Source organism: Carcharodon carcharias, chromosome 6 (assembly GCF_017639515.1).
Source record: "Carcharodon carcharias isolate sCarCar2 chromosome 6, sCarCar2.pri, whole genome shotgun sequence".
Lineage (NCBI taxonomy): Eukaryota > Metazoa > Chordata > Chondrichthyes > Lamniformes > Lamnidae > Carcharodon > Carcharodon carcharias.
In genome coordinates, this window is record NC_054472.1 from 132,505,280 (window position 1) to 132,577,368 (window position 72,089).

At 42.6% G+C, this 72,089-nt stretch overlaps 1 long non-coding RNA gene across 1 annotated transcript; it reads right to left on the reverse strand.

The window, feature by feature from the left end:
* Nucleotides 1–11,957: 11,957 nt before the first annotated feature.
* Nucleotides 11,958–40,251, reverse strand: LOC121278759. Its single transcript, XR_005943276.1, has 3 exons — nt 40,190–40,251; nt 34,034–34,187; nt 11,958–15,250 (listed from the first exon to the last, which is right to left on the reverse strand). It is a non-coding gene; the product is annotated as an uncharacterized LOC121278759 (long non-coding RNA).
* Between the last annotated feature and the right edge of the window lie 31,838 nt (nt 40,252–72,089).

Here is a 72,089-nt window from a genome sequence, read left to right on the forward strand (position 1 = left end):
ACCCATTTATGCCTCACCATGTGCAGAACCTGCCTCTATGCTACCCTGACAACAAGGCTCCAAAACTGTGGGTCATGACCCCCAGTGGGGTCACGAGACAAGATTTTGAAGTCATGATTTCCGAGGTGAGTTCCATTCCTACCTGTGGAGCTTGAAGTGAATGCTAACAGCTGCAAGATCCCTTTAAATCCTTTCATTTTTCTTAATGAAGGGCATAGCTTAACCGACGATCTTCGAGGCATGATTCCTGCTCCAGAAAAGCCAGCGGAAGCCAGGTAGTTAAAAAACCCAGCAGTTTCAACACTTTGCTCTCACAAATCTCTCCCTACTTTGCTCTCACATGCACCTCCCAACATCCACCACCACCACCCTCCCCCACCACCCCGCCACCAAAACTGCTCTTATAGCTCTATACCACACCCACTCCACCTGGCTCTCACTCTAAGCTCACAGCAATTTTCAAGCTTCAAAATAGAATCATAGTGGGAAAAAGCTTGAGAAATACTGCAGTGCCGGTATCTGAGCTGATGCCTATGAGTGTCAGATTAATTTTGAGTGTTTCTTTCTCATCAGTCCCTTTTTCCCTTTAGGTCTCCAGCACCATTGCTTATCCAGGTGGCCGTTTATGAGCACTTGAAAGCATAAAGGCATCAGAGCAATGGTGTGATGAGGGAAGGGGGAAGCTAGCAATGCAAAGTTATGTCATTCCTACATTGTAAATCAAAACAGATTGTGAAGTGTATGTGAGAAGGTGGATTAGTCAGGAGCACACTGTTGTTCTCTATGATCTTTAGTCCCATCACTAGCTACAGACTTAGTGACAGATATGCCAATTCCACCACCATTCATGACTGGATGTGACAGTACTGCAGCTGGCTTGATTGGCACCACATCCGCAAACATTCACTCCCTCCACCACCAATGCACAGAAGCAGCAGTGTGTACCATCTGCAAGATGCACTGCAGAAATTTACCAAGGCTCCTTAGGTAGCACCTTCCAAATCCACAACCACTACCACCTAGAAGGCCAAGGGCAGCAGATAGATGGGAAAACCACCACCTAGAAGTTCCCCTCCAAGTCACACACTGTCCTTGGAAATATATCACTGTTCCTTCACAGTTGCTGAGTCAAGATGCTGGAACTCCCTTCTTAACACCACTGTGGGTGTACCTACACCACATGGACTGCAACGGTTCAAGCAGGCAGCTCACCACCATCTTCTCAAGGGCAACTGGGGATGGGCAATAAATGTTGGCCCAGCCAGTGAAGCCCACATCCCATGAATGAATTAAAAAAAAACTGACTTCTAGCACCGTCTCCTCAATGAGGATGAGCACATTACAGCCATCCCTGCCTCAGCCAGTTGTCTCCTGCTGCCTCCAATTCTGGGCCACTTTCTGCTGCAAGAGAGAGAACATTGAGTCAGCGAGCATGTGCAAAGAGGTTGGGTGATGTGCCTTTTTCAGTTGAAAGTTGGCAATGTGTGCAAGCTGTAAGATGTGAGTGTATGGTTTGCAACAATGTCAAATATGTGAGGGTGAGGTGGCACTATGAATTTGAGATATAATTCGTCTTTGATGGAGACTGATGGTAGGTGAGTGAAGGGGATTTGGTGAATACAGCAGCATGTGAGATTCCTGCTTTATATGCAAGGATATGACATTGGAAAATGCATTCACAGGACTTGACAACTCATGTGGCATCATTAAACTTTTTCCTGCACTGCACGCAGGCCCTTCTTGGGCTGGTAGTGACCACAATGGCTACCTCCTCTCACTGTCTTCTCAGCATCTGCCTGGGAGGTCTCTGGCCTCCTGAGGGACGGGGATGTCCGTCTTCCTGTGCATCTCCTAAGGCCTCCAGCGCTGCATCAGAGAACTTGGGGCATGCTCTCTGGCCTGTTCTGCCATTTTTGTAGGTTGATCCTGTTCTTTATTTCCTCCTTCAGCGCTTCCAGTCCCTGCTGCAGCCAAAATGCACCTCACCGTTAAGTAGTGCTAACTAAGTGGTGCTAGCCTCACATGAAGTTGGACCATCTTGCTGTGCTATGTAGCTGCTCAATGTGTTCAGTGCTGGGCTGCAGGCTGAAGTCATTCTAATTAGCAGACAGTGCAAAGTTTGCCTCCTTTCTACATCATTTTGAACGGGCATGGTTAATTGTGCATCGTGACTCCAGTGCACAATTTTGGAGGCTATCCAATTTAGTCCCCAATAAGTTCAGTGTGGTTGTAAATTGTATTAGCACTTTATAATATTGTGTACAGACGTTCACTCTTCACTTGGTTGCCAGTACTTGTTGCTATAAATTAAGAAAAACGCAACACTTGTTTGAAATTGATTGTTTTTGACAGCTCTGGCTGGAAATCATTTGACCAAAGCAGAGAGAAACTGTCTGCAATTTGTTCTCTCCAGATATCTTCAGGCTTTCGCTGCTTTACGTTGTTTCTCAACCATTTCCATTTCTCCAATAAGAACAATAGTTTCTTTGGAAATGGTATTGCCATGTAACACAGATGCATTCAATTTTTTCAATCCCCTCAGTCTATTTCAAAAATTAAGTTTTTGATCAACTTAAAATTGAAAAAAAGATGAAAGGCTTTCTTCATGCAAACAGAAGCAATGTCAATCTGTCAGGTATTACATAGGTATGATCAGACTCATTACTGTGGAGATCAAAAGAGGTAACATGTTAATCAGATGAACACTTTAATTATGAAATTTAATAGCTGGAAAAAGCCATGGGTCTGAAATGAATTTCACGGAATCTTCTTACTAGCAGGGAAGAGGATCAGGGACAGAAGTCCATAAATTTAAATCCTTACAAGATTTTTTACTCGCCACGTGTGCCCAGGAGGAGCAGTAATGCTTTTCATGCCCCCACAAAGAAAGTTAGACCTCTCCGGCTGGAAAGGTTCGGTGGGGCAACCAGCCCCAACAATGGCAGACATGGAGAACATCTTAAGAATCCAGGTCTGAGGTGTGGCCTGTGACACCATAGAGTTGGTAGTTTTTTCTCTCTGTTCCTTCATCATGGGATCAATAAACCAGCATTGGTATGCTTCTGAGCACAGATTTCAATTTCCATTTCTGATTTCCAGTATATAAGTTTTCCTGTTCTTTTTACATTTACAAAATCAGTACCTGACCTGGTACAATCAGAAAGCATTCCCAGCCTCTTTAGGCAGGCAGGTGCCCTAGATATGGCCCAATGGCATGAATATCTGTTGCCATCATGTAACTGAGGTAATTTTCCCTGCTGCGCTGCCAACGTTGATAGGATAGTGTCAGAGATTATCGGTGTATTTCCCTATTATAGCACCTCTCCTGCCCCGTCCCACATTTTCATCTGCCAGCTGCCCAATTTGAAAGAGAGAAACAAGCAACTGGCAGTTGAAAATTGTTCACAAAATACAAAGGCAAAATCTGGTAACTGTCATTGCCACCTCATATAAATGCCCATAAAATATGACAATTTCTTACACAAACCAGAAATGATGGCACAAAAATTGAATGGTAACAATGATGGCTGGGATGAGGCATTACAGATCCCTGCCCAGCTGCCTACTATCTAAAAATCATGCAGTAGTCGCTGAACATGATAGGAAACATCATGCATAAGCTAAAAAACTGAAACGAAAACAACAGCGAAGTCAGAACAGGGCCATCATCATAAGACAGGTTAATATTTCAGGATGACATTTGTCTGAAGGAAGGTCATGATTTAAGTCTGAAAAAGTTGTCAAGTGCATGGAATTGATAAATTGGATGTACTTTTGCTTTAGAGGTCAAGAGGAAGTATAAATATGTACAATAGATTCTAGTATTGTTGCCTTGACTCCTATTTAGGAAAACCTCTCACCATTTGTTCTTTTTCATTGTTGTTCCTCCAGCAGATTGATTTCCCTTTGGTATCTTAGAAAAATGTTAATCATCATGGTTACAGCTGCAGTCCTTGAAGCAATCATGATTTCCCACTGGTATGCCTGTCTTGGATAGAGCTCCAGATCTCCTTTGGGAATGTATGTTTTTCTGATTAATCCTCATGAGTGCATCTTACAAATTTCCTTGTGTGTTTTCCTGTGGGTAGAGGGGCAAGTGTTGACAGCTGATCCTCAAGTTTTGAAGTATTTGTACAGCTCATCCATTCATGCTGACATTGTTTAAGCTATCAATTGGCTACTGCTTTACCTGTCTGTTGGCTTGCTCATTACTATCATGCCTCTAGTGCCAGTCAGCAATCAGTTCTGAATGCCATTGACAATTCAACATTGACATGCATTACATTTTCAAAACAACTCATCTGTGATTCAAGTTTAACTGAATTAATTTATAATGATGTGCTCTTTTTGTCCTCACGTTTCTGATTGGTCGGTGGGTTGATTTGGCAGGCAATGCCTACCTGCGCCCATGGGATGAAAGTTAACTAAATATTTTAAAACTTGATTGCAATGTTCAGGTGCTGAGTGTACCTGGTGTAGTAGTTTATGTGAGGTGCTTTGGGACATTCGAAAGACACGTGTGATTGTCAATGATTGATATGTTGCTGTCTTCATGCAAAGATGAAGTTTGTGTATGTATGAGCATGCGTGCATGCATGCATGAGTACGTATGTAAGAAGCTATATATATTTCCGAGTCAGGATAGTGAGTGACTTAGAGGGGAACTTCCAGGTGGTGGTGCTCCTATCTATCTGCTGCCCTTGTCCTTCAAGATGGTAGTGCTAGTGTTTGTGGGTTTGGAAGGTGCTGTCTAAGGAGCCTTGGTGAATTCCTGCAGTGCATCTTGTAGATGGTATACACTGCTGCTACTTTGCGTCAATGGTGGAGGGAGTGAATGTGTGTGGATGTGGTGCCAGTCAAGCAGCTGCTTTATCCTGGATGGTGTCAGGCTTCATGAGAGCTGCACTCATCCAGGCAAGTGGGCACTATTCCACCACATTCCTGTCTTGTGCCTTGTAGATGATGGACAGGCTTTGGGGACTTGTCATGATTGTAAATTTTTTAGATGTTTTGAACATTTGCCTTGACTATAATTTCAATAAAATATTACACTATCTGCTCATACCTCATTTAATATAATGCAATATTGTTTTAAAATGTCAAATGTAGCATCAACTTCTAATAATCCACCCAGCATTTGAAAATTGCTAGCAAATGTTTGCCATTTGCCCATATATACCACCAGGACAGTCCACATACATATCACAGTAAGGAGACAAATACCTTGATACTTATGGGGAGGGAAGTGGGGGACGCTGTGAACAACTGGAGAATACATTGACGTCAGGGACAGGGAGGTCCTGCCGACATTATTAGTAGCATCTCACTATGAATTTTTTCTTTTGTTTCTCCATCCTGCAGCTGACCAAATTGACAGGCTGGCCCACTGCTTGGCAGCAAACCTAAAGACAGGACACTGCAGCTGGCTCCCTTGGTGATGGTCCCTAGCAATCAGGAATGGGAAAGACTGACAATGAAAACCTAGGTAGGGAGGTCCCCAATTTAAACATGGAGCAAATATAAGCATTTGGTGGGGGAGACCTACAATCACAGGAGACAAATGAGAGTGGCCACAATCAGAGGAGAGAAGGCCAAAGGCTTCTTTGAGGAGTTGGGGCACACGCTTGCTCCTCCTAGACCACAAGGAGTGCTGTAATAGGTACTTAACTTCTTGAAATTGCAGATCACATCTCCCTTTTAGTCTCAGGTTTCCAAAGGTCTGGGAAACCCATGCAGCAACTGTTAAATTCAAATTAGGCCTCTTTTTGCATTATGAGAGCCTGATTTAAATATGCTTATGAAGTCTCTCGTTTCTCCATTGACGAACACTCGTGCCATGACATGGAATGGAGGCACATTCTCAACTCCTGCTTCCTTCATTCTATTCCCCCTAACCCTTACTCACCCATGAAGGGGTAAGTTAATAGAGACCAGAGGTTTTGCTTTAAACAACAGTGGATGATATCAGCTGGGAAAAGTTACTCAAAGGCTTGAGTTCTAGTAAAGTGCAGTGTTGGTCATCAATGGGATCACAGCCATTGATTTCAAAAATAAACCAAATTTATTAAAATTAAAATGTAATAAAATTAGAATGGAATAAATTATTATGTAATCCCCAAGTTATCATAAAAATCCCTGTAGTAAAATTAAATTTGATGTAACAGGGCAGATTTTAATTTAGTGTGCACGCTCATTTATAAAGAAATAGACAGCCTGCAGCATTTAGAGTAAAATAAAGTAGGGAAATTGAAATGCACATGTCCTTTTAAAATAATGAATGGAAAATCAGACCAGCTTCCTTCCATATTAGCTATCACTGTTAACAGTTTTCTCTCAGATTCTGTTCCTCTCTCCTTCAAACCTGCTGTCAGTACCCATCTCATTAAAAGAAAATCCTTGACCCTATGTCTTTGCAAATGGCTGCCTCATAGCCAAACCCCCTCTCCTGTCCAAAGTCCTTGAATGTGTTTTCATCCCCAGAGCTCCATGCTGACTCCCTCTAATCAGGTTTCCATCCCTACCACTGTATCGAAGCAGCTGTTATCAAAGTCACAAATGATATCCTATGTGACTGTGATAAATGCAGACCATCCCTCCTCATGCTTCTTGACTTGTCTACGGCCTTTCGTACTGTTGATCATACAATACTCCTCTCCTCCAACTTCTCTCCACAGTCATCCAGCTGGGTGGGACTGCACTCAATGGAAATCTGAAATAAGAAAAAATAAATGCCAGAAATTCAGCAGGTCAGGCAGCATCTGTGGAGAGAAAAAAAATTAACGTTTCAGGTCACTGACCTTGCATCAGAACTAAAGAAATGTAGAAATGAGTTTTTAAGCCAGTGGAAGCGAGGAGGGATCATAAAGAACAAAGAAGATGTGTGATTGGGTGAAGAGCAGAGGCAATTAGACAGTTGTTGATAAAGGAAAAGGGGTTGTGGAAAGCCCAACCAACTTCAACTGCTTCATCAATGATCTTCCCTTCAAAATAAGTCCAGATGTGGGGGTATTTGCTGATTATTTCACAATGATCAGCACCATTTGTGACCCCTTGGATACTGAAAGAGTCAATGTCCATATGCAGCAAGACCTGGACAATCAGGCTTGGGCTGCAAAGTGGCAAGTAACATTCACGTTATACAAGTGTCAGGCAATGCCCATCTCCAACAAGAGAGAATGTAGCCACCTCCACTTAAAATTTGATGGCATTACCATCGCTGAATCCTCTAATATTAACATCCTCGTGGTGGGTGCGGTTACCATTGGCCAGAAACTGAGCTGGACCAGCTTTATAAATACTGTGGCTATAAGAGCAAGTCACAGGCTGGGAATTCTGTGGTCAGTAACTCACCACCTGACTCCCCAAAGCCTGCCCACCATCTACCAGGCAGAAGTCAGGGGTGTGATGGAATACTCTCCACTTGCCTAGATGAGTACAGCTCCATCAAGACTGAAGACGTTCAACATCATCCAGGACAAAGCAGTCTCGTTGACTGGCACATCATCCACCACAATAAATGTTTGCTTCTTCCATCAGCGGCATACAATGGCAGCAGTGTGTGCCATCTCCAAGATGCACTGCAGCAACTCACCAAGTTTCTTTTGACAGCACCTTTCACCGACCTCGACCACCTAGAAGGACGAGGGAAGTAGGTGTATAGGAACACTGCCAACTGCAAGTTCCCCTCCAAGCCACACAGCATCCTGACTTGGGAATATATCACTGGCCCTTCATTGTGGATCAAAATCCTCAAAGCCCCCTCCTAACAACACTGTGAGCATACCTGCACCACATGGACTACAGTGGCTCAAGAAGTGGCTCACCACCACCTTCTCAAAGGCAATTAATGATGGACAATAAATGCTGACCTAGCCAGCAACGCCCACATCCCATGAAAGAAAAATAAATTTGCGACCACGGTTCACTACCTCACCTTATCCTTTTTGATCAAGTTTTGGTCGATGTAGCGATAGCTTAGTGGTTATAATCACCTGACTAGTAATCCAGAAGCCCAGGGTAATTCTCCAGGGCCCTGGGTTCAAATCCCACCATGGTAGAATTTGAATTCAATAAAAAATTAAAAGCCTGATGCTGATTGTTCACTAATGCCCTGGCAGGATGAGGTTTCCAATGTTAATTTAAAATAAAAGTTGTCAGAAATCATCACGAGGGGACATGTTTTACTTAATTTTTAATGTGAAAAATCTTCAGCACCTTGAGGCCTTCAGGGAGCTTTCTGTGAGCACACCCAAGCGCATGCACTCGACCTCCTCCCCACCCCCCACCCAGGCAGTGCTGAGCGTTTCAGTAATTGGCCGTTAATTGGCCAGCCAGCGTGAAATCGTGGTCGGGCCCAATCATGGGCGGCGGACTGTTGCGCGCCTGCTTCCAGGCCTGTCTGCCCTGCCCGTCCCCGCCCAACTAGGGGAACAGTCATCATGGTCTTTTGAAAGAGAATTGATGTTTAACCAATTTATTGGAGTTCTTCGAAGGAGTAACATACGCAATAGATAAAGGGAAGCCTGTAGATGTACTGTACTTGGATTTCCAGAAGGCAGTTGATAAGGTGTCACATCAAAGGTTATTTCAGAAAATAAAAGCTCTTGGTGTATGGGGGAACATATTAACATGGATAGAATATTGGCTGACTGGCAGAAAACAGGGGAGAATTTTTAGCTCAGTGGTCAGTCACATGCCTGACTAATCGAGCGTAAAATGACACGTGATGATGTCAGGCGAGCATCCCAACGTCATCGTGCATTTTTTAGGAAACCTCATCTGGGGGCGGGATGAGTTTTCCAAAAGCAATTAAAAATTAAATAAAAACTTTAAAATTTAATTAATAATATGTCCCTGCTCATGCGACAGAGTAACATGAGTGGACATGTTTTATAACATTTTAGAAAGCTTTATTTTTTATTTTGCAAGATGTTCGTCTCCCTGAGGCAGCCCTGTGCCTCAGGGGGCTTTTCTAGCACACACCTGCGTGCAGGCGCAAAGTTCACACACGCCCTCCCCACACAGGCAGCGCTGAACGCTGCTGCTCGTGATTCACGCTGGGTGGGCCTTAATTGGCCCATCAGCGTGAAATTGCCATCAGGCCCCGATTGTGGGCTACGGGCAGCTTCCCGACCACCCCTGCCTGTCCCCAACGAGCCCACCCAATGAGGGAAAATTCCTCCCTAGAGGGCATGTACAAATTGGTCTTTTTCTAATAGGCAGGATGTGACGAGTAGAGCCCGCAGGGGTCTGTGCTAGGGCCTCAACTTTTTACAATTTATATCAATGACTTAGACTGGGGAGCAAAGGTATGGTAGCTAAATTTGGAGATGACGAAGATAGGTAGGAAAGTATCAAAGCAAAATACTGCAGATGCTAGAAATCTGATATAAAAACAGAAAAAGCTGGAAAATATTAGCAGGCTTTGCAGCATCTGTGGAGAGAGAAACAGAGTTAATGTTTCAAGTCCCGATGACTCTTCTTCAGGGCCAAGGATAAGTAGAAATGTGATGGATCTTATATTGTTTAAGAAGGGGTGGAGCAGCTGCTGCAAAATAGAAGATCAGGGATAGGTAGGAGCTAAGGTGAAATTTGACAAAGATGTTACGGACACAGGACAAAAAGAGTTTAAATGGTAGCGTTAAAGAAGGTGCTAATAGTGGCATAAAGGTACAATAGCAGAATGTGTTAATAGCAGAACAAGGGTCAGCACTTTGTGAAAGCAAAACACGAGAAGTGGCAGATGGCCGGTATATATGTGTGTATGTGTGTGTGTTTGTGATGTGTATTGGTGGGGCGCTGGTGGGGTGGGGGTGGTACTGAAGGTTGGGGAAGAAATTAAAAATAAAATTAGTATACCAGTAAAAATTTTAAATATGAATTAATTGGATTTAAAAATGGGTAAAGAAGTAGGAGATAGTTCATAGTCTGAAGTTGTTGAACTCAGTGTTAAGTCCGGAAGGCTGTAAAGTGCCTAATCGGAAGTGAGGTGCTGTTCCTCCAGTGAAGGCCAACCTACCTCTTACCCTTGGGAGGGCAGTGTCAAGGCCCACTTCAAACAGGGACACTCTTGAAAGGAAGGCATTAAAAATAAAAAGTGTTGGACTTTAATCAGCAGTAGTTCCATCAAGAAAATGGGAACCGTGAACCAGCCAGATACTCAGCAAATATTCAAGACCCCTATGGAGTATAAAATAACCCCATCTCCTGTTGATTTAAATCTTGAAAGATGTCAAAGGTTTTAGAGGTGAAAAGATTGAAAATGGGATTGCTTGGACTACAACAATGAATGCAAGATATGCTAATAGAATTCCCTTCTGAGAATATACAGAGAGAAGTTTAAAAACTAGTTTTTCCAAGCAGAAGCAGGGCAAGGAAATCAGGAGAAAAAGGAACATGACAGTCATCTAAAACACTGCAGGAAAAGAGCAGGTAACATCTCTCCCTCTGAAAGCTTAAAGGGTGTCTTCAACAAAGTGCAGACCTGAGCAAATTCAACTCCAGAATTCTACAGGAAACCAACTAACTTCAAATGGCTGCAACATTCAACAATCTACCCTTCAAAGACAAGCAAAGGACTTAATTGTATATTATTTTAACTTTTTATTGGACTCGAGCTTTCTTACTTCTGATCACTGTGTGTGTGTGTGTGTGTGTGTGTGTATGGATTTAGTAACTAATAACCTTATTCTTCCTTTGACTCAAGAAGGCCGGGTTTGATTGGCTTCTTATTAACAAATAATTACATTTGGATTGGAAAAGGCATTTCCAAGGAAAATAAATTTTAAAACCTTTCTTGCGACCAATCAAGGGAGCTGAAAAGTAGGGGAGCCAACTCATTCCTCCTCACCTGGTCAAAACAATACACAAGCTGAGAGACCCTCATATCCATTTACATAAATCATTAAAAAGGTGGTAGGGCAAGGTGATAAGGTGGTTAAAAAACTGTGTAGATTATTTGGGTTAATAAATGAAGGAACAAAACATAAAAGCAGAGATATCATTGTAGAGTTTTACAAATCAATGTTTAGACCTCAGCTGGAGTATTGTGTACAATTCTGGACTTCACACTTCAGAAAAGATATAAGGATCTTAAAAGGGTGGAGAAGAGGTTTATCAGGATGATACCAGGGCTGAGGGACACAAGTTATGTGGAGAGGGTGGAAAGGTTAGGCCTCTCCGGCTTGGAACAGGCAAAGTGAAAGAAATAACCTAATAGAGATTTTCAAGATGATGAGAGGTTTCGATAGAGTAGATAGAGAAAAATTATTCCCTTTTGTGAGTGGGTCAATAACTAGAGGTCATAGATACAAAATCATTAGCAAAAGATCTAGAGGTGAGATGAGAAATTCTTTCAATCAGAGAACTGTCAGGATCTGTAATGCTCTACCTGAAAAGATGTTGGAAGCTGATAGCATAATTAACTTTGAAAGGAAGTTGGATATGAACTTGAGTATGAGGAACTTACAGAATTACGGACTAAAAGTGTGAATGTGGGACCAAACGTAACTGCTGTTTTAAATACCCAGCACAGGCAAAACAGGACCGAATGCCCCCCTTCTATGCTATAAGTTTCTATGATTCTACCTCTTTGACCACGCTTTTGCCCACGTGTTCTTCTTTTCTTGATGCTTTTTAAAACATTACACTCCTGTGAAGTGCCTTGAGAAGTTTTACTATGTTAAAGGTACTATATAAATACAACTTGCATATAATTACATAGAATATGCAGCACTGAAACAAACCATTCAGCCCAACAATTTGTGCTGATTTTTTTTTTATTGCAGCCTTACTGCATGTCTTCGTGTTTCTTTTTCTCTCATATACTTGCTTTGTTTCCTTTTGAAACATCGAAGCTATTCATCTCAACTATTTCCTGTGGTAGTGAGTTCCACATTCTAACTAGTCTCCTAGCAAATAAAAATTCTCCATTTTTTTCCCATTTGTCTTTATTAGCATGTATCATGCAGTTGTCGTTTTATATAATTTATTTAATTTCTGAATTCAGTCTACAAAACTCACTTCTCCTATAATAAATTAATTAGCTCCATCATTCTTGGAATACCTTCCATCTCCATGCATGCCACAACATATGTCACATTAAAAGGGGATTTGCAAGCTCTTTCTTAGTTGTGTTAATTTGACATTGTTTTATAGGAAAATTTAAATTTCTGGATAACAAGCTGGCAATTATAGTATAGAAGACCTCATTCATTTAAAATCATTTGAGATTCAGGCTGTTCTAAATGATTGCATCCTCTCAATTCCATTATTTCCAGGATCTGTCAGGTTCAATGTCTGATGCTCCACAATCAAGTCAGTCAGTGTTACATTTTAGCACAAACTCTTCAAGTAATGTCTTTTCAGTCAGTCACTGACTGGCATATTTCATTAACCTCTTGTCAGTCTGCAGCAGAGCATACAATTTTTGGGCTTAGTCCTGCTCACAACAATTAAGCTGAATGTAACTCTACAGAGTAAGAAAAAGGCATTGCTAGAATTATGGGCAAGTATTATCTGAGTTTTGACTCTTCCCACTCCTATCAGTTAACCCTTCTTTTAAGAGCTCATTCAGGGTCTTCATAAGTGTAGGGTCCAATTATAAATTTTAAAATGTGAAATATTTTCATAGGTTGAAAGAATGCCATCTATGACACCATGCCCTGCTGTATGATTCACCTTCTTTGATATAAGGGATCAAAATTGGTGATATGCAAAATATTTGCAAGGATAAAATGAAAGAGACTTACATAGAACATGCAGCACAGAAACAGGCCATTTGGCCCCAGAAAATGGTTGCATATCCTTATCCCAAGATGGTTCTCATTATTACTGGAGCTACTATAGTTGGGACTGTGCTCAGCAACAGTGTTGAAAGCATCAAAGATGACAATATGTTCACATTTAATCCTCCTTCTCACATTCCACACTCTATTCAGTTTATAAACTGCATATCTTGTAAGCATGTGCCACTTGCTTTCTCCCCCTCCCCTTAATACAATCCTACCTTCCTTTCCAGAACTGCAACCTGGTCAGGCAGTGCAGGAAGAGCAAGGGGAGGAAGAGCAGGACAATGGTGACAGAGACAAAAACTGTCACTCACAGTCAGCTGCAAAGATACTGACACAAATTTCACTTTAAGGGTTTTTTTTTTGCAGGATCTGCATGTTGTGAGACCCTGGGCATGAGTGGCCTGCAATTAGGACAGGAGGCAAATGTTGCATAGATGCCAGCTCGCTGGAGGGTGAGGTTGCACACAAGTTGATGAGCACTTGGACAGAAGAAGACTGGTGAGCATGCACAATTGAAATGCATTAGTGGGCTTGCCAGAAAGCTTGCGATTAATGTGAAAACTGCGACCTCTGCCGCCTAGAAGAACAAACACAGCAGGCAGATAGGAACACCATCACCTGCAAGTCTCCCTCCAAGTCACACACCACTCTGACTTGGAACTATATCACTGTTCCTTCAGAATCACTGGTTCACAATCCTGCAAGTCCCAAATCCACTAACATCACTGTTGGTGTAGCCACTCCACATGGACCGCAATTGTTCAAGAGGGCAGCTCACCATCACTTTCTTAAAGGCAATTAGGGATGGGCAATCAATGCTGACTTTGCCAGAGATGCTCAAAGCCCATGAATTAATTAAAAAAGGAGCACATGGGGAATCTGACATCAATTTGGCACAGGACTTTAAGCAGAACTTGGAGCCCATTCTTTTCAGCATGGAAATGATGGCTCTCTCCACTTGCAGACCTTTCCAAGATGCAGCATCTGATCATTGATGTCTTGGTTTCCATTGCAGCAGGAGTAATAGCCACCCAAAATCTAGCTGTTTTAGTGAAAGCTCAGAATGCTCTCACGCAATGTTAGTTTTCTGCCATGGAAGCTCAGACTGCTGCCATCATGGCTGCCGATACCTGTATTCAAAGGGACTTGCAGGATGTCACAGGGATCCAGCAATCTATCCGCCAACAGGTTAATTGGATTATGTAAGAACATAAGAAATAATAATGAGTAGACAGTGTGATCCCTCAATCCTGTTAATCCTTGACCCTTAACTCTGCTTTCCCATGATTCCCACTTATTTTCATTGCCTTTGAGTCCAAACACCTATCAATCTCAGCCTTGGATATGCACAAAGACTGAGCACCCATAGCCCTCTGGGGTAGAGAATTTCAAAGGTTAAAGACCCTCTGAGTAAAGAAATTTCTCCTGACGGTTCCTTTATCCTTCACCATGCCACCTAATTCTATGCTCTTTACCCAGGGATAATGCCCTCTCAGTAACTACTCTGCCAAGCCCTCTCTGAATTTTGTATGTTTCAATCAGGCTATCTCTCATTCTTCCAAATTACAGAGCATAGGTTCAATTCTACTCAATCGGTCCCCATAAGGCAACCCTCTCTTCCCAGGGATCAATTTAGTGAACCTCTTTGTATTTTCTTCTAAGTCAAGTATATCCTTCCCCAGGTATGGTGCCAAAATTATACATTGTACTCAGGTGTGGTCTCACCGAAGCCCTGAACAGTTGCAGCAAGAATTGCACTCAGCCCTCTTGTATGAAATGCCAACATATCATTTGTCTTCCTAATTCCTTGCCATACCTACATGTTAACTTTCTGGATTCTTGTGAAAGTTCACCCAAACACCTCTGAATGCCAACATTTATAGTTCAAGTGCAAGATGCTACATCTGCCGGAAAAATTACGTTCTTCTATTCTTCCTACTAAGTGAGTAACCTCACATTTCACACATCTTCCACTTTCATACACATTCACTTAACCTACCTATATCTCTTTGCAAGTTCTTTGTGGCCTCCTTATCGTTTTTACTGTAGTATCAATTAACATCTCAAAACACTGGTTATCCAGTTATTATCACATTGCTATTTGCTTTCTTTCTCTCCCCTCTATTGAATAGCAGTTTTACATTTACTAGCTTCCAATCCAATCCTAAAGGAGTCACAGTCATTCCATGGAGCATGAATCTTCCCTCTCTCAGGATGACCACATTCATCCTCACACTGCTGCCAGTCTACCAGTTGCCTTGTTGTGCCTGTCAGCCAGTCAGCCAGACACACTTCTGCCGCCCGTGCTAAGATGGTGCAGTCCAAAGCTGGTTATTCTAAGACGAGAGCTGCTCAAGGTCATCCTCCAAGGCTATCTGCATTCCACAAGCCCTGCTGCAGTCACTGGGGTGCCAGTATCTGGACCATTTGGACTGGCAAAGGCACACAAAAGGCAGGCACTAAGGAAAAACAAAAAAGTGGTTAGTTATGCAATATTGCATGGCTTAATTTATAAGTATAGCCAGGAGCGATTATTTTGTGGTGCTTTTATTTTCACGTTGTGGCCAAGCAGACACTATAATAATAACAGAGAAAAAGAAAATAAGGCCTTGCAATTATATAGCACCTTTTGCCTCAGGACATCCCAAAACATTTACAGCTAATAAGGTTCTTTTGAAATGCAGTGCCTGGCTTGCTGCCCACAAGTGGGTGGGTTGCACATTCAAGTCATGGACCATATCTTGAATTCTAGTCCATGTTGCTCATTATCCACTCTCTAGTCTTGTCATGTTGGCTTAAATGCAGATGACACAGTCGACTGATGCACAATGAAGACATGGCGGTTGCTGCCAGGATGCCAGGCATTGACCTGCATGATCCATTGCATATAGTCACACACCAACTGGATGTTAAGGAATTGGAGCCCTTTCAGTTGCAGTCCATCCCAGGGTTGATATGTGGTGCCCACAAAGCAACATGCATCCAGACAGTGGCACCCTGCAGCGTATGAAGCCTGTAATACTCATGGAGCCACATGCTCATTCTGCTTGTTTCTCAAACAAACAAGACAGAATGAAAGCATTCAGCTCTCTTGGAATGCAGAGCCTTAGTGAGCTCCTTATGTAACAGTTTGGACCACGAACTGGGAGACCTTGCACATATCTTCTGCTCCAATCTGGAAAGGGCCGACACACAAACGTTCAGGGCCACAGCCACCATCACAGCACTGGCAATGCTGTTCTTGCCCTGTTCTGAGGTTCTACTTATGGTTGTAGCAGGTGGCAGATTTGAGGGAGGACCTTCTTAAATATGTAGGAAGAAAAAGATTAGTGAAGACAAATGTCCGAAACAGCAGAATTTATAATAGGGAACAAGGGTATGGCAGGTCAATTAAACAACTACTTTAATTCTGCTTTCAAAGAGGAAGACACAAATAACTTCCCGGAAATACTAGGGAACCAAAGGTCTAGTGAAAAAAAGGAATTGAAGGAAATTAGTATCACTAAAAAAAAAATACTGGAGAAATTAATGGGACTGAAAGCCAATAAATCCCCAGGGCCTGAAAATCTACATCTCAGGGTACTAAAGGAGGTGGCCGTGGAAATAGTGCATACGTTGGTTGTTATCTTCCAAAATTCTATAGATTCTGGAACAGTCCTGGTAGATTGAAGGGTGGCAAATGTAACCCCACTATTTAAAACAAGAGGGAGGGTAAAAACAGGGAATTATGACCAGTTAACCTAACATCAGTGGTAGGAAAAATGCTAGTGTCTATTGTAAAGGATGTGATAACAGGACACTTAGAAAATATCAACAGAATTAGACAAACATGGATTTATGAAAGGGAAATCATGTTTGACAAACCTACTGGAGTTTTTTGAGGATGTAACTAGCAGAATATTTAAGGGAGAACCAGTGGATGTGGTATATTTGGATTTTCAGAAAGCTTTTGATGAAGTCCCACATAAAAGGTTAGTGTGCAAAATTAAAGCACATGGGATTGGGGGTAATATGTCGACATGGATTGAGAATTGATTAGCAGACAGGAAACAGATAGTAGGAATAAATGGGTCTTTTTTGGAATGGCAGGCGATGATGAGTGTACCGCAGAGATCAGTGCCTGGGCCCCAGCTATTCACAATATATATCAATGATTTTGATGAGGGAACCAAGGTAATATTTCCAAGTTTGCTGATGATACAAAACTAGATGGGAATGTGAATGGTGAGGAGGATGTTAAGAGGCTTCAAGGTAATTTAGACAAGTTGAGTGAGTGGACACATACATGGCAGATGCAGTATAACGTGGATAAATGTGAAGATATCCACTTTGGTAGGGAAAACTGAATGGCAGAGTATTATTTAAATGGTGATAGATTGGGAAATGTTGACGTACAATTGGTGTTCTTGTACACCAATCACTGAAAACAAGCATGCAGGTGCAACAAGCAGTTAAGAAGGCAAATGGAATGCTTGCTTTCATTGCAAACCGACTTGAGTACAGGAGCAATGATGTCTTATCGCAGCTATAAAGGGCCTTGGTTAGACCACACCTGAAGTATTGTGTGCAGTTTTGGTCTCCTTACCTAAGAAAGGATATAGTTGCCATAGAGAGAGTGCCGCAAATGTTCACCAAACTGATTCCTGGGATGGCAGGATTGTCATATGAGGAAAGATTGGGCCAACTAGGACTGTACTCACTGGAGTTTAGAAGAATGAGAGGGGATCTCATTGAAGCATATAAAATTCTGATGGGGTTGAACAGGCTGGATGCAGGGATGAACCTCTCACTGGGGTTCTAGAACAAGGGGTCACAATCTCAGGATACAGGGTGAGCCATTTAGGACTGAGATGAGGACAAACTTCTTCACTCAGAGGGTGGTGAACCTATGGAATTCTCTACTACAGAGGACTGTGGACGCCAAGTCACTGAATATATTTAAGAAGGAGAACAGGTCTGTCCTAGGTAAATGGGAATCAAAGGTTGGCAGACAAAGCTGCAATTGAAAGACAAAATGACTCAGCTACAATTAAGTTATGTTCCCATGAGAGTGAAAAGCAGGGCAAACAAAGCCAGGTCGGTCTGGATGATGAAAGAGATAGAGAGTAAGATAAACTAGAAAAAGAGTGTGTCACAACAGATTTCAGGTTGAGAATGCCAGTGAGAACCAAACTGAATAAAAAAAGTTCAGAGGGGAAGTAAGAAATGAAATAAGAGGGGCAAATAGGGATTTTAAGAACAGAGTGGCAGCTAGCATAACAAGGAATCCAAATGTCTTCTAGGAATTCAGTCATCTTCTGAAAGCATACAGATAATAAAAGGGCAATAAGAAGAGGGGTGGGGCATATTATAGGCCAAAAAGGATCTACGCATTGAGACAGAGAGCACAGCTGAGGCAATAAATGAGCAAGATTGAGTCACTGAATGAAATAATAATTGACAAAAGAGATATATTAGGCCGGCTGTATTTAAAGTTGATAAGTCGCCAGGACTGGACGGTATGTACCAAGAATACTGAGGGAAATGCGGGCGCAAATTGTGGAGGCACTTGCCATAATCTTCCAATCCTCCTTAGATACAGTCATGATTCCAGAAGACTGGAGAATTGCAAATGTTACATACTTGTTCAAAAAAGGATATAAGGATATACCAGACAACCATAGGCTAGTCAGTTTAACCTCGATGATGGAAAAGCTTTAAGAAACATAAGCTGAATTTTACAGGGAGCGTGCTGCTCACTACCCAGAAGATAAGTCAGCCCTGAACTGAATGACTTTAAACAAGGCTCCTCGGCAGCCGAGGTTCCAGGTGGCCTTAACAAGGTGGTGGTCAGGCTTCCTCACTACATTGGGAAGAAGTCCCATCCATGAGAGTTGCTGGACAATCTAGCAATCTTCACAGTGTCAGAAATTGATGATGGGCACTACTTGGACTGCAGGCATCTCCTCAAAGAAGTGCAGTGGCGGCCGGAGTGAGGTAAGTCCTGGGTTTTTAGGACAGGTATGGATTGAGCACCCTAGAAAAGAGGGTGAGGGGGTGGGTACAGGTTTTTGGTGGCCAGACAAGGTGGCACAAAGGGGATGGGATAGCATCTTGGGGGGCAGTAGGTGGTGCCACTGATGTACACAGGGCACCCCCCCCCCCCCCAACAGAAGGACATATCCCCCAACTTCCTTCCCATATTCTAACCAGCTGTGCTTAACAAATGGCCTTTTCAGTTCTGCCCGCCTGTCACTGCCCAGCATTTTATGGCAGTGGAGGTGAATCGAAGACCTTAAGTGGGCAATAATTGGTCACTTAAGCCCTCACGAGGCCTAAGGGCAGGTGGCCTACTGGGCATCTTACTCACCTCCCTATATTATGGGGACAAGGTCAGGGATGGGTAGGAAAGCTGTGGGCTAGCAGCCCAACATATTTTACATGCCCCCTACTGAAAAGATCCTTGGCAGGGGGCTATAAAACCCACCCCAATAATCTGGGACAAAATGAAGTGAGTTGAACAAGGGGCGGATTAATAAGGGAAACTAGTATGGATTTGTTAAAAGAAAATTGTGTTTAACTCAACTTGATTACATTTTTTGATGAGGTAACAGAGAGGGTTGATGAGCATAATGTGGTCGATATTCTGCCAATGGACTTTCATAAGCACTTGATAAAGTGTCAAAAAATAGAATTGCCAGCAAAATTGAAGCCCATTGAATAAAAGGGACTGTAGCAGTATGGGTACAAAGCTGGCTGAATAATAGGAAACAGAGTAGTGATAGCAGTTGTTTCTCGGGCTGTAGAAAGGAGTTCTCGAGGGCTTGGCTCTAGGACCACTGCTTTTCTTGAACTATATTAAATTAGACTTGAGTGTACAGGGCAAAATTTCAAAATAACTTTTTCTCTGGTTATAGTGATCACCTTAAGGTCCTCCCTTTTGCTCTTTGATTTTCTACTATCATTATCTTGCTTTTAGTAGACTCATAGATGTCTGCAACACAGAAGGATGCCATTCGGCCCATCATGTCCACACCAGTCAACAAAGATCTGACTTCACTAATCCCATTTTCCAGTGCTTTGCCCATAGCCCTGGAGGTTATGGCATTGCAAGTGAATATCTAAATACTTCTTAAATGTTACGAGAGTTTTTGACTCAACCACCATTTCAGGCAGTGAGTTACAGACTCCCACCACACCCTCAGTGAAAAAATTTCTCCTCAACTCCCTTCTTAGCCTTTTATCTTTTGCCTTAAATCTATGCCTCCTGGTTATTGACCGCTTTATAATGGAAAATGTACCTTCCTATCCACCCTATCTATGCATAATCTTATACACCTCTATGAGGTCCCCTCTCAGCCTTCATTGATCCAAGGAAACCAACCCCAGCCTATCCAATCCTCCCTCATAGCTCAGACCCTCCAGCCCAGGCAGGATCCTAGTAAATCTCCTCTGCACCCTCTCCAGTGCAATCATACCTTCCTATAATGTGTTGACCAGAACTGCACGCAGTACTCCAGTTATGGCCTAACCAGCATTTTATACAGTTTCAGCAGAACCTCCCTGCTCTTGTATTCTATGCCTCAGCTAATAAAGGCAAGTATCCCATATGCTCACTACACCACATTATCTACCTGCCCTGCTACCTTCAGGGATCTATGGATTCGCACACCAAGGTCCTTCTGATCTTCAGTACTTTCTAGGGTCCTACCATTCATAGTGTAATCCCTTGCCTTGTTAGCCCTCCACAAGTGCATTACCTCACACTTTTCCGGGTTGAATTCAATTTTCCATCACTCTGCCCACCTGACCAGTCCATTGATATCCTCCTGCAGTTTACAGCTATCGTCCGCACCATTTACCACCCGACCAATTTTCCTGACCTCCGCGAACTTCTTGATCATACCCCCCACATTTAAGTCCAAATCATTTACGTACACTACAAACAGCAAGGGCCCAGCACTGAGCCCTGCGGAAACCCACTGGAAACAGACTTCCGGCCACAGAAACATCCCCCTACCATTACCCTCTGCTTCCTGCTCTCAGCCAATTTTGGACCCAACGTGCCACTTTGTCTTGGATCCCATGGGCTCTTACTTTCTTGACCAGTCTGTCATGAGGGACGTCATGAAAAGCCTTGCTAAAGTCCATGTAGACCACATCAAATGTATTACCCTTATCAACACTCCTGGTTACCTGCTCAAAAACTTCGATCAAATTTGTCAGACGTGACCTTCCCTTGACAAATTCATGCTGACTATCCCTGATTAATCCGTGTCTCTCCAAGTGCAGATATATACTGTCCCTCAAAATTCTTTCTAGTAGCCTCCCCGCCACTGAGGCTAGACTGACTGGCCTGTAGTTTCCTGGTCTATCCCTTCCTCCCTTTTTTAATAATGGGACAACATTAGTAGTCTTCCAGTCCTCTAGACCTGCACCCATGGCCAGAGAGAATTTGAAAATTACTGCCAGGGCCCCTGATTTCTCTTCCTTTGCCTCTCTCAACAGCCTGGGATGCATCTTATTTGGGCCTGCGGATTTATCCACTTTTAAGACCACTAAACCCACTAGTACCTGCTCTCTCTCTATGATAATTTCTTCTAATATTTCACAGTCCTCCACCCTGATGTTTATATCTGCGTTGTCCTTTTCCATTATGAAAATGGACAGAAAGTATTCACTGAAGACTACACTCTCGTCTTCCGGGTCCACACACACATTGCCTCTATGGTCCCTAATTGGCCCTTTCCCTCTTACTCTTTATGTCTTTAAAAAATTCATTTGGGTTTTCCTTTATTCTACCCACCAATGCTTTCTCATGCACTGTCTTAGCTATCCTAATTTTCTTTTTAAGTTCCCCTCTGCTCTTTTTATACTCCTCTAAGGACTCTGCCATATTGAGCCCTTGATATCTGCCATAAGCTTCTCTTTTTTTATTAATCCTAACCTTTATGTCCCTTGACATCCAGGGTTCTCCAGATTTGGTTCCCCTACTTTATTGTTACAGGAACATATTTGTCCTGTACTCTTTCTATTTCCTCCTTGAATGCTTCCCACTGCTCTGACACAATTTTATCTGCAAATAGCTGCTCCCCAGCCCACTTGGGACAAATCGCATCTCATCTTAGTAAAATTAGCCTTTCACCAGCTTAGAACTTTTATTCCCGGCCCAACCTTATCCTTTATCATAACTATTCTAAGTCTAACTGAGTTATGGTCACTATCTCCAAAGTGCTCCCCTACTGACATGTCTTCCACCTGCCTGGGCTCATTTTTGAATATTAGGTCCAGAACTGCCCCCTCCCTTGTTGGGCTCTACGTACTGGCTTAAAAAGTTCCCCTGGATACAACTTAAGAATTTTTCTCCTTCCCTATCTTGCACACTTAAACTATTCCAGTTAATATTTGGGTAGTTAAAACCCCCTACCATTACTGCCTTATTATTCTTACACTTCTCTGAAATTTGATTACATATTTGATGCTCTACCTCTCCCTGATTGTTTGGGGGCCTATAGTACACACCCAACAGCATGTTTGCCCCTTTTGTGTTTTTTACTTCTACCCAAATGGCTTCAATTAATGATCCTTCTAAGATATCATCCCTCCTCACTGCTATAGTTGATTCCTTGATCAATATTTCAATACCCCCTCCTCTTCTATCCCCCTCCCTATCTCATCTGAATACCCTATAACCAGGAATGTTGAGCTGCCATTCCTGCTCTTATTTTAGTCAAGTCTCGGTCATAGTTATGATATCATACTCCCACATGCCTATCTGTGCCCTCAGCTCACCTGTCTTAATCCTCAGGCTCCTTACATTAAAATATATTCCATTTAGCCTTGCTAAACTCACTTCTTTGTTATCTAGCCTTGTTTCCTCTGCCTTTCAGCCTCACTTACTAGTGTTTTAACTTCTAATTCTGTCTCAGCTTCTCTTCCCTCTGAACTACTTTTCAGGGTCCCACCCCCCTGCCCATTTAGTTTAAATCCGTCCCAACAGCATTGGCAAACCTCCCCACAAGGATGTTGGTGCCATTCCTGTTCAGATGTAACCCATCCAACTTGTTCAAGTCCCACCTCCTCCAGAAGCAGTCCCAATGCCCCAGGGATCTAAAGCCCTCCCTCCTTCATTATCCTTCTAGCCACGCATTCATCTGCTCTATCCTTCTGTTCCTATACTTACTACTGCGTGGCACCAGGAGTAATCTGGAAATTATTACCTTTGAAGTCCTGCTTTTCAATTTCCAACCTAACTCCCTAAAGTCTGCTTGCAGGACCTCATTTCTCTTTCTTCCTATGTCATCGGTCCCAACATGGATCACAGCCTCTGGCTGTTCACCCTCCTGTTTCAGAATGTCCTGCAGCCATTCCATAACATCCTTGACCTTGACAGCAACAATACCATCCTGCCAAATTGGAGAATGTGGGCATTGACCCCACTACCCCTTGCATGCTAAGTGACTGCTCTACCATTTGAGCTAATTCCCACCATGAAAGCAGATGCAAAATGTTTGTTCAAAGGCCATGCCATTTGCTTATTTTCCATTATAAATTCCCATTTTCACCCTCTCAGAGAACAACACACACTTTAACTGCTCTCTTTCATTTTATATATTTGTAGAAGCTCTTACTGTCTGCTTTTATGGGTTTGCTGTGTTACCATTCTAATTTCCCTCTTCATTATTTAAAAAATTATCCTTTGCTGATTTCTAAAATTGCCCCAATCTTCTGGCTTACCATTAATCGTTACAGCCTTGTGTGGCTTTTCTTTCAATTTGATGCCACCCTTAACTTCCTTACTTAGCAATGGACGGTCATCCTTCTCAATGGAATATATCTTTGCTAAGAGTTATGAAATATCCTTTACCTTTCAAACTATTTTCTCAGTCCAGTTTAACCAACTCTATCTTCATACCTTTATAATTTCCTTTCACTAAGCTTAAACCACTAGTTTCATACCTAAGTTTCTCACGTTGAAATTCCACCATATTATAATTACTTTTCTCTTGAGGACCCTTCACTATGAGATCATTAATTAATCTTATTTCATTACACAGTAACATGTCTAAAGTAGCCTGTTCCCTGGTTGATTCCACAATATATTGTTCTAAGAAACTGTCCCTTGCAACTGGTCCCAAAGTTATGACAGCAGCCACTTGAGCTTTTACGGAAACAGTTTTTCGTAATGGCAATAGGTGTAGGAATATGAGCTCTATGACAGTGCAGCTTGAAAAGAAACTTTTAAAGTATCTTTGGTTCACAGCTTATTCCCACTGAAAGTAATGGAATTTAGGCTATAACTATGCTGCTTCATTTATAATAGCTTGAAATATTTAACAAGGGGAAATAGAGTCAAGGGTAAAGAAATAACACAGATTTTCAAAGTCTGGATTTATAAATCACACCATTTCTCAGATCATGACAAATGTGGTTGGAAAATGATTTGTTTGCTCAGAAAATCAAAATCTCGAGTGTAAACTGGACCTTTCATTGCACTGGGATCACATTAATGGAAGAGGTTGGATGAAAGCAATCAGACTTGTACATGATGAACAATTCAATAATTCCATATGGTTCTGATAAATCTGCATTAGGGGAAAATAAGTTGGTATTGGCGAATGAACAATGTGTTCAGATGACTTTCCCCCACGTGTTGTTTTATCAGACACTTTACCTCTTTCAATGAGTTTCTTTCTGTGTTAGGAGAGCAAGAGTATATATGTAAATGAGTTAAGCATTCAGTCACCAATTTCACCAACAATACTTGCCAACACCTAGAATGCTATGATTTTGCTTCTCCTGAGGATGAGGCAGGGGCTTCATTTGTTTACCAGTTGATGAGGGAGGATATTAAATAGGATTTGGACCAATACCTGACAGCAGCACAAATAGACCTTGGTTAATGTTATTGAAATAGAAAAAAATAGATTTTAGATGACATATAAATATATGAATTATGCTGCCAACGGTTTGTAAGTATGAGAAACCAATAACTTTTGGATAAAAGAAAAAAAATAGGTGCTGAATAATGCTGAGTTCAAATGGCAGCCCTAATAAAGCTGCACAGCATCTGAGGCACTGATGAGTTTTATTCATTTCAGCAGGACAAATATTTGAAGTTGATTCTGTGTGTCACTATAAAACATAGAAACATGACCATTCATCACCAGAATTGTATAACGTACATTTCTCAATATTATACCAACTGAAAGAATAACTATCCTTATGAGTTATTGAAAACGGATGAGGAATTATAGGATGATATATGTGCTTAAAGCTGCAGTTTTAAAATTGTGTTTATTTTTGAATTATTCTCTACTTATGCTTTAACTAGTTTTTAATATTCTGATGTTAAAAGTGTTCTAGAAAAGCCAATATTTTCCCCCAATGCTATTGCTTTGTTGAACATTTTAATTTGCAATCCTGCATAACTTTATTAAACATTGGAACATTAATCCTTACAAGATTCAAAAAGCAACTTCCCTCCAGAAATAGCCCAAATCAGTTTTTTTTAAATTAAGAACTTAAAGAATACAAAAAAAATCAAGTTGCTAAAATCGTTGAGGCGACTAGCAATGTACTAAGAAACTAAAAATAGCTGTAAATTCACCTTCGGTGTGTATTAATCCAGCTGTGTAAATGAGCACATTGGGAATCTTGTAACAAAATCAGAAAATGCTGGAAACATTCAGCACATCAGGCAGCTTTTGTGGGAGAATTGATGAGTTAATAAAGGATTTAAACTCAAATTAGGAACACCTCTTTGGTCCACAGAAGCAGCTGGACAGATCAGTGCTTCCATTATTTTCTGTTTGTTTCAGGTTTCCAGAGCTTGCAGTTTTATTAGTTTATTTTTTTGTCATTTTACATGATTGTTTAGTAGAATATGCAGAAAATGTATAAAAAGAATCTTTTTATCAGATTAAAATAAATATGGATGGGGAAATGAGATATGGAAGTATATTTGTCATTATAACATGCTAGAGGCCATTCATTTTGGCTATTGTCTCAAACGGCAAAACAGCAATTGCCCTTGTCGTTTTTGTATTTTACTGTTTCCTACTGCTCTCTACTTCCATTTCAGTAAATGCTATTACCTTAGGTAAGCAACATTTTAGTAGGCAATCTATGGCTCTTTTTGCATTATCATTTTTCTTTAAAGAAATGATATGTGTTGTGCATCAAAATAGCAAATATACATTGGTTATGGATCAGCTACATACGTTTACTAATTGTATTCCTTTCCAAATTAATGCTAGCATAATTATCGCCTGTTGTGTGCTAGGACATTTTTGGTAGCTTTGATAGGCAGCTCCACAATTAAGGCTCACCTGTCAGCTCAAAACACACAGGAAAATAATCATGATTTATGTAATTGCAATATTTAATTTCTGTAATTTTGCACATTTTCTGTCTACTTAAACATTGACTGCTCACTAAATGCAAATATCCTTATTTTGACCTAATCCAGAATCAGCTTTTCCAAGGGCCAACTGGAGCATTCCTAGGAATTTAACTCCCAGGTGGGAGAGTGATCAGTCAACCCATTGGGGAAGGACAGTGGGAGACAAACCCATTTTAACAGCTGACCAAAATCACGGGAAGTCCCAAAAAAGTTGAGTAGCCCAGAAATACCAGCCAGATTGAAGGTCACTGTGCAGATGGAGGGGTCCAATTTTAACTGTGTGCAAGTGAGTGAGTTTTGAATGAGTTCTAATCTTGCCTGGAGGTTCTGGATTGCACGTCTGTTCCTCGTGGCTGCACAAAAAAAAGTTTAGACCTTACTTTGAAAAGAGCCTTTGGTCGGCTGAACAGGACTTGGCTGGCAAGGCTGCCCCTTTGGGCCCCGTTTACTTCTTGGGCCCAATTAATGACCAGAGGTGGCTGCCTCAGTCACCTGAAAAAACAGCCATTTCAAATTGAAACACAGTGGGAATAGAGTGGATATTTCACTCATTCCTTTTAAACTTCCCCTTCACCCATTTTTTGCCAGGAGGAGGTATTTAAAATTTACTCCATTTTATTTCCAGGTTTGTCTGGCTCACCGTTAGGATTCTGAAACTAGGGCCTGGATTTTCAACCTCGAGGTGGGTAGCTGGAATCAGGAAAATTCCCAGCTTGACCAGTCTACCTTGGGAGAAAGTGCCAAGGGGCGGGGGTGCAGGCTGTAGTCAAGCTAGCCAACCCGGGAGAAAGATTGGAGGCAGGAGGGCTGTTTAAAAGTCCCGTCCCCATGCCATGGGATTTTGTCTCATTAAGAATAAAAACACAAAGGCTCACCAGCCTCATCTCTTCCGACCCTCCAAGCACACCCCATGCCTCATCCATGCTACCTCATGCTCCTACCCAACTCCTACTTCCCTTCATGCCCCTCTGTCAAGCTCTGCCATTCTACCCACCCCCTATAGTCCCTCATGCCCCCTATGCCAAGTTATGGCACTTCCCTGCCATTGACTCACTATACACTGTACAGAACCAATGAACCCTAAAGTGACAGTAGTATGTGTAAAAAAAAAGCTTTTTAAAGAAGTAGTTCATGCATAACATTCTCCCATGTTGAAAAAAAGTCATCTCACTACAAACCAATAAAAATGCCAATCATCTAGACCCTTTAAAGTATCAATGACAAACACCACAAACCCTTGAAACTAATTAATGTTGTGAAATTGACAGCAGAGGTCAGAGAGCCTGAGACAATGTTTTCTCTGGCGCGTAGCTGTTTCAACAAGACTAATGGTTGTCTGGTCTCTCAGCCACGTATTGAGGCTTGGCTTAGAGCCCAGACAACCATTATTTGGGATCTGCCTGCCATTTTTAAAGGGCACGAGTCATCCCAACTCAGTGAAAATCCAGGTCTAGAAATCAATATTGCACTAATGATTCTCTTAATAAAGAAGTACATATTTTGCAGGTATGGTTGTATACATTATTAGCAAAATATGCTATCAACATCAGGCTGAAGGTAAGAATAACTGGCATAAATATTGAACAGGATTCAACACATTCTAGAATAAAGCATTACTGAAAAAGGATATTTTGTTGAACCTTTTCATCTTGCACTCATCAGGACAATTGCAAGAATACCAATGTCAGGGGAAGCAACAACTTTATATTGTATGATAAGAGAGTGCTGATTGGTTGGCAAGCGGACTCTGATTGATAGAGGCGTTGCCATGGAGAATGTTAATGGTGAGAAGCTGATGTTCTTCAGCCGTGACCTTCACAACACACCTCTCACACCAGGCCTGGAACACCAGAAATACTGTCATGACCACAGATCATAGCCCTGAATTACTTACGGACATATTAAATGTTTAAGTAACACATGTTTTTTTTAAAAAGGACATACAAGCAAAAGCTGGCTGCGACTGTAAAGTAACCACTTGCTGGAAATTCCCTATGCGGATTATTCTTGATCAACTGGTCCAGAGAACGGAATGTCATACCTAAAAAGGTGTCATGACCTATATCAGACAGAGGCACTTCAAAGGAAGAGATGCAATGTAAAAACTGAACTGCAATCTCCTTTGATAGTGGAGATAATGAAGGCTGATTACCACCTTGGCAGAAACGATCTCTTGGGAGTTATATCCCAGACTGGGGATATGATGTATGTTGAAAAGAAAGCCGATCTGGGTGAAAGACATGTTTTTTCCCTTCCAGGAATACACAAGAAAAGGGCTTAAAAGCTAACTGCTCCAGGCCTGGTGTGAGAGGTGTGTTTTGAAAGTCACAGTTGAAGAACATCAACTAGGCATCTTTACTTGCCGGTAAAAATATCCTCTCTCTCTGATTGCTGGAAGCAAGTCACAAGTAAGCAAAGCCACAGTCAAGAAGGAAACAGAACAATTCCTTTCAGCTAACCTGCAGAACCAAGAATCTTCAAACTAACTGCTCAACTGCCATCCAACTTAACGGCTGTAATGTTTCACCATCAACTCCTCACAGATAAGCCAAAGACTTATTTGTGTATCTTTTTGAACTTTTATTTCTGGACTCACTTCTCATTTCTAATTTCTGCGTATGTGTCTTGTGTTTTTTTCTTATGTTTTAGTAACTAATAAACTCACCTTTCCTTTAACTCAAGAAAGCCTGGTTAAATTGGCGCCTTTTAAAACATAAAAACATTTGGACTGAGTAAAGGTATCTACGGGGGTCCTTTTTAAATTAACCTTATTGCAACCAACTGAGGGGACTGAACAAAGAAGGGGAGCCAGTTCATCCCTCCTCACCCAGGTGCATCCCAACTTAAGGTAACTCGTCTAGTATCATACCAAATTTGGGGAACCTCATCCGGGGACCAGTCATAACAATATCCGGTATTTTGCATTTTTAATGTCTTTTCCTTAGACAGTTACAAGTTTCGATGGATATCTGGATTATAGGAAATGTCTCTCCCTTCACAATCCTCTAAGGGTGATTTGTTAGTTTGTCACCTTCACCTTAGAACGTGGCAGTGCATTTTTAAACAGTTTGCTCTGCCTCAGCTCAAACTGCAGAATTTCTGGTGAGTTTAAAGTTGAAACACCATATTTTCCAAAATAAAGGGGCATAGCCTCACAACAAAATTAACAGCCTCACCACCAATACTGCCCACCGCCACCCATCCACCAACAACCCTTTAGGTGGAGTCTTGCTGCATTTGAAGGCATCCTTCCAAAAGGAAAAAATACAGATCCCAGCTCCAATGGTCTGTGAGTCCTGCCTGTTTGCTGAATCTTCCTGGAAGAAGCCAAGAAAGAGAGGCCCTCTACATTCACTGTCTAATTAAGGATGGTGGGAGGATTCCTGAAGTCACATGCCCAATCAAAGGGCCCAAAGCTTTGGAAGACTGGCAGCACCACCAGGAGTAGTGGACACTGCTCAGGCAGAAAGGAGAGTGTGAGGGTGCTTCAAAATGAATGTCCTCTTGGAAGCATCCCTCATTCAAATGTGGTGAGGGCTGAAGCAGGTGGAACCCTGAGAGCAAAGAGGAAACCCCTCCTTAGAAATTGTTATGGACCTTTCCTACCCATGGCCCTGTAATTGGGCCTCTGGCTATGATGATTCCCCAACCTGCCCCCAGGAGGGCATCTCCACTGAGCTGTTGTGCTAGGCCCTCAGTGACGGCTAAACCAAAGCTGGGAAGATCCCGATAGAATGTTCCCCGTACCCTTCATTAGTCTCCAATTGGTAATTATTGGCTACCCATGCTGCTATTGATGACCTGCCTCAGGCAAGTTCGCCCAGAGGTGAGAACACATCAGTCTGCCCACCCAATGTCCTCATGTCCAGGTTGCTTCCTGCCCTACCTTCAAACCCTCCTCCGCAGGATGGGGAATATTCTTCCCTTTGTTTCTATCTCGCATTCCTCTTCTTCTACACTCATCTCCTCATCCTTTGCTCCCCCATTCCTTACCACAAACTCTTTTCCTTCCCTCCCCCCAACATTCCCCCTCTCTTGCCCACACTTCTCCCTTCTCTCCTCCCTCTTTACTCTCTCTCTCTTTTCCCTTCCCCTCCTCAACTCCCTCCATTTGCTCACTCCCTCTATCCCTGTTATTGGCTTTGCCCTCTATTTCACTTGGCAGAAATACTACCCTTGCTCTGACTCTCTGAAGTAGATCTTGACACTGTGCAGTAGTGTAAAGTGACTGATAGTGAGTTGGCATTTCATTCTACCTATCTCCAAGTCAGGTTGATAAATTTAGCTCTCCTGCTGTATTGGAATTTTTTTCTTGTCCTTTATATCACAAATAATTTGGGCATGAGCTTAAAGTGAAATATCAAAGTTTGCTGATGGGGGCAGTCAGGCAACATGAAAAACTGTTAAGAAAACTGCAGAAGGACATGGACAAGTTAAGAGAGTGAGCAGATAAGTGGCAAATACCACAGATACATGTCAGTTAATGACCAGAATTTTACACCTCGTGAACGGGCACATGCCCGACCCGAACGGACATGAAACAGTGCAAGATGGCATCAGACGAGTATCCCGATGTCATCCCACATGCGAGCAAACTTCAGGTCGGTGGGCGTGCGCAGGTGTCAGAGCTGCACCCACCAACAATTAAAGGGCCATTTAAGGCCATTAAAAAGACAATTTAACCTGATTTTACGTTATCTGTGTGATTTCATGGGCAAAACAGGTAGGCAGGAAGCCCACTTTTAGTAAAACCTCATCCAAGGGTGGGATAAATAGGGCCTGCAGCATTGCCGTTGTGAGTAGTGAGGAGTTTAGGAGAAAGTTTGCAGCTGGTGGTTTATTTGAACTTGAGAGCTTTATCTCAGTTCTGAGCTTTAGTCTTAGCATTTCTAGGATTCATTTGAGGATTTATTGGTGTCTCCAAGGCCCCCAGAGGATTTTGACCATATGGACCCTTTCAGGTATCAGACAGCCTCCTGTTACCCTGGTAATGGGGATTGTGCTCTCTGCTGGTGGCAGCTCCTCTGAGTAGAGAGGGGAAGAAGGGAGAGATGTCCCTATGCAGCTTTCAGGGGAGCGACCTGTGGGAGGAGAGACACATGCACAAGGGGCACAGGGCCAGCAGCTAGTCCAAAATGGAAGGGGCTGCAGAAGATGCCACTATCCTGCCGCCAGGGTTTACAGGTGACGATGCAGCTACCTCAACATGTCCAAGGTGCAATGCCAAAGGAGGCTCTGCCTCTCCAGGAAGACTGTGACTTACATTTGTCAGGTGATTGGGCTGCAGATCACTTCCAACTATGTGGGTGGACACCCCATGCCAGTGGCTCTGAAGGTCACAGTGGCCCTCAACTTCTATGCCTCCGGCTCTTTCCAGGGCTCAGTGGGGGATATGTGTGGAGCCTCCCAATCAGCTGTCCACAGTTGCATCAAGCTGGTGATAGAAGCTCCGTCCAGGTGGGTAATGACATTTATTCATTTCCGTACTGATGAGGCCAGCCAGGTTGGGCAAGCCAGAGAATTTGCAGCGATTGCTGAGTTCCCCCGCATCCAGGGTGCAATCGACTGCACACATGTGGCCATCAAGGTGCCCACAGGTCAGCTGGGTGCCTTTGTTAACAGGAAGGGATTCCACACGATGAATGTCCAGATAGATTGTGACCACAAGACATAGATTGTGCAAGTCTGTGCAAGATACCCTGGCTGCTCCCATGATGCTTATATCCTCAGTAACTCACCAGTGCCAAGGCTATTCAGTGCTCCAGCTCAATTGGACTGATGGCTGCTGGGAGACAAGGGCTATCCGTTGAAAAAGTGGCTTATGATGCCTCTCCACCACCCAAGAACAGACGCAGAGAAACGTTACAATACGAGTCATGCCTCCACAATGGTGGTGATAGACAGGACCATAGGTCTGCTGAAGATGCACTTCCAATGCCTGGACAATTCAGAGGGATAACTACAATACCCACCAGGGCGGGTGTCACTGATTATGGTTGCATGATGCGCTCTCCACAATCTGGCACTGGAAAGGTGGGACCCACTGAAGGTAGAGAATCTTGAAGCAGCTCTACAGGCCACAAATGATGAATCCAGTCTGAAAAGGAGCCTGGTGAGGTGCACGGTGGGGATATGGAGGTAGACCTCTGGATCCTTCAAGAAGGCAGGGACACCAGTTCTGTCGAAGAGTCATGAGGACTTGAAACGTCAACTCTTTTCTTCTCCGCCGATGCTGCCAGACCTGCTGAGTTTTTCCAGGTAATTCTGTTTTTGTTTTTGTTTTGGATTTCCAGCATCCGCAGTTTTTTTGTTTTTACACCAGGGATGCCTTGATCCAACGCGTCTTCAGCTAGGCTGCCAAAGATCTGCTTGCACCTCATGCCAGGGGTGCCTCCTCTACCCCAGATGTCTGAAATGACTATTTCCTTTGAACCCAAAGTCCACTCAGTGTCTGTGCAATAAAGTTTAGAGCTACACTCATCTAGCATTAGATAATGTTGCGCCCTGCAACTACAAAACAAGTGAAGTATACTCAGGCCATTAAGACAAAAGCCACATTTAATATCATGTTGGCACTCATAGAAAATGAGCATAACTATAGAGGGTGTTAATGGTCACACTAGTAAACATATTAACAAAATATGACAGAACAGATGATCACCCATGAACCGTCCCTCTTGTGCTCATGGATCCTTAAGTTTACATTTGCAAGTGCTGCATCTTGTTGCCCCCCTCTTGCTGGCACCAGCATTGGAGACAGCCAGCTGACTCTGCTGTCTTATTGGTCTTGGTGACCTTGATGGTCGTTCTCTGGTCAGTGGAGCCTGTGCTGGCCCTGCCTAGGAGGGAGCAACCAATGCCACGGCTGGGATCTCCCCAGTCATCACGGCCTCATCAGATTCCACGGGCATTGGCAGAGGGGCAGAGGAGCTGCTACCATCATCCAGAGTGCCCTCAGAGAAGCCTGCAGAAATGACATGCAGCTCATGCGCCAATGTGAGATTGCTGTGGATCTCCCTGCTCGCCATTGATGGACGGGCACCTAGCTGGGATACTGGGTGCTTCACCATCTCCCCCACTGGCACTGAGCTCCTGAGGTCAGTGCCTGTGTGAGGGTTTGAAGGTCTGAGCGCCACCTCAGGAACCCCTGATTCTGCCCCTGGATTTGCCTCTCCATGAAAGTCGCCACTCTCTGAAAGGAGGAGGCAGTGCACTCGGCCATGAGGGTTAAAGCAGCGCTCATGCTCCACATGGACTCCTCCACAACAGAAGCCATGGCGCGCATACCCTCATGAATCTCCGTCAGATCATCCTGCACATCCCGCTGGACCTCCAGCATCTGCCACCTAATGGACAACTCCAGAGGCTCATCATCTGACTTTAAATCAGCATCATCATGGTCTCCAGCAGTCCTCCGACTGCCGGCACCCTGGGCACTCTCTGCCTTCACCTGCTCCTTAAGCGAGTGTGAAGTGACTCACATCAACATTCTAGCGGACAATCTAATGCCCACCGAGGTGCTGGTATCTGTGCTGGTGCTTGGTGCAGAGAGGGGGTACGATGCAGGTGCATCTAAATCCCTGTGGTCCTCTGGTGTCAAGGATGGCTCTTTGGAGTCCTGTGTTTGTGGGCATGCTAGTGATTCAAGGGGAGAATAAAGACAAGTCATTAGTTTAAGTCATCACACTGTCACTGTGCATGCCAGGTGCCCTGGTGAGACAATGGAGATCTGCATCATGGTGCCATCATCTTTCAATGATTAATGGGGACTCCAGGTTTGAGGCTCCCATCAATGAGGAGACTACACAAGAATGTTTGCACAATCTGACACTCTCACCTCTGTGCACTGCACTCTTACCTTCATCAGAGACCCCTGCCTTTCCACAACCGGCTGACTGAGGTGTGTGGTGGCTCTCCAGCTCCAAGGCATCCATCTCGTTACTCATCAGAATGAGGTTTTAGGGGCCTCTGCCTGTCTTGGTTCTTTCTTTAGCTTTATGGCTTCTCTTCTCCTGTAAGGATAGAGGAGCATCAATTAGTCCACTGTCTACCTGCAACGCAATTGCAGCCTGGCAACTGCCCCTGCTGCCCCCCCCACCCCCCCCAACCCCCGGATATCTTGCAGAGCGCTTCCAACCGAGTCGTGGCCCTCGACCGGCAAGGCACTCAGGCCAAGCAGCCAGGGCTCACCCTTTGGCCGGTGCCGGTGTCAGTGATAGTTGGCACTCAGACTCTAACAGCCCTGAGCTCCACAGGGACGATAACCAGCCTTTAACACTTCTCCACACTGATCCATGCCAACTCGGTACTCATCCTTGCCGAGTGCAACGGTTCATTGAACATTTTGTGACACTGCACCCATGTGCACCGCGCAACGTTGTAACTGCTGACCTTAGCTGTCACCTCCCCCCAGGCTTTTTTGATCAAGTGCAGTGGACTCCTGCCATCCCTGGGTATTAGATTGTCCCACCTGACACCGACATCCTCCACAAGGACCGCAAGGCACTAGTCCTAGAAACGGGGGGTCGAGTGCTCACCCGACTTGCTCTCCCGCCTGATGTCTCTAGCAGCTAATGAAGCCATTGTTTGAATGAAATGGTTTAATTGACAGACCCTAAAGGTTCTCCCCTGGCAGCCTTCAGGGAGCTGCCTCTGCTAGTTTTAAAATGCCCACCGGGTCGCCATTGGACCTGGGACCCAACGGGCTCCCGCCCCAGCCCAGTCCTTCTCGACAATAAAGAAGGTGCGTTTTACGCTGGGCAGACAGCATGAAATCGCGTTTGCAACGCAACTGTGGCCGGGAGCAGATTCTACACCCACTTCCGCTCCCGCTGACTTGGCGTGAATGCCAATCCTTAAATTCAGGCCAATGTATTCTGGGGTATGGGGGGAATTAGAAAAATAAATCTAAACACGAGCTTCCGTGGGGTTTCCCCAATCCTTCACCATAACATTGTTTGCTCTGCTTTTCGAAGATTTCCGTGGATCTATTGCTGAGCTTATGTGAGTGATCAGAGGAAATCCCATGGAAATTATTGGCTTAACTCTCAGGAGGGTGGAGAAACAAAGAGATCAGCTCAGGTTCTCAACTGTTTAAAAGAGGATTGAAAATAGCGGAAGACAGAAAAAGGGTGATTGAGATTCTGCATTCCATACATAGGACTGTCATAAAAGCAGGGTTATTGCAGATATCTTCTCAGGTACAGTGATGTCAGCTGCTTCTTTAAGGAGGTCTGGAAATTGATCAGCACTCCCCTATTTCTATTTGTATGGTATTTGTGCATATATTGTTAAATGCTTCAGCTCTCAAAAAGATCAAAATCCAATGTGCAAAATACCTTTCTGAATATTCAAATGTGGCTAATGAAATGTCCATTGTTTGGGTCACTGAGGGAAACAATTTCCCACACTGCATTGTAATTTCCATTCCTCTAAGTATGAGCACACAACCCAGCATATGCCTGTCTTTGGAACATAAGCCCTTTTAGACAGCTTCAGCTGAAAAATATATACTTAACACCGTTGTGGTCAAGCCCTTTCTAGATTATGCTGAACCTGTGTGAGACATTGAGTAGGCCACAGTTATAATAATCTGCACAATGTTCAGCAGCCCCATAAGCAGAAATAACACTGGAACCATGAAAAGTGGCAAGGTGGATTTATTAGAATTATTCCATACATAAGAAGCCTTAATAAAGATGAACAACATGAAAACCTGGGGCTGCATTCACTGGAGGCAAACAAAGTTAGGGAGAAATCTAACAAAAATGCTGAATATTTTGAAGGCATTTGGGAGTAAATAGTGAAATATTATTTCCACTAGTCAGTAAATTAATAATAAGTGGCCATAATTTTAACATTAAAACATGACTAAAAAGGGAGATGTTAGGGAAACGATCCATGTGGAGTTATTAGCATTTAGAATTCATTACTGCAAATTGGTTCTGGAGCTGAATAAATCATGGCATTTAAGAAGGTATGAGATAAACAGTCAAAGAAAAAAAATATTAAAGGATTTGGAGAAAGATCAACTAAATTGAATTAGAGAATAGCTCTACAGTGAAACTAGTATTGGCAAAGGTTTAATGGGCCAAATGGCCTCCTTCTATTTTGAGATCACCAAAATCTTCTATGAAGACCTCCAGCTATTTTTCATTCACATACAAAGGTTAAAACAAAATCTCCTACAATTTTGTGATTGACATGGCGTTTTCGACATTAAGGTACTTGATTTTCTCATCTAAATGTTTGTTCTACCAATAACTTCACTGTACTCAGCTTCCCTCTGTTAGTTAACACTGTGAAGAACCTTGAAAATCTTTGTTTAAAAAAAATTGTATTGCAATACCCATAATGGCTTGCAGCTGAAAATTGAGTTGGAATGAATTGCACCTCAGCTCTCAGCAGATAAAAAATACCATGACAACACTGTTCGTCTATCATAAATATCTCCTGAATTGCTCAGTGTTACACAGGATCACTATTTTTAACTGGATTTCTAGCCTTGATTATTTGCGCTCGTCTGTAATGTTCAACCAAGGCTGATTTTCAAAATGAATGATCAAATCAGTAAGATATTAACAGCCTTGCTGGACCTGCCACATGGTAAAGACCTGGGCTGGATGATAGGGGATTGTAATTAGAGACTGCAGTATTATAACCTCTATGCACAAAATCCAGCTCCACACTGTTACAATGGTGGCTCAAATCTTCCTGGGTGCTGAATTTTTTTCCCCCTCTGGGTATGGCTGTATGTGTTACTAACTCAAGAACTGATTATCAGCAGGTCCAAAATAAACCTTCAGGTTTTCACAAATGTGCAGGCACATGAGAAACAGATATATAGTATGTGAAGGCGGATAATCATAACTGCTAATCAGATTTCCTTGTTTAAGTGTTCAGAGGGTGAAGAGAAAAGTTGGAACAAAATCATTTTATCACTGAGCAGTTGCATGGATTAGGAGGAAGACATATTGAATTTCCTGAGGCTCTCTTTTTAACTCCATATCCAGATTACTTACCCTTACTGAGTAGTAACCTTATCATGGAAGTATATAAATTGAACTAAAATTACATAAGATGTACATGAACAGCAGACTGCTTTTTACCTGTTTCATTCTGTTGTCACTTGAATTATAGGAACGGATATTCCCTTATCAAGTGAACATTCTGTTATTCTGGGCTGTCCTAAGTCACAATACATGAGGTTCTAATCAATTTGCTTGTTTATTTTAGTTACAACTCATGGAGATTACAGAAGTCACCATGGTTAATGTTTGTGCTTCTCACAAAACTTTTATTCAAACTTAGTGCAAAAATTAACCTCCATAGGCAAACCTGCACTCCTCACAAACTGGGACTTAACCTAATTCTTGAAGTGCACAGTATAATACTTCAGGATAATGAAAGGATTATACTTTGGAAATTATATTCAATGTCTCCATACACTTCTGATCACTTTAGAAGTTGAAAAACCAGCATGTCGACAGGCTGAGAATGCTGTAACATATTTAGGTGCCAGCCTTAGTAGTGGTAGTTAGATCGGCCCCACGTTAGAACATAATATTTCCAGCGCCACCACAGAGATTTGAGCACATATACATCCATACATCACTAAAAGGGTGCTGCATTATAGTAGGTGTTGTCTTTTAGATGAGATGTTAAACTTAGCTCCTGTCTGCCCTTTCAAATGGATATATAAGATCCTATGGAATTATTTATAGAAGAGCAGGGCTGTTCTCCTGCTGTACTAGCTGACTTCAAACAATATTAGTTATCTCATTCAAAAACAGAATTACCTGGAAAAACTCAGCAGGTCTGGCAGCATCGGCTGAGAAGAAAAGAGTTGACGTTTCTCTCATTGCTGTTTGTGGGATCTTGCATTGTGCCAGGTTTTCTCATACATCACAACAATGGTGACACTTCAAAATTACTTCAATGACTGTAAAGTATTTTGAGACATTTTGAGGTTGTGAAAGGTGCAAATGTATTTACCGATAACAATAAATTCCTTAATTCTCAACTTGTACTTTGAAACTGTTCCTTGAGACACTGAAACAAAGCATTTTAGATTTGTTATCATCCTTTAATTATTTTCCAAGAGACGTAATTCAGCTGCACAATGTTCCACTTGGCTGCAATGACAAATATGCAGTTCCGCCTTGTGAACTATTCTTTTATGAATCCTCAGTTGGAGATACTTCTAAGAGATATCAGTCAAATCAGATTTCAAAAACAGAAGTGCTGCCTTGTAGGCCCTATTGGATTTCTGCCATACTCTCTGCGAATCAAGGCTGGCAGAGTGGGAACAGGTCTGAGGAATTTGTTGGCCCTTTTCTTTTTCTTGCAGGGGAAATCCTGTGACTGCAAACTTGCAACATTGCCTGAGAAATTAATCAAGCCAATGTTGAGCTGATAGGCTGTTTATGAAGAAGTAAGCAGAAAGTGGATCCCTTTTGAATGTCAAAATCCAGTCCAGGTAGGCATGAGTGGACTATACTGCCCTCAAGCCTTCATGTCAAGAAAAAGGAATTCCTAACAGACAGAGCTGTTGTGAGAATTTTTCTCTTTGAAAGATTCTCTGAGTTAAGTTACCTGTGAGTTATCACTATCCAATCAATCAACAAATCAGGATTCAAGTGCAACTAATAGAGTGGGGGGTTGAGTTTAAATAAGGGTGTAAAATGGGCATAACATTACTAGTTATACTGCAAAAATAATATGGCCATGACAAGTAGCAAGTATTGGTCCAGATCAGACAGGGCAGCTGTCATGTATAACAAAAACAGAATTACCTGGAAAAACTCAGCAGGTCTGGCAGCATCGGCGGAGAAGAAAAGAGTTGACGTTTCGAGTCCTCATGACCCTTCGACAGAACTTGAGTTCGAGTCCAGGAAAGAGCTGAAATATAAGCTGGTTTAAGGTGTGTGTGTGGGGGGCGGAGAGATAGAGAGACAGAGAGGTGGAGGGGGTTGGTGTGGTTGTAGCGACAAACAAGCAGTGATAGAAGCAGATCATCAAAAGATGTCAACAACAATAGTACAATAGAACACATAGGTGTTAAAGTTAAAGTTGGTGATATTATCTAAACGAATGTGCTAATTAAGAATGGATGGTAGGGCACTCAAGGTATAGCTCTAGTGGGTTTTTTTTTATTTTATATAATGGAAATAGGTGGGAAAAGGAAAATCTTTATAATTTATTGGGAAAAAAAAAGAAGGGGGAAACAGAAAGGGGGTGGGGATGGGGGAGGGGACTCACGACCTAAAGTTGTTGAATTCAATATTCAGTCCGGAAGGCTGTAAAGTCCCTAGTCGGAAGATGAGGTGTTGTTCCTCCAGTTTGCGTTGGGCTTCACAGCTGTCATGTATAATGGAGTTTTTTGCCTCTTCACTTCTTCTCTTCTCAGTGCTCAAGTCTTCTCGGCTTCTGCAGTCCCTCAGGAAGGTTTGACAGGAGCCTACCTTCAGAGTCCTTTTCCACTGCCTGTTGCAATGAACCCTCCCACAGCCTTTTTCAAGAGTGGATGACTGAATGGATTATTGACAGGCCTTTTTGTCCTATAAAGGTTTACTTTAGGCAGAATTTTATGTTTCCCCACTGGTGGATTTGTAGGCAGAAGGCAAGTGTAAAATTAGTCAGATGGCCTTCCTGACAGGTACTGCGCACCCACCACCCCTCCCCCAACCTCCTCTGACCTCTCCGCAATTTTAAGCTGGGATGGGCAAGGCCCACCCACCCTTACCCCATTTGTTGACCACATAAGGGCTGTTTGACCACATAAGGGCTGTTTTCTGCCCAATCTCAATTTTTGGGCTGGCAGGAGGAGTTCAGAGGCAAAGCAGGAGCCCGAAAATTAACACTGTTCAGACTTCAGGCGGGAAGAGTAGGGGACGCCTCCATCAGCAGCCCCCATTTAACATTGGGCGCCCGCCCCAAAAGTCTGACCTCAGAGGGGGCTCCTCCCCTGCCTCTCGACCGACACCCTCCCCACGCCGAGACCACCAAAACTTACCTGGTCCTGGACTCCCGGGAGTTAGGCTCTGGGGGCTGTTTGCAGTCCCGGTCCCGTCCACTGCAGCTTCTGGTGCTGCAGGGACTAGAGAGCTGTCGACTAATCAGATTGGCCAGCAACTCTCTGAGGTGGATCCTTATCCTGAAGCGGGAAGGGAAACCCCGCCATCCGAAAAATTCTGGCCTTTATTTCAAAATATCCTATAGGGCATTGAATTATTTGTCTAAACTTTGGCTTCAATGCCCCGACTTTGATCACCTGTCATTAATCTTTCGGAGCTTCGCACATATCATGCAGCCATATCAAGTCATTCTTACCTTATCTCTTCCTTATTACCTCTCAAGCTGTCCTTTCCAAACTACCACTATGCTACCACAATAACTCTCCAAAAAGATACATTCATTTCACTATCATTTATTTATGAGTAGACCTGTTCATGAGGCCTGCTAACAAGCATCCAGAATGGACATTCAGCACAGCTGTCCTTATCCCTTATCAGACTGGTGAACTGGGCTATTGTTCACTGCAGTCATGTCTAATGTTCCCACATACTACTGGCTATATGTATTTCAAAAATCAAAATTAAATGAAAAGTCCAACACAGCTTCATATTATCTGTTATCTCTTCCAACAATGGCTTTTGGTTCAAACTAACCAACCTTATCTAAGAATAATGATTTCTCTAGCCTGATTTCCATGACAGTGAAACCATAAGCAATTTCTAGTGAAAAATGAGCCTTAAAACCTAATCTATCCCTTTACCTATTTCAGGATAACTTTATATGTGTAAATGCTAAGCCTATTACTAATTTCTAACAATTTCTAATATCTAACACTGCACTAGATTCCATTTAAATATCACAGAGCCTAGCCCTAGTCAGAGCTACATTTATTTTTATAAAGTGCACAATATAGAAATTCTTATAATTTGAAACTGGGCAGATCGAATTCCTTTGAAAGTAAATCACTGGTAGTTCTCTTCACCATGTGCATTAGTAAGACTGTTACCAGGTTTAACTGGCTGGCCCATATTCGGTCCTGAGCAAAATCAGGCTAGTTTAATTGCACAGAATGTGATTCTGAACCTATCATGAGTATTTTTTCCATTAATGACCTGCTGAATTGACTCAGGTGGTTTTCAGTGCTGTTTTCCTGGTCTTCCACTTGTCCAGTAAAATGAGTGAATGATATTATTTTGTGAATGAATGCTTATTCAAAGAGGGAAGCCTGATCAATAAGGAACTGATAACCATGGGTGTTCTAGTATACATGGATCCACACCAGGAGAGCAAACTTTTAAAATCAATCCTGGAATACTAAGAGTTATCCCTAAATCCACACACCTAGCTTTCCCATCTATGCCCCACCCCACCCTCCTCGAAGAAGAAATGCCCCTTCTTTGGCTATTAACCACAAGGTCCAATTTAAATCACTACCAAGTGCATAATCCAGGAGCAAATCTGTATCCCATCATTCTGTACAAGGTCTTAATGCATTGCGGAGAAGTGAATGACCCTTGAGCAAGATATTACCTGAGATTATGCCCTTCAACAAAAAATTGCCCTGTGACATGTTGGTGGAATAATACTATCGAGGCTTTAAAGGGGACCACAAAGGGAATTCCTAGGGTGGTTTAGCAACTCCCTCTGACACAATCCACAATATTGGCAGGTGAAATGAAAGCTCCCTCCCTTCCCCCCAACTACAATTTAAATTGGCATCTTGGGCAATGCAAAATCCTACTGGAAGTAGGTTCCATCCCAAACTTTGACCCCTCTAATTTTCTACCTCCCCTGACCCAGGAATTGTGATCCAAATTTTGGTTTATCTGATACTGATGGACCAAAATATTTTCTTAACTAGATGTAGGAATTGGGATGAAAGTGTCCTAACTCACTTTATATTAGATCCTAACATCCCACAGAGTGAGACTTTTCTTTCATCGCTTTTGGCAATGCGCAAATTGACATGTCAAAAATAAAGACAGAATTTGCTACCCTACAGTATCTTAACAATAATAACAACAACAGCTTGTACTTATGTAGCACCTTTAATGTAGTAAAACATCCCAGGGCATTCACAGGAGTATTATCAAACAAATAACTGACACCGAGATACGTAAGGAGATATCAAAGCAGATGACTAACTGCTTGGTAGGTATTTGGGAGAATCTTAAAGCAGAAAAGAAAGGTAGAAAAGTTTAGGGATAGCAATCCAGAGCTTAGAGCCTTGGCAGTAAAAGGCATGACCCCAGTGGTGGAGCATTTAAAATCTGGGATGCTCAAGAGGCCAAAATTGGAGGAGAGTAGATATCCCTGAGGGCTGTGGGGCTGGAGGTGATTACAGAGAGATGGGCCTGGTGATCTCAGAGTCAAATATAATACCAAGGTTGCAAACAATCTTCAACACCACAGCCATGATACTATCAGGCGCATAGCTTTTGCTATATCTATTTGTGATTATCTGTTTCTTGATATCACAGGGAATGAACCTTATTGGTGCAAATCTGTGATACTGGGACCTCAGGAAGAGGCCTACATGGATCACCCACTTGGCACTTCTGGTTGGAAATGCTCACAAAAGTTTCAACCTTGCCTTTTGCATTCACTTCCAGGACTTGGCCATCACTGAGGATGGAAGAGTTCATGAAGCCTCCTTCCATTAGATATTTAACTGTCCACCATTATTCATGACTGTGGCAGAGCTGCAGAGCCAATATCTGATCCATTGGTTGTGAGATTGCTTAGCTCTATCACATGCTGCTTCTGGTGTGTAGCATGCATGTAATCCCAGGGCCGGTGCAAGAGTATTAGGCACCTTAGATGAAACTTCAACCTTGCACTTCCCTTCTCCCCACAATTAATATTTGAAAATAAATATTACGCACCAGTCTCCACATTCAAAGGATTATTCTTATTCCTCGGAGGAAGAGAGACAAGTCAAAGGAGAAATTGCTCAGTGAGAGAGTCAGCCAGGTGGAGGAGAGTAATGGTGGGTAGGGATTATTCAGGCCTCTGTTTAAGGAAAAAGCAGAGAGCCTTCAGACAATTCTGGAGGGGGATAGAGGTGTAGAGGAATTGGACATCCATAGTGAAGAGGAGGCGGTTAGGGCTAGGAAACTGGAAATTATTGATATGATTTAGGGCATCCTCCAAATAGAAGGTGTGGCTATGGGTTCCGGCATGGGCCCCAGTTATGCCTGTCTCTTCAGGTCCCCTCCCACTTTTTTCTGGTACATCAATGACTGTACCAGTGCCGCTTCATGCTCTCGTCTGGACGTCCAATTTCCATCCCTCTCTCACGTTCACATGCTGCATCTCAAACACTTCTCTTCCCTTCCTTGACTTCTCTGCCTCCATTTTTGGTGATAAATTGTCCACCAATATTCAGGAGGAATCACAAATGTAGGTGAGAAGAAACTGGACAAAGAGGGAGAAACTGGAGTCAAGATAGGAAGAAATGAGTTCAGTAGGGCAGAAACAGGCTGACACATTGAGTCTACCAGAAGAATCCTGTTTTTGGATTTTGGGAAGAAGGTAGAAGTGGGCTGTCCAGGGTTGGGAGACTATGAGGTTGGAAGCTGTGGAGGGAAGATCTCCAGAGGAGATGAGGTCAGTGACAGTCCTGGAAACAATGGCTTGATGTTCAGAAGTGGGATCATGGTCCAGGGGGACGTAGGAAGAAGTGTCTGAGAGTTGGCGCTCAGCCTCTGCGAGGTAGAGGTCAGTATGCCAGACAACAACACTACTGCCCTTGTCAGTAGGTTTGATAATAAAATCAGGGTTGGACCAAACAGAACAGAGTGCAGTGAGTTCAGAAGGAGACAGACGTAGAGTGGGCAGAGAAATTAAGATGGCCGATGTCATACTGATTGCTCTCGGTGTAAAGATCAAGAGCATGTAAGAGGCCAGAGGGAGGGTTCCAAGTAGAGGGTGAACACTGGAGGTGGATGAAAGGATCCATTGAATGGAGGGGAGGACTCTTGCCCAAAGAAATGAGCACGGAGACAAAGGCGGCGGAAGAAGAGTTCTGCCACATGCCGACCCCGAAATTCATTGAGGTGAGGGCACAAGGGGATGAGACTGAGTCCTTTGCTGAGTGCAGAACATTCAGAATTAGAGAGGGGAAGGTCAGAGGGTATGGTGAATACATGGCAAAGTTGAGATTAGAAGGAGAGATGGGGTCAGAGGGACAGGACAGGGTGCAAGGTGGGTGTTGGTGTCAATAAGTTGTTGGAGTCAATTATCATTTGGAGTTATTATTATTTATGCTAACTATTGACGTGGTCCTAAGATAAAATATCCTTCCTTTCAGGAGCATTTAGACGAAACAAAGGTACCTCAGAATAAAAAATACACAGTACATTATAGCAGAATTACCTCTCCTATTAAAGAGTAACCTCTCAGAATTTAGAATCTTATAATTAAGAATTCTCGAAGAGTTAGGATCCACGGGTTTTACATACTGAGTCTACAGCCGTTATAATAGTTACTATATAACACTTCATTATAAGCTTAAATCCTGGATTACATTATAGTAATGTTTTGAATGTTAGAGTCTAAATGCAAGATAAATTAATTAATACATAGTACATGCAAACTTCAAAACCACTGACAGAATAAAAGTAGGTAGGATAGTTTGCTGTCTTTGTCTCAGCTTTTAGGGAACCTTTCTTAAGGTCTCAATTCAATGATGTTCCTGCGAAATCTGACTGACTTGTTTACTTAAGTTTGTAATTTAAGAAAATCTGTTACGTTTGAATAACATGGCTATTGTCTGTTTCACTGTTAGGCCTCTTTGTCCTGAGCAATTTTTCAGAAGCAAATCAAGTGTTTCTCTAAAAAGCAGGTGCAATGCTATCAGTTTAAGCATGGCTCCCTGGCTGGTAAAGCCTGTTCTCCTTTGCATCTGTGTATGTGTGTGTGAAGTTGTTGTGTGCGAGTTTCTCAAAGAATTTTTTAGCCGTAGTTTATCTGAGTTGAATTTTTAGCCCTTTCATAGCCAAATCTTTAATAAAGTGACAATGACAGTGTAGCCAAAAGTCTCCTATATAGCAGCAGCAGAACCAGCCAGAATAACTGATCTAACTCCTCCAATCACAGGTTCCCTTTCTCCTGTTCTTGCTGCTCCTCCAATCACAGCTTCTGTCTCTGGAGGAGAGAGGGAAGCTGTGATTGGAGCAGCTGGAGCAGTGAGCATGGGAGAGGCAGACTCAGATTGGAGAAGTATCTCTTTCCCATGCTCATTGGTCCTCCAATTACACTTCTGTTGTCAGTTGCCACTCTCAGCAACTGTCAGAAACAGCCAATTTCTGAGAGTGATAACTGCTGCTTCTGACCTTCAGGCAACTTTATGGCTTTCCGGGCTTTCAGTTCTTTTTTTAAACTTAGAGAGATGTGCCAGACCATGAGGTTACAGGTTGAGGGTTAATACAATTCTGCTGCTGCTGATGCCCTCTGAGCCTCATGGATGCACAGTTATGAGTTGCTAGATGTAATCTGAATCTTTCCCATTTAATGTGGTGATAGTGCCACACAACATGATGGTGGTATCCTCAGGATGAAAAAGGAAATTTTTCCCCATAAGAACCGTGTGGTGTTACCTACTAATCACTCCTGCCAATATTGTCACGAGAAAATACAACAGGTGCATTTGCGAGGCCGAAGTTAGGTCGGTTTTTCCCTTGTGTTAGTTCTCTCACCACCTGCTGCAGGCCCAGTCTGGTAGTTGTGTCCTTCAGGGCTTGACTAGCTCGATCTGTAGTGGTGCTACCGAGGCAATCTTGGTGACGGACATTAAAGTTGCCCACCCAGAGTACATTCTTTGCCCTTGCTATTCTCAGTGCTTCTTCCAAATGGTGTTCAACATGGAGGAGTACTGATTCAATATCTGAGGAAGGTCAGTAGGTGGTAATCAGCAAGATGTTTGATCTCCCATGAATGCCCATGTTTGATCTGATGCCATGAGTCTTCGTGGGGGCCAGAGTCAATATTGAGGATTGTTAGGGTCACTCCTTCCTGACTGTATATAACTGTACCATCTCTCTGGTAGGTCTGTCAGTGGAGGAGCCTGGATGTTAGCTGAAAGCTATGATTCTGTGAATATGATTATGTCCAGCTGTTGCTTGAAAACAACGCGAGGGGAGATGCAGCCGGGAGATTGAGAAAAGCACAAGTGAAGAGGCAGTTGGGAGATTGAAAACTGCGTGAGTGGAGAAAAAAAACCTAAAAGTGATGGCTCAGCAGTCCCGTACGTGATTGGTTGGTAAGCATAGGCCTTTCTGGACTCGGTACAGAGGAAATGATTGGTGAATGACAGGTGAGTTATTATATTATACCATAATGTAGTATACTATTTGTATAAAGTTTAAGGCATGTCAGTGCAATATGGCCATGTGGAACGTGCATCCTGCAGGATGTGAGAAGTCATGCAGGCACAAAATGCCCTTGACGATTACATCTGTAGCGAGTGTCACCAGCTGCAGAAACTTGAGCTCCAGGTTGCAGAACCTGAAAGGTGGCTGGAGTCACTATGCTGCATCTGCAAGGCTAAGGATTATATGGTAGCACATTTGGAGAGGTGGTCATGCCGTAGCTAAGAAGTACATGGCAGAGAGGAAATGCTTGACTGCCAGTGTTACTAAGAGAAACAGGCAGGTTGTGCATGAAACCCCCGAGAGTAACTCCTTCTCTAACTGCTTTTCCGTTTGGATACTGGTGAGTGAGAATGTTCCTCAGAGGACTGTACTACCAAATGACTGCTCTATTTAACTTGTTCCTACTCTCTAATATATCCTCCTTTTCAATTATTACTTCACTACTTCCCACTGCCAGTTTTTCTCCTCTTCACTCTGAGTTTCCCCCCAGGTTCCCATCTCCCTACTAGTCTAGTTCAAACCCTCCCCAACAGCACAAGTAAATCTCCCCATGAGGATATTAGTCCCAGTCTTGCTAAGGTGTAACTGTCTTTCTTGTACAGGTCCTACCTGCCCCAGAACCGGTCCCAGTGCCTCAGGAAACTAAAGCCCTCCCTCCTTCTCCACTTCTCCAGCCATGTGTTGAACTGCTCAATATTCCTATTCTTATGTTCACTAACATGTGGGAGTAATCCTGAGATTACTGCTCTTGAGGCCCTTCCTTTTAATTCCCGCCCTAACTCCCTAAAATCTGCTTTCAGGACCTCATCAGTTTTCCCACTATGTCATTGGTCTCAATGTGGACCTGACCTCTGGCTGTTCACCCTCACCCAAAAGAATGTCCTGCAGCCACTCCGTGACATCCTTGACCCTGGCACCATGGAGGCAACATGCCATCCTGGTTTCATGTCTACAGCTGCAAAACTGCCTGTCTCCTCCCCTAACAATGGAATCCCTACTATGGATTCAAACACCAGAGACTGTCAGGAACAGCTACTGCAGGGGGGAATTCAAACTCTTATTCCTGCAGGGATAAAGAGGAATCCAGTGATAATCCATCCATCCTAACCATTGTCAGACTCAGAGGCCTGATTTTTTTTGTTCGAGCGCACATGATCAGCAGGCCCAGAAGTGGAAGGGAAATGGAGCTCTGGCTGCGATCGGCCCCTGAACGCAATTTCACATTGGCTGGCAATTGATGGTCAACCAGTGTGAAACACATGCTGGGAAATACTCAGCGCTGCCAGGGTGGGAGGTGGGAAGAGGGCGGACACCGACCTAACTGAGGGTGGGGGTGAGCGCTTTTCGTGAGCTCCCTGAAGGCAGACAGCTGCCCCAGGGAGCTCCAGGCCTCCACAGAATAAAGGAAATGACAAAAATTCTGCAAAGTCTATCCATGCAGCGCCTGAAAGCATACCTTGTAAAAAACCAGACCCCAGATATATTATTTTATTTATCTCCCCATGTAGATTTCATACTGTCCTGGATTGAGGTTAGAGCAAAAATGTGAATGCCACCTGGGAGAATGGCCTATCCACCATCAGTAACGCGGACGGGCAATGTAAAATCACTAGCCCGACATCATCCCGTGCTATTTCATGTCTGTTCGGGTCAGGCGTGCGCCCACACGCCAGCAGGACATAAATTCTGGCCAGATACATTGGTGAGAATTTACTCCCCGTTGGGCGGGCCGGTCAGGAGCAGGAGCAGGCGGGCGTGGAGCCCGCAATCGGCTGCTACTGTCATTTTATGTGGGCGTACCAATTAAGGCATTGTCACATGAATTTTCACAACAATGTATATTTAATTAATAAACACTTAATGAAACCTCATCCTGCCTGTGGATGAGGTTTCATGCAAAACGCGAAGGTCGCCTGGGCTGTTCGCCTGCCCGCCAACCTTAAGGTTGGACAGGCAGTCTTGTCAATTTGTTTAATTGGTTGATTAATGGCCTTAACAGGCCTTTGACAGTTCAGCGGGTGCGCGCTTGGCCTAAATAGCCAAGTGGTTATGGTACTGGGTTTGTAACCCCAAGATCAAGAGTTCAAATCTCACAATGGCAAAACTATCAAGAGTTCACTGCCCTCTAAAAAGCGGCTTGGCCTAAATAGCCAAGTGGTTATGGTACTGGGTTTGTAAACCCCAGATCAAGAGTTCAAATCTCACAATGGCAAACTATGAAACAATGTAACTTCATCTGAAACAGATGGAAACAGGTTTACTCAAAAGAGTATCAAGAGTTCAAATCTCACAATGGCAAACTATGAAACAATGTAACTTCATCTGAAACAGATGGAAACAGGTTTACTCAAAAGAGTATCAAGAGTTCAAATCTCACAATGGGAAACAATGTAACTTCATCTGAAACAGATGGAAACGGGTTTGTACTCGAAAGTGTTCAGCGGGTGCGCAGCCAACTCACGTGCATGCCCGCTGAATGGAAGATCGGAATGACACGCCATGATGTTGGGATGCACGCCCGATGTCACCCTGCCCCCACACGCCGAAGAGAAAATCCTGGCCATTTTGTTTTAAGGTGTCGAAGATCTTGGTGCACTGATTGATGCTCATAAATCATAATGCGTGAATGTCTGTGGTTTAAGTGCACCACTTGGATCTGTTACAATGCTAGCAAATTTGGGATTGTAAATTAGTGTGAGTTTTTGAAGATGTCCATTTTTAGGGATCATCTGTTTACATAGATTTCACTGTACCTCTTGTACCTTTGCAGCGGCAGTACGCACTGATACCCAAATTCCTTTTCATGGTCTCTCACCATTAAGAAAATAATCTGATTAGTCTTTCTTAGATCCAGAATGCATGAGTTCTCACTTTCTAATATTGAACACCATTCATAATTGTTTTTTTCCACTCAGTATGGTTATGTCCCTTTGTAACATCTTGCTCCATTTTACATAGCGGTCCTTAATTTCTTTACTACTTAACCAGTTCTCCGGTAGCTAAAAGCGCGCTACATTCAACTTCCAACTTGGGATTTTTAACCGCACAGCTGAGTACGTTACACTGAAGGGCTTCTATTTAAATTGACATTACAGCACTAACTTCGCCTAGATACCCTGAAGATAAGCAAGTATTTATGTGGATTTCTTTACACACTTTCAATCTTGATCTAACTGCAGTGAAGAGAGGCAGCAGACATTTCGGAGAGATTCTTTAGATGGGTGAATTTCTTTATATATATTTATAGGATGTTAAAAGAATAAGTACTGTGCAGAAAATGTAAGGAGGGCAGAAATGTTGTTCTTTTCGCAACCTTTTCATGCAATTCTGCTGTTTATTCCATTAAAAAGTCCTTTCATATTTAACAATGTAGGTTTGACTCATAGAAGTGTCTGTAGTAAGTTTCAGCCAGTTAATTTGTAAACTATGTATTTACGATGCATTTTAATGCACTGTGGTGTATTCCAGTTTTAAGAGTACCTTTAATGCAATGTTGATCCTTAGAAGCCTCTTAAATGGTTGAAATAGTTTATATGTGAAAAGGTTCCTGCATTAACTGTTTCAAGAATGTAAGTTGGCTATTTCAAATGCTTTAATAAGTGTAATACTTAAAAGGACATAGGCAAGCCCTCTGTAAGCTGATGTGAACTCTCTGACAGATAATCCAGAATCCAGTGCAGATTTCAAACCTGATCTGGAGTCATGTTCAACACCTGGTACATCACAATTGCTGCTCTGCTCATGTGTTCCCCCCCCACCCCCCACCCCACCAGCACCCCTCTCCCACCCCCACCCCTCTCTCCCACAGTCCTTTCCAAAATAAGACAAGAGAACTTTTGTGGTAAAGCTTTTAAAAAGTTTCATTTTATTTGTAAAAATGTTGAGGTAGTTATTATTCAAAATGTCATAGAGCAGCTGCTTAAGTTAAAGGTTACTGTGTGGTCAAAAATTTAAGATTTGTCTCATATTATTTTTGTGAATAAATGTTCTTCATGAAACTTTACTGACTGCTATAAATGTGTTATTACAATATCAAAAACATTGAACTTTAAATCGAAGATAACAATAACATAACTCAAATAAACAACAAAACTGAGCTGGAACATTTTTAAATGAAGGAAAAAAAAATACAAATAAGGAACACAAACAAAAAAAATAAGCCAAATTTAACAAAACACAGTTTACAGTCAAGTCAGTGGTCAAAAGCACAATAAATAAGGAACATGAAGAAAATACCTTTCATGAAAAAAAGGGGGCTGATGAGGTAGAGGAGGCAGTATTGGAGGGAGAGAGGAGGGCCTAATGCCTTCCGCGTCACCCCCATCCCCATGATGTAACCTCCTAGGCTCCAGGTGCGTGCCCAGCAGCAGGCTTCTCTAAACTGGGTGGCTGCTGGACAGAAGGTGCAGGTGCTGCAACATTATCAGCAATTGTATCAGAACTGGGGTTTCCTGGCCAGAATGTGCTGCTGCAGGTATTATAATCTTAGTTAGAATCTGACAAAAAGACTTGCTGTGCTGTCTCATAAGCTCATTCTGCTCCTGAGAAGTCTGCACATACTGAGTATTGACCTCAGTTAGTCTTTGCAGATGTTAGCAAACATCTGTTAAGGCCTGGCATTGCAGTTGTGAATTGACCCCACAACTTTCACCCTTCTATGACAGATTCTGATGTAGGCGATCAAGGAAGAACTCAGCACCTTTATCAGCACCTGCATGGGCCACAAGGTGCCTAGTTGGTTGTGGAGGTTGGGGACCTTCTGCTGCCAACGTCGCAGGCTCCTCACCTCCTGAAGGTTCTGAATGCCTTCCCTCCAACACAACAGCCATATCATCACAGACTTCCCTCTCCCCAACCGCCATTAAATTTAGCCTCAACACAGGACTTTCCACAGCATCATCTTCAAAGTCTGAAATCTCACCCTCCTGCAAGGCCTCTCCCTCCTCTGCTGCAGCTACAATGCTGCATTGCTGCGATGTACTAGCCTCCATTACATCCTGACCCCTTTCAGGTGTCTCTGCTGCAGCACCAAACTCATCTGTGTTGGTGTCTGATATGACCGTGGCATCTGAGAGCAAAAAAAGCGCAATTATTTTTTGTAACATATTAACTGTCATCTTGGTGGTGTGATCACTCAGCTTTTTTTTACCTCCGCTTATCCCTACATCTGATATACCACTGCTTATCATGGGGTTGGAGAGACCTATCAGCCTCCAAACGTGTTCCTCCTGTTCGGTTAGGAACCCAATGTACAGCAACCGCCCCCCCCTCCAGTCAGTGAACGCTCCTGGGCATTACGGGCCAGCTTTATCTAAAGAAAATTATGGATTTTTTTGTGTTAAAAAAATCTGACTGTCCTTATCCTGTGGCACCGTTTTACAACTTCTGGAGGCAGATTAAAGCTTATAACCTACCTGTGGGACCTTTTGTTCCATAATAACGCTTATGACAAAGTCAGAGTCATCGCCAAGGTTATGACACCTCTCAAAGTCAGCAAAGAAACGGTATTGTCTTATCAAGATTGGATATAACTGGTTCAAAGTATTTCCATGGCAACTACATTTTTGACCTGAAACTTAGCAGACAGAACAAAAATTTCTGACCTTTCTTAATCTTTAAAGTCATAAACTAGGATTTTAAGTTTCAGAAATTACTTTATGCATTCAGATATATACATACCCTGGTTGAACGCATTAAATCATTCAGTTTCTTACAGCACTGATCCACTGTCCTAGGCACGATGCTGTTGACATTCAAAACTGCTGCAACCTGTTTCCAAGCCATGCTCTGAAGTTTCCTCGGAGGCTTAGATTTTCGACACCTTAGGATGTACGTATGCCTTTCTTGCACCTTGTTTAACAGATTTTCAATTTCTCATCTGAGAAATTTTGACACCCCTTCTTCACCACATTGCATTTAGAAAATAGCAATTCATGACAAAGATTATGAATACTTGTAAACACATTACACTTAAAAGCCATTTAATAACATTACAGATTTAAAGTAAATAAATAAAACTAATTAACTTATAAATCTTGACTAAAAATTATATTCAATCATTTAAAGAAATTAAATAATTACACTCAGAATGAGTCAATAACAACAGCATTAACAGTTTAAAAGAAACAACAAAAAAAAGTGCTGGGAAATACCTTTAAAATTATGGGGAATCCTTGGGTCTTCACCTTGTCTCTTAAAATCTCTTCTGTCAAATACTGCCCTCACGGGGCGTTCCCTGCTCCAGTTGTATCACTGGAGGGGCTGTGACTTCACCCAAGTTGCACTTCGCTGCGGCCTGCAAGAAGTACTTCGATGCAGGCCCCAAGCACCTCCTGGGATCGGATGGTCAGCGTAAGTTTGTAGAGCTGGTAAGTATATAGTTTTTTGTTGGTTTTTTGGTGGGCCATCACTTTCCGACGGCAGTAGGAAGTTATGGCCCAACATATTGTGCCTCCTGATTTGGTATGTTATGACACAGCAGTTTGTAAAGGCTGAGTTGTTTAAACCCCAGAGGGAAACTTGAACAACTGTCATAACCTATATTTTCAATTGGTATGTTTGAGATGCAGCCTTGAATTCAGGAATGAAACCACCAAGCCTCAAGAGGTTTTTTATATAAAACTAACTTAAACATTCATTAATTTAACAACTAATTAAACACATACACGTGTCTACAAATTACTACCATAATAACTTTTAAACAAATCCCCAAATTATAACTCCCAGGTAACTCTTAACCAAGGCAATAATAACCCATGGACTTTAAATAGACACCAGGCAAAGCACATTTTATCTTACGAATTCAAGATGAGGTTCCGTTCAATTTGTTCCCTTTGCAGACACAGTTGTAGGGCTTACAGGCTGCTTAGATCTTACATGCCTCTGACCTGCACACACTAACTCCTCTTGGGTTAAACCTAGCTTTCCCTTTGAATGTAAATTCTCATTGTATCACTAGGTATTTGAACTCCACCTCTTCTAACAATAAAATCCATTTTATAGCACCAATTTTATTAGTAATATGAACACGTTTCTTGGTGTCTCCTAGCTAGGTGCAAGATTTTACTCCCTTCTTTTGAATGGTTTATTCAGCAAACAGAAAATGTACTCTTTGCCTTTTAACTTACATTTATCTAATTAACCTCTCAAACTACTATACATCAAAGCATCCAGGCTACCTGGCTTTAATCCAATTAATCCAATCCACAAATGCTGACCTTACTACAAGTCCAATTTAAAAATAATTTCCAATAATATTATGTACATTAGTATCTTCATGCCATGGTATCATCTGCAAACTTCATATACAACTTTCTATTCCTTCATCAAGTAATTAATATTTACGCGAAAAGGAGAGGCTCCAAGCATGAGACTACAATCAGATCAGCCATGATCTTATTGAATGGCGGAGCAGGCTTGAAGGGCCGAGTGGCTTACTCCTCCTCCTATTTCATATGTTTCTATATACAGATTTCTGTGGAACACAACTTGTCACATCCCATTAATAAGAGAATGTTCCCTTTCCCTTTACCATCTAACTCCTGCCTCTACATCAATCTCCAACCCATAAGGTTATCCTCAAATCCATGTGTTTTTATTTTTGTTAATAAGCCCTTGTGTGGAACCTTATCAAATGCCTTCTGAAAATCTATATAGAAAACCTATAGCCCATATAGATTTACAAGATGCACCATGGTTTCTTCAACAGCCCCCTGCAAACTCCACAACCTAGATGGTCAAGAGCACCAGGTTCATGGGAACACTTTCATTTTCAAGTTTCCTTCCAAGTCACACACCATTCTGAATTGGATATATATTTCCGTTCCTTCTTAGTTGTTAAGATCAAATTTCTGGAGCTCCCTACCTAACAGCATTGTGGAGTAGCTTCACCATATGGACTGCAGCAGCTCAAGGAGAAGACTCGCTATCATCTTCTTAAGGGCAAACTGGCATGGCCAGTAAATGCTAACCTATGATGTCATAGACCCAGGATTAATTAAAAACACATGAACACTCTCTTATCCACCATAGTGACAGCTGCAAAAATTTCAATGAGGTCATTCAGACAAGAACTACCCTTCACAAATTCACAATGACTCATTTTGATCAGCTCATACTTCTTGAAGTGCTCAGTTACTTCTGGCCCAGAGCTTCTGATCTCCAGATAGTCATACCCAGGAGCTACCCCCCAAGATATTCTAGTGGATCCCTTGGAAGCCCTGGTACACTGACTATGTGGGAATTGCTCGGGAGGTTTGGGCTTCCAATGGGCAATTCCCCTGCATCTGGAATCCTCCAAAAGCATCACCAAATCTGAGTTAAAGTCAGAGACTTCAGATGGTTCTGACCCAATTATCTGAATAGTTGCCCAGGAAAGTTAGAAAGACTAAAACCAATTCTAGCTCCTAGGTAACTATACAACTGGACCTTCCCACTCACTGCTACTTCCCCTGTCCAACCCTCCAACTCACCCCAATTACCCAACTAACCCGTCCCAACCACCCAACTACCCATGCGACCACTCCCTGACCCTCCGACTCCCCCAACCCCTTGTCTAACCCCTGACTACCTTCCACCAACCCCCACCACAAGTACCTCTTGAAAAATTGTAGGAAGGTAAGTAAGTAACTTTTTGCCTAATCTGGGTCAGATATAGGCGTTCCAACCCAGGTCAGAAATTCTGGGCCACTCTGTCTCTGATGACAGATTCCAGTAACCTCTCCACTATTGATGTTAAACTGAGAGGTTATCTCGTTTCTTCCCTCCCAACTTCTTAAATAATGGAGCAACATCTGCAATTTTCCAACTCAAAAGTACAAGCATATCTAAGCAGCTTTGGAAAATGATGACTAAACCTTCTGCACCTTCCTAATCGATTTATTTTACTACTCTGGATTAAGCACTCTGGAGATATGTTTATCATATTATTTTCTCTGTTACTATATTTTGACTTATGTTAAATGCACTAAACATCACCCCTTGATTAATTTTTTAAGTTCCCTTGTACTGTCCTTTGCCCTCCATTTCCACTATGAAAATGGATACAAGGTAAATGCTGCCAGACCTGCTGAGTTTTTCCAGGTAATTCTGTTTTTGTTTTAAATCATTTAACAAGTCTGTCATGTTTTCTGTCCTGCAGCTGAACGACTGCAGAGGCGGAGGGAAAAGTGGTAGAGATCATTAACAGCAGGTCTCCTCCTCTAATGTATCCTGCCAGGATTTCTTTTTTCAATGGGACATAACTGGGCCTGCATCTACCAGTATAATTATTATGTTGAGCCAGGATAAGGGGCAATTTTAGCTTCAAGTCTCAATTCCAGAGGTATCAGCCTTCACCAATTGAAGAGTCTGAGAGTTTTGGGTAATTTTTTCTTTAAAGTCACAATTTTTGAATACAACTGGATTGCTGTCCTCCACCAGCAGTTAAAGGGCCCTGACCTCAGAGGCCTATGAAGCTGGGTACCTGATTGGCTTTAAAATCTGCACCTACTTGAAGCCGCAAGGCCTGAAGAGAGGATAAGCTTGTGCAATGCCCAGGGAGCCCAGAGTGGAAAATCAGCTCAATGTTTTCAAGTTCCCAGAGCTAACAACACCTTCATGAGGACAGAAAAATATATTAAAAAGTTAAGGATTTTTCCTGTCTGTTAACTTGTTTAACAACTAAACTGTGCACATAATTCCATACAAGCATCTCTGAAAGCTTCAGCTAACATGTGTACTTCAATATTCCTATTGGTTAATTCCTACAATGCCAAAACAGATGACCTATGCAAGTACATCAGTTGTCCCTAAATTATTAAATCTGTTTGCTTCATTGCATCAATAATTAATAATTGATGACAGAAAAATGTATAATTTCCCATTTTGCACCTGCCCATATTCCCGCTCTCTCCCCATACCCCTTGATGCCTTTAGAGTCTAGAAATCTATCGATTTCCTTCATAAGTATATTCAGTGACTTGGCCTCCACATTCTGAGATTGTGACCCCTTATTCTAGAACCCCAGCCAGAGGAATTATCATCCCTGTGTCCAGCCTGTCAGAATTTTATGTTTCAATGAGATCTCCTCTCATTCTTCTAAACTCCAGTGAATACAAGTCTAGTTGGCCCAATCTTCCCTTATACAACAATCCTGCCATCCCAGGAATCAGTCTGGTGAACACTCGCTGCATTCCTTCTGTGGCAAGTATGTCCTTTCTAAGGTAAGGAGACCAAAACTGCACACAATACTCCAGGTATAGTCTCACCAAGGCCCTATACAGCTGCAGTAAGACATCCTTGCTCCTGTACTGAAGTCCTCTCATAATGAAGGCCAACATACATGCTATTTGACTTCTTAACTACTTGCTGCATCTGCATGCTTGCTTTCAGGGATTGGTGTACAAGTATACTCAGGTCCCCTTTAAATCAACGTTTCCCAATCTATCACCATTTAAATAACACTCTGTCATTCTGTTTTTCCCAGTGATTCCCCAGTGTCATGTGTTTTAGCAGCACTGGCAGTCCTCCTACTCACAACTGGAAGATATTAGACCAATTTAATTTCATCTCTTTCAATCAGTCATGACCTAGAAGGCTTGATCCTCTGCCTTCTACCACCATCACTGGTAGTTGTGCTGTTTGGTGTTTATAATACACAGATACACTAGATGGTGGCATAGTGCTATTGTCATTGAATTGGTAAACCAAAGACCCAGGGTAATGGCAACCCACAGCAGATGGAATTAAAAGTCTACTGATGACCATGAAACCATTGTAATAAGAACCAATCTGATTCACTAATGTCCTGGCCTACATGTGAATCCAGGTGAACAGCAATGTGGTTGACTCTTAAATGCCCTCTAAACAAGGGCAATTAGGGTGAGCCAATAAGTGCTGGCCCAGTGATGTCCACATCCCAAGGACAAATTTAAAAAATACCTTTTGCTTGGATTGCTCCACCTGTATAAGTTTTCAACTTGGCAGAAATCTGTTTCAAATTTAATTGTCGAGCACCTTTATTTAAATATCTGAAAATGTGTTTCTCATTCACCTATAAAGTGACAGTGATTGGCTCGGTCTCCTCTACTTTCAAATTAATTAAAGGAATAAAGGTCAGAATTGGCCATTTCTGGTTCTTCCACATTATATACTTTATTTTACTTCATTTGTTGCCTGGAAGCCGATTTTAATCTTGCTTTGCAATGTTTCAATATGTGCCCTCTTTTATGGCAAAAAAGTAGCATTCCATCTCTTTAAAATCAGCAATTTTTAGGAATATGATTGTTTTCACATCGATAACAATTAGTTTTTGAATTTGCTGCTGATCTGTTGCCTCTAAATTTTCAGTTAGTGGGAGCTGTTTCCCACTTCACGGTGGACTCCAAGCTTTTTGTACCACTTTCGGCTGACCGTTCCCACCTCACTTGGAAAATGGCATCATTTTGTGCACCTTGAATAGCCTGTGAATCCCTTACAGCGCTTTCCATCACAAGGGCTATTTCCAACGCTTTCTTAAAATCAAGATCGACTTCAACCAGAAATCTTCGCTGAATAGCATCATCTGTACACCACAGACCAAACGATGCCTGAGCAAATCACTCAGGGTTTCACCGAAATCACAGTATTCCACTAGTTGCTTTAAAATCACCATATATGCAGCAATGGTCTCCCCTGGGCTCTAATTCGCAAATTGAACCTGAACCTCTGCATTTTCTGAGGGTTTGGGTTGAAAGTGTCTCTTAACGAAGTCTACCAATTCACTGAAGGTCTTCAAATCAGGGGCACTGGGGGCTGAATAGTTTTGAATTAGATTGTAGGTCTTGCTCCCACAAATACTCAGGAGATTTGCTCTCCTTTTTCCTCCGCTATGATTTCATTGGCTTGAAAGTAGAACCCAAGACATTCTATATATTGACACCAGTCATCTGTGTCTGGCTCAAAGGGATAAATCCTGCCAAATTGTGGCATCTCAGATGACTTTAATCTTCCTTTCCTTTAATTATCTTAAATACTTATGATCACTGGGCGAGGGACAGAGCCCGATCTGATTTATCCTCATCGTCAGTTTGCTATAGAGTTTATTTTCCAGGCAACTTTTCTTGGTAGAAACATTGAACTTTATTTACAAGGCAGCAGCAACAATTACATGCATGTATGAAGCCCTATAACGAAAGAAGGACTCCCTCCTCGAGGTTCTCCGTGCTACAAACCGATTGGTTTACACAGTGATCAACACAGAATTGTTCTTAAAGCTACAGTCCTAGTTTATCAAAACTGTAATTACTACACAGGTGTAGTTCATATCTACCGTGCAAGTACAATAACTTCACTCCACTCAATGAACTTCAGTGATGAGTCAAACAGCTAGACATCATTTTTGTAATGCTAATAGTGGAGAGGCACATCTGGGACAGCAACATTTGGATTTCTATGTTTAACCACATAACTGCCTTTGACTGAAGTTGCTGCAGCCTTTCATATAAATAACAGCAAATGCCATTAGCCTTCCTGTTATTTTGACAGCGAATTATGGGCTTTGATGTTTTGTGGAGTTAAAATATGCTTTCTTCAATTGCTGGGAGTTTTGCCTACCAGGAATACAACCAGTTTTATGTGCTTCATTTCTGGCAACTAAAGAGACTGAAATGCATGTCAAAATACCTTCCTAGTAATCTACCGGTAATGTACAGCTGAAAATTATTTTTAAAATAGACCATAGTTGGCAAAATTTTCTGTGGCTGAGAGAATAAAGATTGACGTTTCAGCTGATAAAGAAACACAGAGAAGTTCTCAGCCAATAGTACCTGGAAACAATCTAAAATTAATAGTTAATAAAATTTGGAATTGAAAGCTAGTCTCAGTACGGGAGAGCAGCTCTGAAGAAGAGTCATATGGAATCAAAATGTTAATTTTGTTTTTCTCTCCACAGATGCTGTCAGATCTAATGAGTTTTTACAGCATTCTCTTTATTTTTAAATTTGAAATTATCAGTGTTTGCTGTAAAAATGCATCTGGTTCACTAATGTTCTTTAGGGAAGGAAATCTGCCGTCCTTACCTGGTCTGGCCTACATATGACCCCAGACCCACAGCAATATAATTGACTTGACTACTTTCTGAAATGGGCTAGCAAGCCACTCAGTTCAAGGCATATTAGCGATGGGGAACAAATGCTAGCCTTGCCAGTGTCACCTCTCATGAAAGAAAGATTTTTTTTTTTAAATTACAACCTTTTTGAAATTTTATTTGGCTGATTATCAGACAAACACATATCCAATTAAGCTACACAGCAAAAAGAGTCAAATTGCTTGTGCTATATTGTTGCAAGACAGCAGTTTGGTAAAGCTGTGCTTTTTAAAAATCCCAGAGGGAACTTTAAACAACTGTCATAACCTATATTTTTAAGTGATATGTTTGAGATGCAACTCTAAATTCAGGAATCAGGCCACCAGTTCTCGAGAGGTTTTACATTAAACTAAATGAAACATTTTATTAAATTACAACACATTAAACACACATACATCGCTACAAATTATTACTATCATAACTTTTAACTAATTCCCAAACTAATCACCATTAAAGCAACAGCAACCCATACATTTAACTAAACACCAGGTAAAGCATTTTCACCTTATGAATTTAAAATGAGCTTTTTTCCACTTTGATTTCTGTGGAGACATTTGTAGGCTTCCAGCTACTTTGATCTTACATTGCTTCTGCCCCACACACACAAAACTGCTATCTTTATACCTAGCACAACTCATTAAATGTAAATTCTCATTGTATCATTAGCCTCTTTGAGCTCCACTGTTTCTAACAATAAAACCCCTTTCATAGTACCAATTTTATTAGTAATATTAACATATTGCTTGGTCTCCGCTAGCTCGGTGCCAGATTTCACCCCACTTGAATGCTCTATTCGAAAAATGCAAATGCACTCTACCTCTCTTACATTTCAAAACTAGTACACATCAAAGCACCCAGACTAGCTGGCTTTAATCCAATTAAGACAACCACAGGCTAAACCTTTATTATAAAAGAAAAATATTTTCCAATAATATTATATACATTAATAGCTTTATGACATATATTGTTATCTTACTTATAAAGAGGTAGGATCTAATTGTTCTATGAATATATATCTTGGAGACCCTTTCAGAAAAGGTGACGTCCAAGCCTTAGACCATAAGACCAGAGGAGCAGAAGTAGGCCATTCGGTCCATCAAGTCTGGTCCGCCATTCAATGAGATCATAGCTGATCTAACAATCCTCAACTCCATTTTCCTGCCTTTTCCCCATAACCCTTGATTCCCTTACTGATTAAAAATCTGTCTATCTCAGCCTTGAATATATTTAATGATCCAGCCTCTATAGCCCTCTGTAGTAACAAGTCCCACAGATTAACAACACTCAGAGAAGAAATTACTTTTCATCTCTCTCTTAAATGGTGACCTCTTACTCTGAAATTATGCCCCATGGTCCTAGACTCTCCCACAAGGGGAAACAACCTCTCAGCATCTACGCTGTCAAGACCCCTTAGAATCTTATATGTTTCAATAAGGTCACCTCTCATTCTTCTAAACTTCAATGAGTGCAGGCCCAACCTACTCAATGCCTCCTCATAAGAAAATCCCTCCATACCAGGGATCAACCTGGTGAATCTTCTCTGGACTGCCTCCATTGCCAGTACATATTTCCTTAGATAAGGGGAGCAAAGCTGTTCACAGTAGTCTAGGTGTGGTCTAACTAGTGCCTTGTATAGTTTTAGCAATATTTCCCTATTTTTATACTCCATTCCCTTTGAAATAAAGGCCAATATTCCATTTGCCTTTCCCGTTACCTGCTAAACTTGTATGCCAGCTTTTGGGGATTCATGCACGAGGGCCTCCAAATACCTCTGTGCTGCGGCTTCCTGCAGTCCTTCTCCATTTAAATAATATTCAGCTCTTCTATTCTTCCTGCCAAAAAGTGAATAACCTCACATTTTCCCACATTACGGGCAGAATTTTCCCCCCGTTGGGGGGAAGTTGAAGAGCGGGTGCATGGAGGCGTACCTCCAATTGGCGCCCCCAATTGGGGGCACGCTGCCATTTTATATGGGTGGGCCAATTAAGGCCTGCCCAGCATGACCTCCGCACAGATTCGCTATGTGCTCCCTGTGCGGGCGGAGGGGATTCCCTGAGCCGAGAGTGCGCTCTTTCACGCATGCACACGATAGAGTGCAATCATCTCCCTGAGGCAAAGTGCTGCCTCATGAAGATCGGCTGTACATCAAGTTTTTAAAACAAAAACAGAATTACCTGGAAAAACTCAGCAGGTCTGGCAGCATCGGTGGAGAAGAAAAGAGAACTAGTTCTGTTGAAGGGTCATGAGGACTCGAAACGTCAACTCTTTTCTTCTCCGCCGATGCTGCCAGACCTGCTGAGTTTTTCCAGGTAATTCTGTTTTTGTTTTGGATTTCCAACATCTGCAGTTTTTTTGTTTTTACATCAAGTTTTTGTCTGTTACCTTGAAACAGCCATTAATCAAATTATTTAAAGTGGGTCTAAGCCTCTGTTAAAGCAGAATACAGAGAAATTTAATGGAAACGTGGGCCTGAATTTCACGCTTGGTGTGTATGCCTGGTTGGTGAGCCCGGAATCGGACGCCAAATGCGCTTTGGAGCACGATCGGCCCCAGAACACGATTTCACGCTGGCTGGCCAATTGATGGACAGCCAATATGAAATGCGTGCTGAGAAAGCCTCAGCGCTGCCAAGGGGGCGGGAAGAGAGTGAGCGCCAACAAAAGTGAGGGTGCAGGAGAGCACCTCTAATGAGCTCCCTGAAGGCAGGCAGCTGCTGAGCTGTCTCAGGGAGCTGCAGACCTGGGCAGATTAAATGACAAGATGAAAAGATTAATCATTTATTGTTGTATTGAATTATAGGCCAAATGTTTTATATTATGGGAGCTATGATATGATCAAAGGAAGATACAGACTACACTTAGGATGTAGATTTGCATAAGAAGTTGCTGCAGAATACAGATATAAACTTGCTATAGATCAATTATGAGGGGATGATTTTCACCGGCATGTGGTCAGTGAGGGGAAACAGGAATGCTGCTCACTTGGAGGAGTTTGTGTGGGACCCCGGCAAAATTTGAGGTCAGCCCTCAACAGCAATTTGCATTTATGCAGCAGCTCTAACATAAAATTCATCCAAAGACAATTCACAGGAGCATAATCAGATTACAAATGGACATTGAGCTAAAGAAGGAGCTATCAGGAAAGCTTGGTCAAAGAGGTTTTAAAGAGAGGTACAGAGGTTAAGGGAGGGGAGTGCAGAATATAGAGCCGAGACAGATAAAGTCACATCACCAGTTATGAGGGGAAAGGAGCTGGTGGATATCAGAGTTGGAAGAATACAGAATTATTGGACGGCTGTAGGACTAGTGGAGGCTACAGAGACAGGGAAGGGTGAGGGCATAAAGGAATTCAGCCCTAAAGATAAGAATTCATAAATTTGAGCTGTTGTGGGGATCAGCAGCTAACATAGGTTGGAAAGCCCTGGAGTGCTGGATAGGCAGGAGGTGGTGCAGGATATAAAACAGAAAGTAGGCTTTTAGAAGAGCTGCAGTTTATGTAGGTTGGAGCATGCAAGGCCAGCAACGTGAGTATTGGAACCGCTGAGTTTGGAAGTTCAAAAGGCGCAAATGAAAGTTTCAACAGCAGAATCATAAGTACATAAAAAATAGGAGCAGGAGTAGGGTCTTCAGCCCCTCAAACCTACCCCACCATTCAATAAGATCATGGCTGATCTGCTCCAGGGCTCAACTCCTCTTTCATGCCAGCTCCTCGTAACCCTCAACTACCCAATATTTCAAAAATCTATCTACTTCTTTAAATACTTACAGTGATCTAGCCTCCACAACTCTTCGGGGTAGAAAATTCCAGACATTCCAGAGTACCCTCTAGCAGAAGAAATTCCTTTGCATCTGCTTTAAATTATTGTCCCCTTATTCTGTAACTATGTCACATAGTTTGAGACTCCCCCACTAGTGGAAACATCTTCTCAACATCTACCCTGTCAAGCCCCTTCAGAATCTTGTACGTTTCAATAAGATCACCCCCCCAATTCTTCTAAACTCTAATGAGGAAAGGCCTAACCTGTCTAGCTGTTCTTGATAAGTTAACCCCTTCATCCCAGGAATCAGCCTAGTGAATCTCTTTTGAACTGCCTCCAATGCCAGTATATAATTTCTTAAATACCAAACTGTACACAGTACTCCAGGTGCAGCCTCACCAATACACTGTACAGTTGTAACAAGACTTCCTATTTTTTAACTCCAACCCCCTAGCAATACAAGCAAAAATTCCATTTGCCTTCTTAATTACTTGCTGCACCTGCATGCTAACTTTTTGTGTTTCATGCACAAGAACACCCAGATTCCCCTGTGCTGCACTTTTTTGGAGCCTCTCTCCATTTAAATAATACTCTGCCTTTTGATTCTTCCTACCAACGTGCATGACCTCACACTTTCCTACATAAAACTCCATCTGCCAAGTTTTTGCCCACTCACTCAACCTATCTACATCCCCTTGTAGGTTCCTTATGTCCTCATCACAACATGCCCTCCCACCTATTTTTGTATCATCAGCAAATTTGGATACATTACACTCTGTCCCAACATCCAAGTCATTAATATAAATAGTAAATAATTGAGATCTGATCCTTGTGGCACTCCACTAATTATGTCTTTCCGACCTGAAAAAGACCCATTAATCCTGACTTTGTTTTCTTTGTGTTAACCAATCCTCAATTCATGCTAATACCTTCGCCCCAATACCGTGAGCTCCTATCTTCTGCAATAAGCTTTTATGTGGCACCTTATCAAATGCCTGCTGGAAATCCAAATACACTACATCTACTGGTTCCCTTTTATAAACTCTGCTTGTTAGATCCTCAAAGAACTCTGTTTGATTGTGTTAAGCTTATCTAAATGTCCTATTTCTTCCTTAATAATGGACTCTAGCATTTTCCCAACAACAGATGTTGACTGGCCTATAATTTCCTGCTTTTTGTCTCCCTCCCTTCTTGAGCAGGGGCATCACTTTAACGGTTTTCCAATCCACTGGGACCCTCCTGGAATCCAGTGAGTTCTGGAATATTTCGATCAAAGCCTCCACTATCTCTGCAGCCACTTCCTTTAAAACCCTTGAATGCAGACCATCAGGTCCTGGCAACTTGTCTGCCTTTAGTCCCATTAGTTTGTCAAATAATTTTTCCCTTGTGATAGAGACAATTACAAGATCTTTCCTCCCATTAGCTCCTTGCTTATCTGATATCTTTGGGATGTTTATAGTGTCCTCCACCATTAAGACCGATGCAAAATATTAGTTTAAGTTATCTGCCATTTCCCTGTTCCCTGTTATCAGTTCTCCAGTCGCACCCTCCAGGGTCCCACTCTCACTTTAGCTACTCTCTTTTCATATACCTGTAGAAGCACTTGCTTTTTGCTTTTATATTTCTTGCCGAGTTACTTTCATATAAATTTTCTCCCTCTTTATTAGCTTTTTAGTCATCAGCTGCTGGTTCCTAAAAAAATTCACAATCCTCTCGTCTACAGTTAGTTTTTGCCACATTGTATGCCTTTGTTTTTGATTGGATACTCTCTTTGACCACCTTTGTTAACCATCAGTTGTTAATTCTTCTCATCAATTCCTTCTTTTTGACTGTAATAAATTTTAGCTGAGCGTTATGAAGTATCTGCTTAAATGTCTGCCACTGCTTATCTACTGACGTTCCCCATGTCTATTTTCCCAGTCCGCTTTAGACAACTCTTTCTTCATTCCTCTGTAATTGTGCTTATTTAAGTTGAGGACACTGGCTGGAGACCCGAGTAGCTCGCCCTCAAACTGAATTTGAAATTCTACCATGTTGTGATCGCTACCCCCTAGAGGATCCTTAACTGCGAGATCTCTTATTAACCCCACCTCATTACACATTGCTAGATCTAAAATAGCCTGTTCACAGGTAGATTCTGCAATGTATTCCCCTAAGAAACAATCCCTGATGCACTCTACAAATTCGTATTCCGTGCTACCCCTGCCAATCTGATTTGTCCAGTCAGCGAGAATATTCAGATAGTCAGCGGGAATTGAGGAGCAAGTATGTGCGCAATTCGCAGAGGTGTGTAAAAACAATAACAATAGGGTAATTATATTAGGTAATTTCAACTTACCCAACATTAACTGGGATAGACATAGTGTTAAGGGCTTGGATGGAGTGGATTTCTTGAAATGTGCACAGGAGAACCTTTTGGTCAATATGTAGAGGGTGCAACAAGGGACGACGCAGTGCTGGGCCTAATTCTGGGGAATGAAGCTGGACAGGTGGCTGAGGTGCTGGTGGGCAACCACAACATGGTACAGTTTAATATAAAAGTAAAATACTGCGGATGCTGGAAATCTGAAACAAAAACAAAAATAGCTGGAAAAACTCAGCAGGTCTGACACCATCTGCGGAGAGGAATACAGTTAACGTTTCGAGTCCATATGACTCTTCATCAGAACAGTTTAATGAAACAGCTTCTTGGTACAGTTTAAGCTTGTTTTGGTCAAAGAAATAGACAAGCTGCAAAAAAATGTTTTGAATTGCGGGAGAGCGGATTTTAGTAAAATAACGCAGGATCTGGATAAGGTTGACTGGGAACAGCCGCTTGTGGGGAAATCTGCAGAAGAGCAGTGGGGGGGCATTCAGAAAGGAAATGGGGAGGGTACAGGCTCAACATATTCCCCCTAGGGTGATAGGAAGGAGTAACAAACCCAGAGAACCATGGATGATCAGAGATATTCAGGATATGATGAGAAGGAAAAGAGCTGCTTTTAGCAGATACAAGGGGAGCAAATCAGCGGAGGCATTAGTGGAGTACAGAAAGTGCAGGGTGGAGCTTAAGAAAGCAACTAGGAAAGCAAAGAGGGGATATGAGAAAGCTCTGGCTGGTGAAAATAGGAAAAATCCCAAGATATTCTATAAGTATATCAATGGGAAGAGGATAACCAGGGAAAGAGTAGTGCTCATAAGGGACCAAGGGGGCAATCTATGGGTGGAGCCAGAGGACATCGGTAAAGCGTTAAACGAATACTTCACATCCGTCTTCACCCAAGAGAATGAGGATGAAGCTATGGAGAGGGACTGAAAGATTCTTGAGCAAATTTATATAGTGAATGACAAGGCATTGGAGGTGTTGGCAGGCTAAAAGTTGACAAATCTCCAGGTCCGGATGATTTATGTCCCAGACTGCCGAGGGAGGCAAGGGAGGAGATCGCAGGGGCTCTGACCAAATTTTTAATTCTTCTCTGGCCACGGGGCAGGTGCCAGAGGACTGGAGAACAGCTAATTTGGTTCCGCTATTTAAGAAGGGTTGTAGAGATAAGCTAGGGAACTACTGACCAGTGAGTCTCACGTCAGTGGTAGGGAAACTATTGGAGAAAATTCTGAAGGAGAGAATCTATCTCCACTTGGAGAGGAAAGGTTTGGTCAGGGATAGTCAGCATGGCTTTGTCAGAGGGAGGTTATGCCTAAAAAATTTGATTGAATTTTTTGAGGTGACCAGGTGTGTAGATGAGGTTAGTGCAGTTGATGAAGTTTATATGGATTTCAGCAAAGCCTTTGACAAGGTCCCACATGGAAGACTTATAAAGAAGGCAACTACACATGGGATAAAGGGTAATTTAATAAGGTGGATTCAAAATTGGCTTAGTTGTAGGAGACAGAGGGTGATAACAGAAGGCTGCTTCAGTGACTGGAAGCCCGTGCCCAGTGGCATACCACAGGGATCTGTGCTGGGTCCCCTATTATTCGTCCTTTATATAAACAACATAGAAGACTATGTGGGAGGTAGGATTAGTAAGTTTGCAGATGACACAAAGATTGGCCGGGTTGTTAACAGTGAGATTGAGTGTCTTGGGCTACAGGAATTTATAGATAGGATGGTCAAATGGGAAGATAAATGGCAGATGGAATTTAACCCTGAAAACTGTGAGATGATACACTTTGGGTGGAGTAATTTGACAAGGAAGTATTCAATGAATGGCATGATACTAGGAAGTTCTGAGAAACGAAGGGGCCTTGGCATGTGTGTTCATCTCTGAAGGCAGAGGGGTATGTTAGTGGGATGGTGAAAAAAGCATATGGGACACTTGCCTTTATCAATCAAGGCATAGATTACAAAATTAGGGAGGTCATGTTAGAGTTGTATAGAACCTTGGTGAGGCCACAGCTGGGGTACTGTGTGCAGTTCTGTTTTAAATGGCCAGGCCAATTAAGGCCCACCCAGCGTGATGCCCGGCGGGAAGCGCTATGTGCTTCCTGTGCGGGTGGGGGGGGTGGAAATTCCTCAAATGCGAGAGTGCACTCTTTCACACACACGCACGAAAGAGCACACATCTCCCTGAGGCTAAGTGCTGCCTCAGGGAGATCAGTGAAAGTTGTACAAACATTAAAAATAGAAAAAAAAATCCTTAACATGTCCCCCTCATGTGACAATGTCACACGAAATGGGACATGTTAATAAATTGCACAAAAACTTTATTGAAGTTTTTTTAAACCCCACATGAAACCTCATCCCACCGGTGGATGAGGTTTCATGCTTTTTCTATTTGCCGCCGGGGCTCCTGGCCTGCCTGCCAACCTTAAGGTTGGACAGGCAGGTCCTTTAATTATTTAAATGATCATGTCAATGGCCTCAATTGGCCATTGACGGGTCGGCGGGCCCGCAGCTGATCTCGCTGTGCCCCCGCCTTCCTGAAAATTTAAATGGGCCGGGATGACGTCGGGGGTTCCACCCAACGTCATCCCGCATCATTTTGCGTGTCGGCGAGCGGGCCCCGCCCCCTGTTCACCGACGGCAAAATTCAAGCCCATTAAGTTGTAAAACCCAAAAGTGACTACAAGAAAAGATTCTTCAAAAGCTTCATTCAGCTTTACCTGACAACAGCTGAGGATTCTTCTAGCTATGTCCATTGCCCGACTTATACTGCTTAGGGTTGGCAGGTATGTCAGGAATATATAATATTGTTAGTAGAATTTATTGTAAAATAGTGGTATGTGTGTGTGTGTGTGTGTGTGTGTACGCACGTGTGTGCGTGTGACTTAATTGGATTAAAGGCAGCTGGTCTGAAGGCTTTGATGTAAACATGGTAAACATGGGGAAGGTTTAGAATGTAAGGTGTAAAAGGGCATTTGCATTTTTAAATAAACCAGACTAGATTGTTTTCAAAGGAGGAGTGAATGAACCACCTAGCCAGGTGAAGTTCAAAAACAGTGCTTTATTTTTCCCAAAGATTACCAGTAAAATTAGTACTATGATTTTTTTTTTTATGATTTGGGAGGTAAAGACCAAAGACATAGTGAAACAATGGCATTTAAAGGGGAAAATATGTATAAAGGAGTAAAGTCTGTGTGTAAGGGTAGGCATCTTAATATCTAACATGGGTGAAAATCCTTCAGCATCAATGTCTAAAACGCTGTCTTCAAAGAACTGAAGTAAAGAAAACTCGCTTTGAATTCAACTGGTTCAGGATATTGTGTCCCACCTTGCCTGGGTCTTTTAAAATCTGTGTGTCTTACTGTTGCCTTTAAGAAAGCGTAACTGGGCGTTTGATTAATTAGGGGATTTAGAAGATATAGCAGAAATTTTTAGATCAATGTATGATTTAAAATCATTTCTTCTATTAATTAAAGGTGTAATTTAGTTTAGTAAGCAACCTATAAGAATCAGTGGGCTTATTACTACTGAAGTCAAGGAACACATCTCAAAATTTATACAAACTGCAAAATAAGTGGCAGTTATTTCAAGTTTCCCTTTGGGATTTGAACAACTCGGCATTTACCATTGGCTGTGCCATAACAGGCAGGAGTAGCAGCTGGAGGCAGTCAGGAGGACAGAAATGAAAAATGAACAGATTCTAAATGAAGTTATTTGAGTCCTATTTGCCTACATGCATATGTCTCCCATATGTTTCCAATGGGCATTCTCACTGTCCAGATTCAAGTCCACCTATAAATCAGAATGGGTGTTAAAGCAAAGGTAAGTCAGCATGTGTAGAAACCATTCCATACTGGTTCTACTGTGCCTGCCCATTTTGAGCAAGTATGGGATGAAAATAAGCTTGAAATTTCCCCCATGACACTTACATTTTTAAAATTCTTTCATGGGGTGTGGGCATCACTGAATTAGGCCAGCAGTTATTGCCCACCTCCAAATGGCATTGAGAAGGTAATGGTGAGCTGCCTTCTTGAACCGCTGCAGTCCATGAGGTGTCGGTACAATCACAGTTGCCTTACAGAAAGACCGTGCCCATTAATTGTTGGCTTCACCTCTCATTGTAGAGCATATTTGCAATAATCTCACAAGAGCACAGAATGAACCTTGAAGAATATTTTTTTTTATTCATTCACAGGATGTGGGCTTCATTGGCTGGTCCAGCATTTATTGCCCATACCTAGTTGCCCTTGAGAAGGTGGTGGTGAGCTGCCTCCTTGAACCGCTGCAGTCCATGTGGTGTATGTACAACCACAGTGCTGTTAGGAAGGGAGTTCCAGGATTTTGACCCAGAGACAGTGAAGGAACGCCAATATATTTCTAAGTCAGGATGGTGAGTGACTTAGAGGGGAGCTTCCAGGTGTTGGTGTTACCATCCATCTGCTGCCCTTGCCCTTCTAGGTGGTAGTGGTCATGGGTTTGAAAGCTGCTGTCTCAGGAGCCTTGGTGAATTCCTGCAGTGCATCTTGTAGGTGGTACACACTGCTGCTACAGTGCATTGGTGGTGGAGGGAGTGAATGTTTGTGGATGTGGTGCTAATCAAGCAGACTGCTTTATCCTGTATGGTGGCTAGCTTCTTCAGTGTTGTAGGAACTGCACTCATCCAGGCAAGTGGAGAATATTCTATCACATTCCTGACTTGTGCCTTGTAGATGTGGACAGGCTTTGGGGAGTCAGGAGGTGAGTTACTCGTTGCACCATTCCTAGTCTCTGACCTGCTCATGTAGCCACAGTATTTATATGGCTAGTCCAGTTCAGTTTCTGGTCAATGGTAACCCTCATGATGTTGATAGTGGGGGATTCAGTGATGCTAATGCCATTGAACATCATGGGATGATGGTTGGATTCTCCCTTATTGGAGATGGTCATTGCCTGACACTTGGGTGATGCAAATGTTACTTGCCACTTGTCAGCCCAAGCCTGGCTATTGTTCAGGTCTTGCTGCATTTGGGTATGGACTGCTTCAGTGTCTGAGGAGTTACGAGTGGTGCTGAACATTGTGAAATTAACAGTGAACATCCCCACTTCTGACCTTATGATGGACGGAAGGTCATTGATAAATCAGCTGAAGATGGTTGGACCTAGGACACTATCCTGAGGAACTCCTGCGGTGATGTCCTGGGGCTGAGATGACTGACCTCCAACAACCACAACAATCTTCCTTTGTGCTAGGTATGACTCCAACCAATGGAGAGTTTTCCCTGATTCCCATTGACTCCAGTTTTGCTAGAGCTCCTTGATGCCACACTTGGTCAAATGCTGCCTTGATGTCAAGTGCAGTTACTCTCACCTCACCTCGGGAGTTCAGCTTTTTTGTCCATGTTTGAACCAAGGCTATAATGAGGTCAGGAGCAGAGTGACCCTGGTGGAACTGAAACTGGGCATCAGTGAACAGGTTATTGCTAAGAAAATGCTGCTTGATAGCACTGTTGATGACCCCTTCCCTTAATTTACTGATGATGGAGAGTAGACTGATGGGGCAGTAATTGGCCAGATTGCATTTGGCCTGCTTTTTGTGTACAGGACATATCTGGGCAATATTCCACATAGCCAGGTAGCTGCCGGCGTTGTAGCTGTACTGGAACAGCTTGGCTAGGCATGTGGCAAGTTCAGGAGCACAAGTCTTTAGTACTACTGTTGAAACATTGTCAGGGCCCATAGTCTTTGCAGTATCCAGTACCTTCAGCCATTTCTTGGTATCACATGGAGTGAATCGAATTTGCTGAAGACTGGCATCTGTAAAGCTGGGGACCTCTGGAGGAGGCCGAGATGGATCATCCACTGGGCACTTCTGGCTGAAGATTGTAGTGAATGCTTCAGCCTTATCTCTTGCACTGCTGTGCTGGGCTCCTCCATCATTGAGGATGGGGATATTTGTGGAACCACTTCTCGAGTGAGTTGCTTAATTGTCCACCACCATTCACAACTGGATGTAGCAGGACTGCAGAGCTTAGATCTGATCCATTGGTTGTGGGATTGCTTAGCTCTGTCTATCACTTGCTGCTTGTGCTGTTTGGCACACAAGTACTCCTGTTTTAAAGCTTCATCAGGTTGACACCTCATTTTTAGGTATGTTTGGTGCTGCTCCTAGCATGCTATCTTGCACTCTTCATTGAACCAGGGTTGATCCCCTGTCTTGATGGTAATGGTAGAGTGGGGGATATGCCAGGCCATGAGGTTACAGATTGTGTTCGAGTACAATTCTCCCGCTGCTGATGGCCCACAATGCCTCATGGATGC